The 70818-nt window shown below is 43.0% G+C and overlaps 4 protein-coding genes across 5 annotated transcripts in view; all 4 read right to left on the bottom strand.

Annotated features, from left to right (window-relative positions):
• Positions 1 to 13252, bottom strand: part of Syn1 (synapsin I) — a 50889-nt gene extending 37637 nt beyond the window's left edge. Inside the window, exons 1-3 of the mRNA XM_051179521.1 lie at positions 12738 to 13252; positions 523 to 580; positions 335 to 426 (exon numbers count right to left, since the gene is read on the bottom strand). Coding sequence (XP_051035478.1) covers positions 335 to 426; positions 523 to 580; positions 12738 to 13114 — 527 coding nt within the window. The 5' untranslated portion in view covers positions 13115 to 13252. The remainder of the gene's footprint in view (positions 1 to 334; positions 427 to 522; positions 581 to 12737) is intronic.
• A 5437-nt stretch (positions 13253 to 18689) lies between these two features.
• Positions 18690 to 24652, bottom strand: Cfp (complement factor properdin). Its single transcript, XM_051179520.1, has 9 exons — positions 24537 to 24652; positions 24308 to 24458; positions 22446 to 22621; positions 21892 to 22062; positions 21570 to 21761; positions 21215 to 21388; positions 20786 to 20977; positions 20544 to 20655; positions 18690 to 18998 (listed from the first exon to the last, which is right to left on the bottom strand). The coding sequence occupies exons 1-9, from the start codon at positions 24586 to 24588 to the stop codon at positions 18833 to 18835; spliced, it is 1386 nt and encodes a 461-aa protein (XP_051035477.1). The 5' UTR covers positions 24589 to 24652; the 3' UTR covers positions 18690 to 18832.
• Positions 24653 to 30578: 5926 nt separating this feature from the next.
• Elk1 (ETS transcription factor ELK1) lies at positions 30579 to 47755 on the bottom strand. The gene is made up of 6 exons (XM_051179519.1): positions 47365 to 47755; positions 38828 to 39071; positions 33850 to 34296; positions 32879 to 33310; positions 32055 to 32156; positions 30579 to 31972 (listed from the first exon to the last, which is right to left on the bottom strand). The coding sequence occupies exons 2-6, from the start codon at positions 39035 to 39037 to the stop codon at positions 31874 to 31876; spliced, it is 1290 nt and encodes a 429-aa protein (XP_051035476.1). The 5' UTR covers positions 39038 to 39071; positions 47365 to 47755; the 3' UTR covers positions 30579 to 31873.
• Positions 47756 to 48511: 756 nt separating this feature from the next.
• Uxt (ubiquitously expressed prefoldin like chaperone) lies at positions 48512 to 59031 on the bottom strand. 2 transcript variants are annotated; one of them, XM_051179517.1, is made up of 7 exons: positions 58986 to 59031; positions 58701 to 58808; positions 56849 to 56930; positions 56643 to 56710; positions 56272 to 56379; positions 49039 to 49102; positions 48512 to 48869 (listed from the first exon to the last, which is right to left on the bottom strand). In XM_051179517.1, the coding sequence occupies exons 2-7, from the start codon at positions 58796 to 58798 to the stop codon at positions 48816 to 48818; spliced, it is 474 nt and encodes a 157-aa protein (XP_051035474.1). In that variant the 5' UTR covers positions 58799 to 58808; positions 58986 to 59031; the 3' UTR covers positions 48512 to 48815. The 2 variants fall into 2 exon arrangements, with proteins under 2 accessions (XP_051035474.1, XP_051035475.1); XM_051179518.1 differs by lacking the exon at positions 58986 to 59031 and adding an exon at positions 58963 to 58978.
• Positions 59032 to 70818: the final 11787 nt, after the last annotated feature.

Genomic DNA, 70818 nt, shown 5'->3' with positions numbered 1-70818 from the left:
TTTTTGCGGGAGTATTTTGTTTACTACTAGGTCACTCAGCATGTAGAAGAGCTCTTGGCATACAGCAGGTGCTAAATAAATATTGGTCATTGTCAAGTGCTGAGGACTGCACCTAGCATGAAGTAGATGATTAACAAATATTTATTGAATGAACAATTGAAAAGTTTCCTTGTAGCCTGCTGGCTATTAGGCGCCCCCCCCATGGCCATTTAGGAACCACCCCCCATCACATGCTGCACCAAAGATTTTGCTCACTGAAGCAAAACTCTTCCCCAGTTATAAGGGAGTCCTTTATACTTTTACCATAACACTAGTGTGCCTCTTTCATGCTCACCTCACAACTTTGACCCCATTCCGAAGAACTTCCATATCTACAGAGAATCCACCATTGGCATGAGCCACAAGATTGAGATCAGAGAATTCAGCCTGGAAAAGACAAAAAAAAAAAAAAATCAGTAATTTGCCCACATCAGGTAAGTGAAGCCCAGAAAATGGAGTTCCAAGCCCATCTGCTCAACTTACTTGCTCTACTTTAATGTCAGTTTCTCCATGGATCTTCTTCCCTTTGAAGTATTTGGCCCTGGAAAGAAATACAGGAGGGTAAACCTATCAGTGCTCAGATCTCAGGCATGAAGACCATATCTCCGCTGGTCCTTGAAGTGTTTTCCCTTTCAATGCTGGTACAGAAATCACATAATACTTTAAAATGGTAATAGTTTGTAAATTTTAATTGACAATACTCAGTGAATAATAAAGCCTGTTGTAATCTCTGTGGAAGTATGTAAAGGACATTATGAGCTGTGTTCTTAAATTATAGAGAGCAGGCATGTCCCCAAATATGGTATCTTATGACATTGCTATTCTAAATATTTCAGTAAAAGCTTTGGGAAATGAATGGTGCTGTGTCACTTATAATAGACTTTGAATTGCATGGAGGTCTGTAAATGACCACAAACCTCAGAGAGGATAAATACATGATATGTGCCTGTATGAATCTTGGTACTTGTGTCTTCAGGAGCTCAACTTGTCCCTCTTCTCTCTCCTTCACTATGAAGCACACCTTGACCATGGGTATCATCTGCTATGGGGGACTCAACAGCTATGGGTGAACACTTGCATTTGAACAGGAGCAGCCAGTTGACAGTGCAGGCTGCAGTTGGTTATAAAGAAGCTGTAGCCAGCAATGATGGGGAAGGGAGGAATGCACCCGAGGATGAGGGAAAGCCACAAGAAGAAGAGCAGGAGCAGCAGTAGTAGGCACATCACAAATTTCTTTGTGATTGTCTCTATCCCCACCCCAGCTAAGCTCAGCTTCCAGCAGCTTCCTCTCCCAGGCTCAGGATTCCTACCAGACAGGTTTTTTTTTTTTTTTTTCTTTTTCTTTCTTTCTCTCTTTCCTCTCTCCTTTTTTTTTTTTTTGTTATTATTTTTTGGTTGTTTTTTTGGAGACAAGATTTCTTTGTGTAGCCCTGGCTGTCCTGGAACTCACTTTGTAGATGACGCTGGCCTCGAACTCACAGAGATTCACCTACCTCTGCTGGGATTAAAGACATATGTCACCACTGCCCAGGCCAAATAGGCTTCTTCACAGAAGCTCCAGTCAGGATTTTCATGGAAGGGGGATGAGACAAAGAGACTCTTTTAGTTACACTGGTCACTAGCTTGTACATACTCAGCAACTCTTGTCATAAATACACTGCACAAATGGCTCCTATTGGCTTCACTGGTGTGAAATACTCAAGAACAGCTGTTTCCTTTCCCCTTTTGTGTGTGTACTGTCTCTTTTGATCTTTCTGTCCACCACATCTGTGTCTCTATTTCCCTCCCTCCATCCTTCCCTCTCTCTCTCTGTGTCTCCCCCCCCCCGTGTGGTGTGTATCTGTCTGTCTGTCTGTCTGTCTGTTTGTTTGTCTCAGTTTGTTTTTTACAATAAGTGTACTAGCTACTATAGTGTTCTGCTAAGGGTCTTCTTTGGAGCCAACAAGTCTTGGTCCTTTTGAAAGTTCATGACTTTGTTTCCACTGAGAATTCTCTTCTGCTACAGGCAACTGCCTTCGCCAAGGTGACACCTAATTTTCCTTCCTTCCTTCCTTTCTTTTTTCCTTCCCTTCTTTGAGACAAGGTCTCACTTGTAACCCTGGCTGTCCTGGAACTTGTGTATATCAGGCTGGTCTTGAACTCACAGATATCTGCCTGCCTCTGCCTCCTGAGTGCTTGGATTAGAGGTATGAGCCACCAAGTCCAGAAACAGTTAATTTCTTGAACTTAGCTCCTGACCTATTTCTGGTCTTAAAGTGGATATGAAGGTGTGCTGGCTAATTTTAATGTCAACTTGACCAAGCTAAAGTCATCAGAGAGGAGGAAACTTCAATTGAGGAAATGTCTCCTTATGATTGGGCTGCAGGCAAACCTGTAGGTCATCTTCTTAATTAGTGATTGGCGTAGGAGGGCCCAGTTCACTACCCCTGGGCTAGTGTTCCTGGGTTCTATGAGAAAGCAGGCTAGTTTTTGTGCACTCTTTGCTTTTGCTATGTTTGTTGAGCATGGCCAACAGTGCCGAGTGCCTGTCACCAAGCCTCAGAAAATTGAGGAAATCCAGAAATTTCTGCTCACAGCCCAGCAGAAGGATGAAAATTCCATCAAGATCAAGAAGAACAAGGAGGCCTGGCAGTGGTGGCTTGTGCCTTTAATCGCAGAACTGGGTGGGGGAGGGGACAGGGGTGGTGGTGGTGGTAAAGGCAGGAGGATCTCTGTGAGTTTGAGGCAGCCTGGCCTACAAAGTGAGTTTCAGGACAGCCAGGGCTGTTACACAGAGAAAGTCTGTCTCAAAAACAAACGAAAAACAAAGGAAGAGGACAGTGTCAAGTTCAAGGTTCACTGTAGCAGATACTTTTACATTCTATTCATCACAAACAAGGAGAAGGCAGAGAAGCTTGAACTCCTTGTGTGGCAGTGAAGGAGTTGAACTGAACTAGACTTCTGCAATTGGCTATTAACAAGAACTCTGAAAAGTTAAAAAAAAAAAAATAGAAAGAAATAAGGGAAGAAGGCCAAACAGCTACAGGGAGCAAGCCAGTAAGCAGCACTCTTCCATAACCTGCCCTCTTTGAATTTCTATTCTGACTTCTTTCAATGATGGACTACAATATGGAAGTGTAAGCCAAATAAACCCCTTCCTTCCCAACTTGCTTTTAGTCATGGTGTTTCATCACACCCATGATAACTCTTTAAGTCAGAAGGGTAGCTTTGCTGACTCTAAAGGGGCATCTCAGCTCCAGAGCACCCCCTAGGAACAGCTGAGGCCTCTGACTTGATGATGGCCTAGACTCTTCTTTGCTCAACTCTATATACTTTTTACAGTGTTGATATAAAAGGCATAGCCGTAGGCCTTCTGCATGAAAACTCTCTGCCTCTCCAGTCTGTTGTTCTATGAAGCCAACGTGTAACACTGGGCCATAGGTAGGAGTCAAACTACAGAAGAAGACCCTTAACATGATTCTGTAGCTGGGTCATTCAGCACTCAGTTGGAAGTGAGCATCCTTAGTGGCAGAAGATGTAGTACAGACAGCTTATAATATACTGCAGTCACATAAATTCCTCTGTAGCAGGACCAGTTTGTGCTGCAAGGAGATGCCATATTATTGGGCAGGCCCTATGACACTGGAGGTCAGTGGCAAAAGATGGAATATGGTATTTTTTTTTCTTGAGTAGTGAAGAGTGACACAACTGGCCCCTGGTGTTTGGGAGCAGCAGTGACTTTTCCTGATGATGGACTGCAACCGGAATCTGGTGGAGGAAAGTGAAGCAGCTGGTAAAATATCCTTGACACTTGACAGATGTGAGGGAAATGGTAACCAGATTGGGGTAACTGCTTGTTAAATGACAATGGTTAACTGCAGACAGATACAATACACTGACAGTGAATAACTGCCAATTCAAGGCAAAATGTGAAAGGCAGAGGATGCCCCTTTTTAAAGAAAACTTGATCTGCTGCCAGAGAGCAGACAGAAGGGAGGATCAGGCTCAGGATTTAAGTATAGTGGATAGGACACGAGGTTTGGGAAAAGGATGCCCTTCTGTATGCTATGAATATATGTTTCTCTTATTGGTTGATAAATAAAGCTGTTTCAGCCAATGGACAGGCAGGATTTAGCCAGGTGGGAAATCCAAATAGGGATAGAGACAGGAGTCAGATAGATGCCAAGTGGCTACCAGGAAGATTGGATGCTGGGTATTCTCCGGTAACTTAAGACCATGTGGAGATACATAGATTAATAGAAATGGGTTAACAATTAAGAGAGAGCTAGCCAATAAGAAGCCTGAGCCATTGACCAAACAGTTTATAATTAATGTAAGTCTCTGTGTGTTTATTTGGGACTGAATGGCCACAGGACCAGGAGGGACAGAAACTTCCATCTACAGATAAAAGCAGGTAAACATCCTGAGCCACTTGAATCCACTATAACAGCTAAAGCAGTCTACTCACTTTTATTACATAGAAACCTTCCTTCTAGAGGATCAGAGTTGAATGCCATCTTCAGCTACATAGCAAGTTTGAGGCTGTTGTAAGCTACATGAGATCCTGTTTCACAAACCCCTGTGGGAAACAAACAAAACCACACCAAAACACCACCCACTTTATGAAGCACTGACTGTCAGCTTTACATTTTGTTGGTTTCTTGGCTAAAAACTAAACTGATTACATTTTTGTTTGTTTTTCAATACTAAAGGAGATGGTGAAAATACTGGAAACTGTTCTTGGTGTTCAGTAAAGTTTACTTTAAATTAGTATATGTACAAATCATTGTTGATTTTTTTTTATTGTGTTCTACAGGTAAGATGATTTTCCCATTTTGTCAGTTTGTCAGCATCCTTTCTATGTATTGATGTATTTGTGAACTTGTTTTTTTTTTGGGGGGGTACATGTGAATTTTTGTGAAGGCCAGAGATCCATGTCATGTGTTACCTCTTTCCACCTCACTTTTTGGTACACAATTTCTCACTGAATACGGGCCTTACAAGACTGTATGGCTGGCAGGCCTCAGTGATTATCCTGCCTCCCTCTCTTGCCAGCACTAGGACTGAGCTACTCTGCTGGGCTTTTCTGGTACAACAGATCTGAGCTCAGGTCTCCAGCTGCACCTAAGTTCCATACTGAACTATCTCCACTATCTCCCAGTTCTACCCGCCTTTTTCTTACTACACGGCAGCTTGCCAGTTGGTGGATGAACACAGAATCTCCAGACTGCATGTCTTCCAGGGATTTCCCCTGGCTGACTGCTCCCACATGTAATCCAACAGACTGAAGGAAGGCGTTTTCAAACCCTGTTTATTACATCTGCCTCTCTGCATAAGACCCGCCTTTCCACATGTACCACTGTGGTGATTCTGCCATATTACTGTCTGTCCTTGGCCCCTTCCTTGCAGCTCACTCAAATCGTCTTAAATAACTCTTGTAATGGGAGATGCCATTATGTATATATGTTTCTCATACTGGTTAATGAATAAAGCACTGTTGGCCAATAGGAAAGGAGATAGGAGGGACTAGGAGACAAGGAGGAAAGAGGAAGTGGTAAGGAGGAGTCAAGATGGAGAGTCTGGAGAAGGAAGAACCGCCAGCCGCCTCTCCCTGGTAAGACCATGTGGAAATACATAGAAATGGGTTAATAATTAAGACAGAGGTAACCGATAAGAAACTAGTACCTAGCCAACAGATTATATCAAAAAAAAAAAAAAAAAAAAAAAAAAAAAAAGAAACCTTCCTTCTAATGAGGACAATACAAAAGGCCTTGAATGAAGCAGGTATCTTAGTCAATGCCTACCTTGCTCAGGATCTATTCCCAATTACTACCCTGGAAAACTGACCAATAACTAGATGCTGCTCATAGTGAATCCCCTGAACCCAGAGACACCCTAAGGTTCATTTCCATGGCTGACCCCAGGGAGATAACAGCTATTGCAGAGAAATGCAAATAGAAGCCTTTGATATGTCACCTTCATACCCTTACCAAAGTGTCAGGACTGGGGGTATAACTCAGTGGCAGAACCCTTGCCTAATATGCATATTGTCCTGGGTTTCAACCCCAGCACTGGAAAAAAAAAACAGAACAAAACAACAGTAAATTGAAAGCAATGCTACATATATTCTGGAGGAGATGGTAGAAAATGGGGCCATTCAGAAACATCCCTAGAGGATGCAAGGGCACTGGTCTCATCATTTCTTCACTGAATTAATCAGTTGTGTCTCTGAGGAGACTGAACAGTTCCAAAGAATTCTTGTAGACTGCTCCAAACCCATATGCAACTACCATGCTGGACATGTCCTCATTATTATAGATTAATACAGCATCAAGCATGGCTGGCAGCTATCAATTTGGCAAATGTAATTCTTCAATTCTGATTATAAAAGAGGACCAGAAACAGTTCATGTGGCTCTGGCATATTTGTCGATGGTTGTTCCATAGGGCTATTTTCTTTCTTTCAACCTACATTATAATATAGTCCGATGGAATCTGGACCATCTGGACATCCCACAGAATATCACACTGGGCCACTATATCAGTTGCATACTGATTATGCAAGATGAATAAGAAATGGCTAACATATTTATTTGATAAGACACATATGATCTGAGGTGGGAATGGTAGCACAGCACTCAGAGGCCTAAAGCAGGAGGATCACGAATTTGAGGTCAGCCTAGGCTACCTAGTAAGTTACAGGTTGTTCTGGGTTACATAGTAAGATCATGTCTCTCATGAGCTTGAGAGGGCAGGAGAGAAATCATTTAAAGACCCAGGTACCTATCATATTAGTAATATTTTTAGGGAACCCAGTGAACAAAAAGCATGCCAGGATAACACTTCCACAGAATATAGCAAACCTTTGCATTTCATGGCCTCTGCTATGAAAAAAGACAGCAGGCAGGCTTCTTTAAAGTTGTGGAAGCACCATGTTCTACATCTGGACCTATGTTTCAGGTGACATGTAAAGTTGTCAGCTCTGAGTAGGGATAAGGACATAAAAGGACTCTTTGGCAGATCAAGGATATGGTACAAACAGTTTTGCCATCTAAGCCATTTGACCTGGTAAGTCCTCTGATACCAGGGGTGTCAGTAGTGGAGATGGATTCAGTGTGGAGCCTATGAGAAGCCTAAGTATGAGACTCTCAGGGTTCTGGAGCTTGGCCATGCCATCTGCGGTAGTGGTTTAGATACCTTTGTGGTTGATGTATTTGAGATAGGGTTTTACTTTTTAGCACCATCTGTTTTGGGACTTGCTATGTAGCCCAGGATGACATCAAAGTACTGATCCTTTTACTTTAGCCTCCTGATCTCAGATTGCAGGAAAGGGCCACCCAACATGCCTGGCTAAATTATATGCTGTCTGAGAAACAGATTCCACTGCAGCATTTCTCTCTGATAGAGACAGAATGCTTGACAACAGGACACCAAGTGGCTGTGCACCCAAAACAGCTCATTATGAGTTGAGTGAGGCCACACCCACAAAGTAATAAAATCAGATTTTTTTGAGGGGGGGCAATGTTGAGTAGCTTGTCTGGTTGCTCAGAGGCCAAGAAGAAAAATGACTGGAAGATCTCGACAAGGAGATCTAAGGTAGAGAACTGTATGTGAACATATGGGAGTGGGCAAAAAGGGAGGAGTGAAGATATCTGTACTGTGTGATAACACCCACTAGGCTTCATCCTTCATGGAAGTGGTACTAGGCAACCAAGTAGATAGGATGAGTCAGCCAGATGATGTCAGCCAGCCTTTAACAAACCATCCCAGTGCTAGCAGATGGGTGCACGAATGAAATGGCAAAAGCAGCAGAGATTATATATATACACATATACATACATACAAACATACATACATATATATATATATCTTCCAGTCTTCCAGCAAGAGAGATCAACCACTGAATCTTTGATATGACACCATACCTCAAGACTAGCCAGCCACTTGAGACAAGCTGACTGCATTGGGCTTCTATGTTGGAAAGAACAGTGATCCACTTTGACTAGTAGTTTTCATATATGGTTTGCCTTTTCATTTTCAGACCAAGACTAGCAAGTACCACTGTCCAAGGTTTTAAATGATACCTGATTTCCAGCAGCATGGGGTCTCATATAACATTTCAGCAAACAAAAGTACACATGTCATAACAAAGTAAAGGAAGGTAAAGAGGTGCAAAAGTGGTTCCATAACACACCACCCAGATGCTGCTGGCCTGTAAGAATGAAGCCATAGGTATAACCTCATTTTAGAGATGATACCATGCAAGAATGGGCATTACTTTCCTAAAGGCAGTGCAAACCCTCAGTCCATGACCATTGTATATGCTGTTCTTCTAATAGGTAGAGCACATGAGTCTGGGAAGTCAGAGGTCACAATGGGAATAGCTCAGCTTACCATCAATCCCAGTGATCCACTTTTAGAATCTGTGCTTCCTGTTCCCTCAGGGTTCTGCAAGGTTAGAGGTCCTGGTTCTCCAAGGGGGGGACACTGCTACCAGGGGACATAGCAAGAATCCCATTAAACTCTAAGCTAATATCAACACCTGGACACTTCAGGTTTCTTTTGATAAGTAAAGAGAAGTCACTAGCAGAAGAATGTAACATTGATTGCTAGGAAGGAGGCGGTAGAGTTGCTGGTACACATTGGGGACAGTAAGGAGCAGATTTGGCACCCAGACCATCAACTTTGACATCTGCTGGAACTCCTTGTTCAGCTTTCATGGTATATAGACAAGGATGAAGCCAGAGTCCGAGTCAGGTGTGGGGACACTGGCTCAGGGATCCTTCAAAGATGAAGGAATGGATCACCCACCAAGTAAGCCACTGAGACCAACAGAGGTGCTAGCTGAAGGTGAAGGGTCTGTCTCCAGGGAAGTCTATCTAAGAAAAGAAGCCACAATAAGAAACACAGTTTACATAACCCACTATATACTTATTTACATAATAACTCATGCTGTACACACACACACACATACACACTATGTAAGAGCCACATGTTTTTATGACAAACGGGATTCAGATATGCCTTATATAACATATAGTACATAAAATATACACTATACATGTCTCTAGGATGTATACTAGAATATACATAAGTATACATATATAATTGGAATTAGAGTTTCAGTTTGTCATAGTAATCTATCACTTGGGAGATGGATGACAGGATCATGAGTTTGAAGCCAGCCTAGGTCACATAGCAAGGCTCACTCTCAAAAAAATTTTTGGTAATTACTATATGCAAAGCAGTTTTGTATTTCCTGTTCTATTTTATTTCATTTTGTGAAGGAAATCCTATACTTAATAGATGCATTATACAGTATAAAGTCATTATGTAGCACAAGCAATATGTAGTCTATATCATATATAATATATAGTATACATATTGTATATATTATTGGAATAACAGTCTTATTACATAATTGCTTACTATGTAAAATATACTCTGTTCTCTATTTTCATTATTTTGTTTTGTAAAGAAAGTAGAATGCTGGTCATGGGCAATAGGTGACTTACAGATTGAAAAACACTGGGCAAAATTATTTCTAAAAAGTAGAGATGGGGCAGAGTGTAGTGGCACATGCCTGTGAATCCTAGCTCTTATAAGGAGGATGCAGCAAAATCACAGGTCAAGAGTCAAGGCCAGCCTAGGCTACATAGGGAGACCATGCCTCAGAACACTTAAAAAAAATTAAATCCTCTCAACTTAGAGGATGCAACTTCAAAGCATGGAGGCTTAGGGAAAAAGAAGGGTAGTGAAGATTGCAGAGATGGCTTTAGGCCATACACAGGCATGCATTTATCACAAAATTTTAAAATTCCTCTTTTATTCCAACTTGAAATCCTCAAAGCTTTATAGGTTCTGAAAGTCTGCAATTTCTCTGTTCCCACATTGAGCCTCATATACTTAGGCTCTCTCCTATCAATGTCACTATATACCTAGAAGACACTAAATGAATATTTTCCAATTTGTCTAGAGGAAAGAGACTGAAGAAGCTGTTGGAATAAATGGGGGCTTCTGAGATGCTGAGGGAGAGTCTTTTGCTGATTTCAGTAAGTACTCAATAAATGTTTGCTGGAGATTAGAAGAAAAATTAGAAGGCATTCGATTGCAAGTTACAGAAAGGGGAATGGGCACCAACATTTATTTGACAAACAGGGGGAAACAGCAGTTAAATAATCCATCTGTAGGGTTGGAGCAGATTAGGAACATCTACCAATATGTAATACAGGGCTCATTAACGTTTGCTTAGTTCAATGAAGCAAATGGAGCCAAAATGACAGTGCCCTGGGGAACAGTTAATAGTGAAAGAATCATGAACTGTGCTCAATACACATTTTAAGGGTTGCTGGAGGAAAAGTCAAACAGCCTGCTGCATCAATGAGAATGTGGTTACCTGGACAGAACACAGCAAGAGAATAAGTGCTTTTTTGGATTGATGGGTGAGGGGGAAGAACTGCTGGAGAGGTACCTACATAGTGTGTGGGGGACAGGATCTCCTTAGAATAATGGGGGAAATTGGATTTCGAGATGTTGTTAAAAAGTATACAAATTGTGCACATTTAATGCTTACAGGAATAAGTAGGAAAATTCTAGGAAATTCAGGTAGTGGGTGGGATGAGAAGAAAGGGGAGCTGAGGGAGGGTTCTTCCTAGTATAGAGAAGTGGTTAACAAATGCATCCTCCATTCTATTACATAGAAAGTATACAATAAATATCTGTAGAATGGATTAAAGGGCTTAAATAGAAAGGATGGTGTGTCAAGGGCCTATGAGGGAGAGGTGATTAAACTAGTAAACAGATGGTACTCAATAATTTTGACTGAAACAAATTTCTGGGGTGTGACTTCTTAAGGAAGTGGCAGGAACTTCCAGAAACCTGGAAGCAGGAGACTGGGGATAACTCATAAAATTGATTCTTAGTAAGTGTAGACTGGCTTAAATACAATACTAGTCTTGGTGTATGGGCTTAAGGTTGGGGAGTGAAAATTCTAGGGGGCATTAAAGCTAATGGGAAAGGGGTAATTCTTATATAGCAGGTTCTGGGTTAATTGGAGGAAAGCTTGGAGGACAGGTTTTGTGGTTGAGACAGGTTTTCCAAGGGGTTAATGAAAGGAAATGTACTCCCCATACACAACAGGTACTAAATTGGTGCCGACTGCATCCACTACTAGTAAAGGTAGCTGAAGAGGAGGCATAAGCACACAGAAGATACCCTAAATGCTCACCGGAGCCACGGGAGGAAAGGTCTTTGGAGGAAGGTCATCAGACTGGAGCTCAAAGAGAACAAGAAATCAGTGGTCACTGACTATTCACAAATGACCTTTGGTGAGAAAGGCTAGGGATGAATCCAGAATTATTTGATAAATATGCACCAGTTCTTGGAGGAAAAGCCCCATGGAAAGGGGAAGGAGGTGAAGAAACTTGAACTAGGCAAGCACAGTTCTTTTATGCAAGGAAGATTTTTGTGGAAAAGGTAAAGAGCAGGTGCTCCATAAATGCTCTAAGGAGGAACTAAAAGAAAAGCCTTTTGCAAAAGTGACCCAAATGGTACCCATAGCAATTGTTAAATATTTGAGTACTGGATTAACTCTTGTCATAGACCTTTGTGGAAAGATCTTTGGCTGAGTCATGCAAAGGTGCTCAGTACATGCTGATGGAAGCCCCCCGAAGGAAAAGGCATTGGATAAATGCTTGGGAGTGGGATATACAGCTGACACTCAACAGATGCTTGCTGAATCTACTAATGGAAAGAACCTTTAGACAAGGCTCACATTTTAGGGAAACGATCAATACTGAATGGATCCACCAAAGGCATTTGGAAAAGTGTCTGGAGAACAGGAGATATAGGAAGCACTTGATACACGTCATCTAGGTTCATTATAGGAAAAGGTCATTGAGGAGAGACTAGCAGTGAATCACACACAGAAAGCTTGAAAATGTTCCCAGAATTCACACTTGGAAAACGATCGTTTGGGGTAGGTTTAGGGATGGTTGGTACACGTCAAGCATTTAGTGCCTCTTAGATCCTTCAGATAATGACCCTTCAGAGCACGCACCTAAACTTGGAATGCGTAGAAGGCATTCAGTCAAGGTTCATAGCATCCTTTAGAGGGAAAGCTTGTGTTGAGAATCGGGTGCAATACACAACAGGCACTATTCAATTACTGTTTACAAACAGATTTGAAAGGCCTTTGAAGGTGCTTTCTGGGGTGGGACACATCATCAACTGGATATGTGTTCACAAGATTCATTAGAGAGAAGGCCTAAGGGCAAGGGGTGAGGATAACAGAGCATGAAACATGCTCAGGGAAGTCATTAAAGGCAAAGACCCCAAGGGAAGGGTTCTTCAGTGAGGTATACTGCAGGTACTGAATAGATGTTTACAAGACTCAGTAGGGAGGAGGCCTTCCAGGCAAGAGTTGGGCAGAGGTAGGTCACATTTGGCCTTTGAAAGCTTTCTGTACATATTGAAGCCAAAGACTTTCGGGAATGAGGATTAGGGAAGAGGTATAGGCAACAGATAATTGCTTCTTGTACCCATTTTAGTTTGGGGGAGGTAAAAGCAGAGCTTAAAGGAAGGGTTGAGCATAAATCATTAAGAGGAAGTAATTGGGAGAAGAGTCAGATTCCAGGCACACAAGTGGCACTCTATAATTGCTCATTCACTGTAGAAACATCTGGGGACCCAGGCTCTCGAGGAGGTGCAACAGCAGCTTACCAGTCGGTGTGCGGCTCGTCGATGACCAGCAGCACCCTGGCGGCGACGCCCCCGCGGCCTGCACCCCCAGAGCCGCCGCCCACCTGCTCGCTGAAGGTGGCAGCTGCAGCTGCTGTGGTCTGTTTGACCGCATTGGACAGTGATGAGAAGAAGCCACCGCCCCCCGAGGACCCGGGACTAGGGGCTGCTGAAGAGGCAACTGGCGCGGCCGTGGAGGCCCTCTCAGCAGTGGCGGTCACGGAGCCGGGTGTGGCCCCAGGGCTGGCGGCCGAGGGTGGAGGCGGAGGTGGCTGTGGGCGCTGCAGATCTGTCATGTACCCATTCGGCAGATTGGCCATGAAGTTGCTGTCAGACAGGCGGCGCCGCAGGTAGTTCATGGTGGCGGCTTGGGGCAGAGGGTCCAAGGAGCTGTGGGTCCGTGGGCCGCGGGGACGCAGCGCGAGGGGCCCAGGAGCACGGCAGCACTCTCGGGCACGACGCGACTCCTCTGCTGCCCGCCGCAGACTGAGGCAGCACTGAGGCTCAGCCGCCGCAACGTGTATGGTCGCACCCGCAACCCCCTATCTCGAGCCTCCCGTGGTGCGGTCCGACTGGACCCACGGCGGCACGGACGCGACCAAGGCGGCGGGGAAGGGGAGTTTGGGGAGGGCTGGCGAGTGACGTCAGCCTGCCCTGGGTGCTGGGGAGGTGGTGGCGCGCGCGGCAGCGGGGGCGAAGGCTCTGTCCGCGGTGCTGAATCCTACAGTGCGCACGCGCCACGCCGCATCATCTTCCCCTCCCCCTCGGATACGGGATGCGCAATTGGGGGAGTGGGGGTGGGGTTCTTGTCCGAAGGGTCGGGACCGTAGCAAGGAAGCTCTCGCCCCATGACCCCACCCCGTTTTGCTGCCCCTTTCGGATCCTTAGGCTCACTTGCTCTCATACACCTTTACCCTCTCTAGATAATCAGTTTCCAGTGTTGATTTTCACTGATGAAGGCATTTGGGGGGTGAGAATGGGAGGTAGAGGCACACTCAGAGGGCACAGTAAAAGAAATTTCCTTACTGCAATGTTCCTGGCAAGACCTGTTTCCTGCATCCACAGTATCTCGCAAAAAAAAAAAAGGACATGGGAGTGATAGAGTGGTGTAAACATCACCAGACAGGCAGAGGTGGACCCGTGGGTAGTGTACATATCCTTGCCCTTGATGGTGAAAGCCTGAGGAAACAGGGCATAACACACATAGAAAAGTAAGGAAAGACACAGGGCATATGTACATCATAGAAGCAGGCATCCAGGTATACATCTGGACACACAAATCCAGGGTAACACACATGAGCACATCAAGTACACATTATACACACAGGCAACACATTGACAAACACCCAGAGAGTCTTAATAAGTATATACATATAGAGAAATCACATGCTTCCACATGCTCCCAGATGAGCATAGAAACCCTGGGTATGCAATGCAAAAACATTTCCTGCAGCTCTAGCTAGCTCTGATGGCCTCCACCCCATGCACATGTTTATTCTATATGTCTTCATTCCTCTGCTTTGGACCTAGCCCAAACCCACTGTCATCAGTGTCCATGGCTGTCTTCCTTTATATAAGAACTTTGCATAAATGCCCTTTCCTGATAGTGAGAACAACTTATCCACCATCATGGAGCCCTCATCTAGTAACTGTTGGAAACAGAAGCAAACACCCATAACTAAACACTGAGTCAAACTAGAATCCAGATGCAGAGAGAGGACAAGACCTGGTTGTAGAACATAGAGACAGGTGACCTGAACAAGGAGGAGCTAATGCCCCCCACTTCGACTGATGGCTGGGAATCCAGCAAGGGACTGACTCAGATCCCCTGAATATGGGTCTCAGCTAGAAGGTCTGAGCAGTCTAAGGGACCTCAGACAGTGGAACCAGGATGTATTCCTGGTGCACAAAAGGACCTTGCGGACACATCCCCCATGGAGGGACACTCCCTTAACCTAGAGACAGAAGTCCTAGTCTCTACTTCAAATGACTTGACAGATTTTACATGAACCCACCTGGATGGCATTGCCCTACATGTGGAATGGGGGTGGGAGGATGGGAGGGGAGGGTGGTCAGGGTACATGTGAGGGGGTAGAGTGGGTAAGAGGAAGGGAGAGGGAACTGGGATTGACATGTAAAATAAAATAATAAAGTTATATATATAAATATATATATAAAACATTGCAGAGAGGAAGCCAAACAATATTTTCATAGGAGAGAGTAAGGTAATTGTGGTGGTCTGAATAAGAACAATCAGCCTCTATAGGCTCATATATTTATATATTTGAATGTTTTGTCACCAGGGAGTGGCACTATTTGAAAAGATTAGGATTGTATGGCCTTGTTGGAGGAAGTGTATTGCCAAAGATGGGCTTTGAGGGTTCAAAAGCCCATGCCAAGCCCAGAGCGTTTTTCTTTTGATGCAACTAATGCCTATAAAACACAAACATGAGACTCAGAGCCCACGAGACTCAGAGCCCACGTGGAGTTTATTGAGAGAAGAGGGGGTAGCTGGTGGCCAATCGAAAGCAGGAGAGAGAAACAGCGGGGGGGGGGCAGAGAGAGAGAGCAAGTGGGGGCAAGAGAGGGAGCAAGAGAGAGCAAAAGGGAAACCAGAGAGAGAGAGTGGCGCGCTTGGCACGCTTGCTTTAAAAGGGGGGCTTGTGCATGCGTAACTGAGTCCTCAGGCAGCCAGGTAAAGCTTGAGCCGCCAGGTAAGGCTGCCGTAGCTATGACAAGGCCATGAGCGTCCCACCCATCATCGGGGCGGGGGTCAGCTGGGTGCTAGTTCCTAACACAAGAGTCTCTCTTTCTGTCTGTTCCCTGTGGATCAGCATGTAGCTTTCAACTACTTCTCAGTATCAAGCTGTAAGACCCTCAGAATGAGGAGTCTCCCCATTTGGTTGGTTCCCCCAATAACTCCAATGACCAGTCCAGTTGACGCAACACGCAAGAGGCTTTAATGAATGGGAAATGTTTGCACAAATGGGCCCCCTCAGCACATAGGCTAGAGAGAAGCATCATTTTCAGGGCTTGGGTATTTTAAATGGCAAAACCCACAAGCTTAGGGAGGGGCCTTGACCCTCTAACCATTGAGTACATGACCAGAGTCATGGGCTCTAGCATACTCTTTATCATTTTAGATGGACTCACTATTTAGGTCAGTAGGCCTCAAGGTGTGCTAATCAATCTTGCCTAAGCAAATGGGAGTTGCAGCTATCTCTTTGTTTCTCTAGACCCCATCTGGAACTTCTTGGTATTTGGCTATCTTAGGGCCTTATAAGGTAGAGGTTGCAGGTGGTTAGCAAATTCCAGGAACTAAGTCACAGTGGCCTTGGTCAGCTTTCTGGTTCAGACTGCCCTGCGTTCCAATTATTTGGGCTCCATTTCATTTCTATGCTAGTTTAAGCCTTTGAAAGCCTGTGTGCTGGTCACCATGATGATAAGGAACTCAGTATTGAAACTGTAAGCAAGCTCCTAATTAAATGTTTTTTCTTATGAGAATTGCCTTGGTCATGGTACCTCTTCATAGCAACAGGATCTTGGCTACATCCAGTGGTAGGATCTTGGCTACAACTTGTAAGGTGTTGGCTACAACAAAATTATAAACCCATAGTTACTTGTTTGTATATACACTGGTTTACCCCACCCTCAAAAAATCCTATGGGCAGATAATACAATTTCTATTTTGCAAGTGAGGGGAATCCACCAGCTTCAAATCATCCCCAGAGTCATGTTCACTGTGATCAGTAAATGTGGCAGGTAGAACAGCCAGTGCCAGAGTGTATTCATAACAAAGTGGAGTGGGGTTGTAGTAAGGGATATGGAAAGAATGATACATCATTATCTTAGTGAACAATGAGTGAGCAATGATAGACCATTCAACTTGGCAGGAGATATACAAATAGGTTTGGGGTCTCTTGCCTGAAAGACTTTGTAAGCCAGGTCTTTGCAATGTAGCCCAGGCTAGCCTCAGCCTCTCCAGTAAGGAGATTCCTGGTGTGCATCACCATGCCTATCATTTCCTCATTCCTTATTTAGTCAATGGTTTGTTAAACCATTAATTGTATGGGATCTGGAGTCACATAGTTGAGTTCAAGACCAGCTTCCACCATATGGTAGGAAAATGACTTAATATTTATTAGTTTGTCTCTTCATTTTTAAAAGGGGTAAGCAGAGGTATTATAACCTCTGTGCCTTAGCAAGTGCTGTAGTCCCACCAGAAATGCCTTTCATTCAGTACTCAAAACCTGCCTGTGACCATCTCATCTCCAGAAATCATGTCTCTACCTAATCTTTCCCCACCCCTTCCTGGCTGTGTCCCTACAGTTCCCAAGTTCAAAGTTCCCAAGCTATCATTTATTCCCTCTTCCATCCTATTCAGCTTCAATCTCTTGCTCCAGGCCTTTGCTTGGCTAATCCTTTCTCCTCTGCAGGATGCCCTCTGGCAATTTAAATGAGGAACTCCCTGCATATTGATTGGGTATTTCTAAGGTTTTAAAAGCATGGTCTATGGTGTCCTCTGGTGACTCAGGAGCAGGTGTAGGCCTTCAGACTGTTTTGGCTGCTCTGGGTTAAAATCAGCGCTTTGCACAACCACCTAGACTTTGCCTCTTCCTAAGCAACACACTGACTGTTAGTACCTGTAGATTCCTAGTGCCATCCTTTTTCCTATATGGCCGTTTTTAGAAATTAATTTTTGCAGATGGCTTTTTAGAGGAATTTGCCTCCCACTCCTCCTGGTGTGTCTTCAAGGCAGAGGTAAATCACCCCATCTTCTCCAAAAGAAATGGGCATAAGAAGAGTCTGAGAATCATTTCTTGTGTGTTGCTGAGTAACAACTTTAGCACGCACCCCTGACATGTGTTTATGCCAGTATTGTAACCATTACACATACCTAACCATGTTACCCTAGTGTGAGTGAAAACACACACACACCCTCATGGTTTTGGTGCAGTTATAGCCTCTTACATCCAAAACAGCCTTAATATGTGTATGTATGTGTATACATACACAGCCAAGCTTCCACTTTCTTGCAAGCCCGTATCTCTTACATTCTGAAGTGGCAACTAGAAACCCTCACTGTGCCTCAGCCTTCCCAAGATAACCAAGTTCTCATTGACTTGTCTTCACTTCTACCCATCAACTGGGCCACATAACATGTTCTGACAAGACTCTGGGTCTCAGCATCTCCCACCAAAAAGGTACTCTTCACAAAGTACTCTGCACAAAGTTGCAAACTCTGTTCCTAATACTTAACACAGTGTCACCAATGTGGTGCTTCAAAAACATCCAGTTTATTATCTTTATGTTCTAGTTTCTCCTTTGAAAAGTGGGGATAATATTGAGCCTCGTGGGTTCATCATGGATTAAATGAATCCATACTATGGAAAGCCAGTCCTCCTCCAGCCCAGATGCTCAGACTTATTTATCTCTAGCATACAGTAGACACCTACGTGTAAAATGAATAAATACAAAAAGATGCATCTGGGTTTATCTTGGGGTTCCTCCAGGCTGACATTAACTCTAGCTTCTCTTTGCTCCTGCCCCAGCTCAAAGTACATCATAGCCACCTCCTCAGTGCCTCTTCCCCCAGCTGTTTGTTATTCGTAATTGTGGTGTTGGAGCTAGGCTGTTTTCAGTGGGTGGGTGCAGGTGCTTTCTCAGCTGGGTGCCAACTCTGGTCACATCCCACCCAGTTCACCACTCTGGCAGATCTGCCAGCTGAGAGACTCTGATGAGTGGGTGGGAACCTAGGGAAATTCATAAAGTAAATAGCCATGGTGAGCAACCAATGACAAAACCCACCTTGTTGACAGTCTCCCAGCCCACCCCCTTTCAGTCATGGCAAAAACAGGCTGGGGCTGGATACTTGCTTTCAAGCTTTCCAAGCTACAACACAACAAAACAGAACATTTCACAACAGGCCAATACTACTTTGCTCTAGAAAATTCTATTGCCTCACTTCCAGGAAGGGGGACAGTTTTTCTCCCTTCTTTAAGGGATCTTGGAAGAGTTGAGAAAGGCTGGTTTATTGAGGTCTGGAAGATCAGGGGTCAGAATGGAAGCAAGGGATTTCAGGGTTTCTGCTCCTCTGGGTCTTTGCAGGCAGGCACATGTAGACATAGCCGTTTCTCTTCCACTAGCAGCTTTTGCCCCTGTAGCTCCTCACACAGTGGCCGTGGGATCCCCCAGAAGGTAACATTCTTCTCACCCTGACCTTCAACCATGGAAACTGTAGGCCTAGGGTGTTGGGGAAGCAATGGAGGAGAGCTCAGCGAAGGCAAGAATGCATTAAAAAAACTTTGCGAGTCTAATTTCAAACTCAATCCCCCCTCCCCCTGCCTTAGCTCCCAATGTTGGAATTACAAGCAAGTCTCATAACAAAACCTGTTTTTGGTAGTATTAAACTTACAGCCTTGTACTTGGTAGGCACATGCTTCACCATACCTCATAGGAATCCAGGTTTGCACCACCCCACTTAAATTAACAATTGTGTACCTAACACTACATTTAGCTGTGATATTGGGCTATTTCTGATAAACAAGAAAGATGATTTTGTGTGCCTGTTTCCCTCATCTAAGAAATGGCAACAATAAGAATACCCTTACCCTCATACCCTTCTCTCTCCTCATACTCACCTTAAATTCCTATCCCAAATCATTCTTTCTCCTTCCCCTTTCTCCATCTTTACTCACTTTATCCAAATGGAAGCTCATATATCCAGGCAGGTTTTTGACAGGATGATTTCTCCTAGTAGGCAAGTCCTCTATTCATTTTCACCCAGATTCTCTCAATTGATTCATTTCTACATAATTTTAATGCCTCTTGAGGAACCAATCTGACCCACATAGCTGGGAAATCCTATCCCAATGACAGGCCTCTCACTAGCTGGGAAAAGGCCATTGAACCTTGACCTCTGGTTTAAGGAAAGGATGGGTAGCTTAATCCTTTCTAACCCCTGGGCCACTGTGGTGTCCAGGAAACTTAGGGTGATTAACCAGCTCTGTCCAGGACCCTGCTCACAATTTGGATGTTAGGAATGCTTCTCCTGATTTTGTCTGCCCCAAAAGGTCTATTGTGATTAAATAAGGATCAGGATAAACAAATAGGCTGAATAGATGTTTATTCAGGGAGAAATAACTTACAACCTAAACAGATGAACACCAGCAAGTTCCACCAGATGCTCTCCTCTCCACGACCAGCAAGAGAGCGTTCCCTGGCTCCTCCTCAGACCTAATTCCCAGGTCACTTCAGCCCCTAGCTCTACCCCCAATGGGTGTGGTCAGTGCCACAGAAGGAGACAAAGTGAATATCCCACTGCAAAGGTCTGATTAGCTTTCTAGGCTCATAGGGTATTGACAGTCTCATTGCCACTTACCTGTCACTTTTACATGGATTCTATCATAGTTCATTTCACCTGGGTCCTTCTGTCCATAGATATGGGTTCTTTTATCTTCAACTGTTGCTAAAAAGTGCTTGGAGTACCTCAGGGCAATGAAATGTGGAGTGGGTGAGTGGAGGCATGGGTAACTTAGTAAGTAAAAGTGCTGAAGGCCACATGGAAGATTGTGTGCATTGAAGCACAGCTGAGTGATTACATTAGTAATCAAGGAGCACAGACACCATGAAGTATACCCTATTTGCCTTGCCTATTCTTCCTTTTTCTCCTCTTTTCTAAGCTGGCACTTATGATGCAGTAGTGAAGCTCAGGTTCAGTGTAACCAACTCCCTTCTCATTCTTCAGCATTATGACCCCCTCCTAGGAACACAATGTCTCCAACTCACGAGAACTTGGGAAGCAAAGGTGTGCAGAGGCGCTGGCGGACACGGGTGGGGTTGGGTCCACATGGTGGTGTGCACAGACCCCAGGAACTCCACTGTGACCATGAACCTTTCACTGCAAAGGGGGCGGGAGTAGAGTGTTACATAATCAAAACTAGAGGCCTCAATGGGAAAAGGAGACTGATGGGACACAGGATTTCTAGCATTGCTGCTCACCCTTACAGTATTATCTGTGGGTTACTCACAGACACAGTTATGGATGTCATAGCAGTGTCGAATATGCTGGTAATTCCCAGAACATCTCTGTCCATTAAACTTGCGGCCTTCACAGCTCCTTGTACGTGACTGCTGGCCTGGGATTTCCTCACAGCTGATGGACTTCATGCTCACACGGTGGCAGTGACTCCATTTTCCCCAGTTCTCCCACTCCCCATTTACTGTAGAGACAAGGGGCAAATGGGTTTGGAGCCAGTCAAGGGCCTCAGGGAAAGGGATGAAGGCTGTGGGAGGGAGTGGGAGTGAAAAGATGTGGGAATGAAGAAGCAGAGGTGAACCAAGGCATGAGGGAAGGAGGTAAAGAATCAGAGGAAGGAGCAACGCTTTGGCAGCAGGAGTGGGTAGCACTTATGAGCAGGGGGCTTAAGCATGGGAATGGTGTCTACTGAATTGCTAACCAGGGCAAGGTGTGGCTGTATTACAAATGTTGGTACGAGTGGCATCACCAGCACAGAAGAGTCCCCCATGACGGGGTACAGGGCGATCACATGTCCGTCGTTCTAGGGTCTGGCCCAGGCCACAGGTTACAGAGCAGGGGCTCACAGGGCCCCAAGGTCCCCAGCCACCAGCCACTGTTGGAGTGGGAAAGAAAAATGCAAACACTGGCCACTTTTAATGATGCATATTCTCCAGCTTCCCTCCCTGCCACCACTAGACATTTTAGATAAACTGTCTTCAAATGCCCCAGTATCTTTGCTAGAAATCCAAAGCTCCATTAGCTGTGTGCCATTGACTTCATCCCTACATACCTACCTGGACAGGGTGGCAGACCAATGCAGTCCCGATGCTCATAGGCTGATCCTGAGCAGGGTTTCCCAGGGGGCTGATGGGAAGGCTCTGGTGCAGAACATGAGCGGCTTCGTGTCTCCTTTGGTTCTTCAGTTCCGCCAAGGCAGGATCCTGAGCAGGGGCTCCAGGGGCCCCAGGCTGCCCAGGCCCCATGGGCTGTAGTAGGAATGGAGGTATGAAATATGTTCAAGCATGGGCAAATCTTTTCTCCCTGGCAGTTTTCTGCTCTAACCCACCAGATCCATCCTGGGTATCTCTTGTCTGTCAGGTGGCTGCCTTTACTCACTGGGGCAGACCTTCTGAGTGTCACAGGCCTGTGATTGCTGGGCCTCTCCTGGGCAGTGGCCCCCACACTTAGGAGCAGGATTATCACATACTCGTTGACGGGTCCGGGTTCCTTTGGAGCAGGTGACAGAGCAAGGCCCCCAGGGTGCCCACTCAGACCAACCACCCATTTCTGTGGGAGAAAAAGAGATGGGAGGAGGGGGTGAAACTTAGTATTTCTTCCTTTCATGTATGTCCCACATAAGCTAACTCTGTCTTCCTATCTCTTGTTCCTATTCCTGCCCTACCTGCTTGCTTATCTGGCCCTATGACAGTGACCTTCATACTTGTTCCTCCCCTTCAGATATGGCTTTTCCTCTTCCCAAATTAAGTAAAAATGAATTTCTCCCCTTCCCACAATCCAAATTACTCAGACTAAAGTCAATGTCACCACTTCTAAGCATTCTCCTCCAGCAATCCTAGCCTCCTCAGTTCTCCTTAAAGCCACACAGAGCTTTTGTCAAGGCCTCTGCACTGATTCCTCTGGCCCATACCCACATTGCCGATCTTTCTTACCTGGACAGCATGGCTGATCCTCACAGGCCTGAAGCTGCCACTCAAGGGTCCTAGGAGCCACCTTCTCAGAGCACTGCCCACCTCTGCCCACACAGCGCCTGTGTCGCAGTTGGGACCCCTCAGAGCATGTAACCGAGCAGGGGGCCCATGAGGACCATGTTGACCATCGTGGGGACCTACAGAGAGGAGCCCATGTTCCATCCTGGTATGAACTAACAAGATTGCATGTGGGACTCTAAAGAGTACAGGTTGGCACAGGAGGGCTTCACGATGGATCAATGACAGACTACTTACCACTTAAGGATGGTGGGGGATTGAACAGGAAGAGGTGAGTATACAGTAAGTGTATGATCAATTTCATTTCCCTTTATGAAAAGGGCCCTGGAAATCCTCCAGGGACAAAGCCATACACAATAAGCAAATGCAAGGACTAAAAGACCAGAACTTCTGCCAAGAACCCAATAGGTCACCACCCTGTACAGTTATAGGCAGACAGGAAGTGCTTGGTAAACAGGAGCTCAGAGGCCTCTTCAGAAATATCCTAGAGCTGTGCTTAGCCTCCTGCACAGAACTGGGTATGCATGCTGGTGCTAAAGAGACACCAACTGTTAGCATGACTAGGGGCCAGAGCTGCTTTCCAAGATCCCCAAACCCAGCTGTCATAAAGAATATCTTTATGCAGTCATAAAATATATCTACAATATAGTAAGAGTCAACATATATAAACTGGAAATCATGATTAGGAGACTTGAGGTGCTTTCAGAGATCAAACTGCCATAGAGGAATTGCACAATGAATGTGTCATTACAATTAAAGGTTTGAACATTGCCCTTAGAAGTTGCCCAAAGTCCTCCATTCCTATGATGGATCTATATACAATAAGCACTCAAGTATGATCTGTTATAAGTTAGGAGAATAGAGCTACCACTAAAAATATCCAAGTTGTACCCTGTCTGTAATGGTTTCAGAAGTCCTGATAGTAGTACTTTTCAATGAGGGCTGATGTGGTCTCCACCAGGGGACATTTGGCTGTTTCTAGTTATGGCTGTCATATTAATATATATTCTTCTCTCATACAATACATTCCAATTATAGTTTCCCCTATTTCCACCCCTCCCACCCAGATCCGTGTCTTTTCTATTTTCCTTCAGAAAGGAACAGGCCTCCCAGGGATACCAACCAAACACAGTGTAACATGATACAGTAAGACTAGGCATAAACCCTCATATCAGGGCTGGGCGAGGCAACCCAGTAGGAGAAAAAGAGTCTCAGGAGCAGGTGAAAAAAGTCAGACACACCTCCACTCCTACTGTTAACTAGTGGAGGGAGTTGTTAAAAATACTTAGGGGAAGGTCAGGTGATGGGAGATGCCATTATGTATATATGTTTCTCATACTGGTTAATGAATAAAGCATTGTTGGCTAATAGGAAAGGGAGATAGGAGAGACTAGGAGACAAGGAGGAAAGAGGAAGGAGGAGCCAAGATGGAGAGTCTGGAGAAAGCAAAATGTGGGCCGGCTCCCCGGTAAGAGAAATACATAGATCAACAAAAATGGGTTAATACTTAAGACAGAGCTAGCCTATAAGAAACTAGTACCTGGCCAACAGAATTATACCAAATACAGAGTCTCAGCGTGTTATTTGGGGCTGGCGTGGCGGCGGGACCAGACCAGGAGGCTGGAGGAAAAACCCATACTCGTTACAGTCAGGTATGTTACAAAATAAACAACAATGATCAGAACTCATACCCCCAACAAAGAGCTCCAAATAACAACAGTGCCAAGGTTTTGAGCACTCTTAGAAGGTCCAAGGAAAGAGAGTACAGTTCTAGATTACAGGGCTCAGCCTAGGTTCCCCCGAACCTGCATGCATGACAGGGACCACCACCATGCTCCTGGAAGGCATAGGCAGCATTGAGACAGCAGTCTTCTACACTGACATCTCCCCCAAGCAGGCCTTTGCACTTGCCAGAGGACTCCTCATACTGGGTGAAGCAGAGCACAGGGTCTGAACCTGTAAGATCAGGGGAGAGGAATGGGTGTGGTTGTCCTGGGCATCCCTGGGAGGACATCTGAGCCCTCACCCACTCACCTGTGGCTGGGAGGGTAAGCAGTAGCAGCAGGGGCAATGGAGGAGCTTGCATTCCAGCAAGGATTTTGAGCCTTTGTCCTTTCTTCCAGAGCAGAGGCCTTTCTTAATCTGGGCTGATCTGCTCAGGAAAGAGGAACCTAGGGCAGGAGGAACTGGGAGGGTATGACCTCTTTAGCTCTGACCTCTCCCTTGAGCTCTCTGCCTCCTCCTCTTCTCTCCCCTCTCCATTTCCCGTGTCACCCTTGGTCCTGCTCTGTCACCAAGTCTTTGCCACCTAATACCCCACTCCACCCAGAAACATCTTAGTTTTCAAATAATGCATATGAGACAAATTCTCACTGAAGGGCATTGGAGCCTGAAAGTCTAAAGAACCACTTAGGTATGTTACCTTAGACAAGTCACTTTAAAGTCTGAGCCTTAGTTTTCCTTATTTATTTTTTGAGATAAGGTTTTATAATGTAGACATACCAGGCCTGAAATTTGCTTTGCAGACTGGGCTTGCCTTGAACAGGAATGTTACACCACGACTGGCTCATTTTCTTACCTGTAAAATGCACTCTTGATTATAGTGACAGGATCACCTTCAATGGGGTACTGGAGAAGGGTTAAATGAGGGTAGCTCTCCTCAAGTAGTCCATCAAGGAGAAGGCATCAGGGCAACTGCTTCATCTTCCTTCTTGAAAACCCACCTCTTTCCTAAAAGTGAGGTTCCTGTGGTCAGCATGTATGTGTGGGAGGTCAGTGCAAGGGAAGTGAGAAAGGGAAGTGGCATTGTGTGGGAAGTGATTCAGAAGTAGGTTTGAGAGGGGGGAGGTGTCAGGCATACCCATTGCTCAAGGGGGGCATCTGAAGAAACCCTTAGGGTCTACAGGGGTAGATAAGAGAGAATCAGCTGGGTCATGTTCTATGCACACCCAGGGCAGATGGCATTTACCTCTAAGCCTGTTTTTTTTTTTCTGAAAAATGTTCAGATAAACAGGGCCCTGGAAGGAACAGGCTTATATTGTAACCTTAGCATTTTGGAGGTTGAAACAAGCAGAATGAAAGTTCAAGGCTTGCCTAGGCTATAGTGTGAGTTCAAGGCTACCCTGGTTAATTTAGTGACATTCTGCCTCAAAAATAAAATTTAAAGAAGGGCAGGGAGGGGTTGAGATTACTCAGTGTGTGAAGATGTTTGCTTCAAAGCCTGATGTTCTGAATTGAATTTCTAGGGCAAACATGATGGGAGGAGATAACTGACTGACTTAAGTTGTCCTCTGACCTCCATATGTGCACTGTGGCACATGTGTGCGGTGCCCCCCCCATAAATAAATGTAGTAAAATGTTTAAAGGCTGAGAGTGGCAAGAGATATAGCTCAGTTGGTAGAGTGCTAGTGTAGTATTGATGAAGCCTTTGTTTTGTTAATTAGCATCATATAAATTGAGCACAATGATGGATACCTATAGTCTTAGCAATTGGGAGGTAGAGGCAAAAGGATCAGAAGTTGTTCAAGGCTATCCTTGGCTACACAGCAAGTTTTAAGGTATTTGAGGTAAGATTCTGTTTTAAAAACAAACAAGAAAGCTGGGTGGTGGTGGTGCATGCCTTTAAATCCAGCACTTGGGAGGCAAAGGCAGGTGGATCTCTGAGTTCAAGGCCAGCCTGGCCTACAAAGTGTGTTCCAGGACTATTACATAGAGAAACCCTGTCTCAAAAAACCAAAATCAAAACCAGCAAACAAGCAAAGGGATGGCTTGAAGTTTAGCTCAGTGGCATGCCATTTGCCCAGCATGTGAGCAGCTTTGAGTTTGATTGCCAGCTCTGAAAAAAATAAAGCACATTTATAGCACCTGACACAGTTCAATTTGTCACTGAGAATTAAAATAATTAGAACAGTGCCAGCTGTAAGGCATTTTCTCAACTAGTGATTGATGGGGAAGGACCCAGCCCACTGTGGGTGGTGCCATCCTTGGGCTGAGAAAGCAATGGTGATTAAACCAGTAAGTAGCTCTCTTCCATGGCCTCTGCATCAGTTCCTGCCTCCAGGTTCTTGCTCATTTGAGTTCCTTTTCTGACTTCCTTTGATGATGAACAGCAATGTGGAAGTGTAAGCCTAATAAACCTTTTCCTCCTCAACTTGCTTTTTGGTCATGGTGTTTCATTATAGCAATAGAAACCCTAACTAAGACAGGGGTAACAAAATTTCTGTTAACATTTGTATCCATTATAGAAGTGCCCTATTCTCTGAGAATATGTTTGTTTCTAACTACGTGCCTTGAATAAAGGGATCTTGTTAAGATTCCAAGACTCCAGCTGTTTGTAAAAACAAAACTGCAATTTTGCCTGGCTCCATTATTTAATCACCTTTTACCCTGGTAATTTTAAAATCAATGTTTCCTTTGTTCCTACATGGCATAAATACTCATAGGATTCCCTGTGGATAAAGGTTGTCAACACTTTTTTTTTCTCTCACACATTTCTAAGGTATTCAAATTACTTAACAGATTACTTATTTAAACAAAAAAATGAGAGTCTTTTTTTTTTTTTTTTTTATTACTGCCTGATATAATTTACTTATCTGTTCTGAGTTATCAGCCTCACAAGGGAAGTTTTATTTATTTGTTTTTTTTTTTTAGAGGGATGCAGATGAGACAAGGTCTAGCCTTGAACTAATGGTAATCCTTCTACATACTGAGATTACAGGCTTGAGTCACACACATCTTGATGCTACTGTTGTTTTGAAACAAGGTACTTCTATGAAGCCCAAGGGGACTTTGAACTCATGGCAACCCCCTTCTGCCTCAGAATCTTGAGTGTTGAGAAGGGCAGAAACTTCTAATTTGTTAGTTGCTAGGTCTTCAGGACACCAGACAGGCATGAGCTAACAGTAGATGGACAACAAACATCTACTCAATAAATTAAATAAAAGTTGAATTTCTAGTAAGTGCTAGTGGGATATTAAAGAAAAGTAGGCATTATCTTCCAGCATCTATTTCAAATGCTAGGACCAGATAATACTATCTAGAGATGATGCATGAGGAAGGAGTTCTGGGCAAAGCCCTGGTGAATCCCAGCATTTCAAGTTTTGAAGAACCCAGGAGACTGAGCAGGAGGGGCTTGTGGAGGAAAAGGGCAAAGAGAGGAGGTCTGGGCATATCCACTCTGTGATCTCTCAGATATGGCCTCATTTAACCTCAATCACTTTCTCTCAAGTCTTAATTTTTCACCTATATACAGAGTTCTGGATTTCTAGTCTCTACCACAGGCTCACATAATTGCTTTAAAAAAAAATACATGTATTTATTTATTTGGTGTCTGTGTGTGTACAGGTTAGAAGACAACTTGTAGGAGTTGGTTCTTTCCTCCTACCACAATAAATTACAGAGACTCAGGTTGTCAGGTTTGATGGTAAGTGCATTTACCCACAGAGCCATCTTGCTGGCACCTCTTTATTTTACTAGGTCAGAGAATGACTTTTTAGAGTCAGTTCTCTCCTTCCAACATGTGGGCGGGAAACAGGTTACCATGCTTATGTGGCTAATTCATTTAATTGTTGAGGCACCTTGTCTGACCTACATGTGATTTTGTGTTCATTTTATAAGATAATAGGGTTATGTAGACCACACTGCCCTTGAACTGAATAGCCAATGATGACCTTGATCACCTGATACTCCTGATTCCACCTCCTCTGTGCTAGGATTACAGGCTTGCACTACCACATTTGGCTTACATACTTATTTATGTGTGCTTGATTACATAACCTCTCAGACACTGTCATTCACTCAGGGTGTCATTGTCTCTGCCACTGATTCCCAGCCTCATTAGTCTCCTATTAACAGACACAGACACACACAGACACACACACACACACCTTGCATTAATACCACAGTAATTTTTCTCACTACGTTCATTTACCACATGTATAACCTCAGTCCTACCATCACAGTAACTATTTCTCTATTTCTTTTGGCCTAACATTTTCTTACATATACAATCACTGATGTACAGTCACCACTAAGTAAGTCTCATGAAGTTTCTTACACAAATAAAATCACCACTTTTTCTCCCTCTTCTCTCTTAATAAAGCCACTTAAGTAACATCCTCAAGAATTCCCTATTTAGAGCCTGTTACAGAGTTACAATCTCCTCTGAAGACTCTTACCTGAACACACAAAGGCACAGTACCTCAGACACCTCATATTCCTCTTGTAGTAATGACTTTCTTCTCAATTACCTTTCACTATGTCAACTCATTTATTCACAGGGTTGTGTTTTGTTTTGAGACAGTGTTTCACTCTATAGCCTAGGCTGGCTGAAAACTCACGATGTAGCTAGGTTAGCCTTGAACTCATAGTGATCTTCCTACTTCAGCCTCTTGAGTGCCAGAACTGAAGGTGTGAACCACCATACCCAGCAAAGAGTTTCACATATATACAGCTTCTTGAACACTTGGTCCACTCACCTGTTCAGGCTCACCATCATTTTCCCTCAGTCCCTTCTGATATAACAGAAGGACACCAATTCACAATTGCTACAAGGCTTTCATGAACTCTCCTGTGAACAGTTTCCCATGGCCTTGTCAAACACACCATTATTTTCCCCATATGGTTAGCAACAAGGGATACATTTGTATATTTTATAGCCTCCACATTTCTCACATACCCTGATTGTGGTCATACAGTAAGTAATTCACTGCCTCAGTCTCATTTTGTTTTCTATACATAAGGTTTGATTCAGTTTTATGAAATGTTTCAGACTTACATACTTTTCAGACACCATTTAGTTGTCAAGTTTCTCTCTCACAACTGCTGACTATGAGTCCTTGCTACTGCTGGTCCCAAGTGAACAGTCCTTCTTTTCTCCTCCTCACAGACAGGTTTGTGTTCCAGCTCCTCAGCCTCACCAGAACCTGTGGGGAAGCTGCAACTGTTAATTGCAAAGCAGTCCGCCACTAACTAGACTCAGGATCACAATCTCATTCTCTCTCTCTCTCTCTTTCTCTCTCTCTCTCACACACAAGCCTTTCAGACTTTAGCAGCCACAGTCAATCCATTTCTCAGTCTTTCCCATGGTTTCTATGAAACATTTTATACCTTGTGTCTTTTCAGTCACTTCTTGAGCCCTCATGGTCATTTTATTTCACATAATCAACTCTTTACAGATGTACTTCCATGACTTAATTTCATGAAGTGAGATTTCTCATCTCCAAATGATAGTCCTTGACAATCTCCACTGGTATACTGCCCATACTTTCACTCATGGTTTTGGTCACACATTCTGTCCATGCTATCAACCTGTCAATGTCTAATTTGTAGTTCCCATTCCCTACCTATAAACAGTATGTTGTATAGCTCATTGCAGGTTTTTGTTTTGAGACAGGATCTTGCTGTGTAGCCTAGATTGTTCTTAAATTTACTAGCCTTTGGCCTCAGCTTCTGCTGGGACTATAAGTATGTGACACCATACCTGGCTTTTACATAGTATGTAATTATTCACTGAGTTGAGTTTCTGAAACACAGCCACAATTTCTCACATAGACATACTGTCAAATGCAGTTGGGACTGGAGGAATGACCTAGTCAATAAAACATTTACTTTGCAAGCATGAGAACATGCTTTTGATCCCCACAATAATGGTAAAAATTCCAGTCATAGAGAAGCCCATGCTTGTCATCCAGAATTCGGAGGCTTGATGGTCTTTGAGGCCAGTGTATCCCAACTGGTAAAGTCAAGGCCAGTATGAGACCCTGTCTCAAAGGAGGAGGGCAGTGTTCCAGAGGACAACACCCAAGGTTGTCATCTAGAGGCCACTCATAAGACCAGTCACACATATGCACAAAAATGTTTGTGGTCACATTTCTCGCCTGCCACACACAAATCTACAACCTTTTCATTTCTCTCACCATACTGGTTATCAATCAGCAGTGTGTGTCAGTGTTTCTGACATATGCCATCATCCTGCTTTCCTCACAGTTAATCTCTGCTCCCCCTATTGTCTTTCACATACATTCATGCCTGTCACAGCTCATTCTGCTGACACCAGGAGAAAAAAATACCAACAGCTTTCAGCAACACCTTTAAAAATATATATTTACAGGAACAATTCCCCATTCTCTGGGACTCTTAGAAAAAAAGGTCCATTTTGGGGAAGTAAAAGAAACAGTGGAGACGAGTGTAGCACCGTCCCCCAAATCATCAACCCCCCAGGTCTTCAGGCCTGGTCTGGGCCAGTGCTGACAAGAGGTGAGCCTGGGAGTTTTTTGAATCTAGCCCCTCTGGCCCAGAATTGATACAAGACAGGCTTTATGTCTCCCTATTCTTCCCTCCCAACTCCAGGGACACTTACAAGGGTCCTTTGTACCCGCCCGCAGGAAATTGGGGGGCTGGGAGGGAGGGAGCTGAAAATACACATTTGGTATCAAAAATAAACACTTGGGGTTGGCAGGAAGACTGCCTCCAAATCCCTTACTCCCCCCCCCACCCGTCTACCCACCCATCAAATATAGGAAGAGATGCTTCCCTCTGCCCTATTGAAAAGCCCCATTTAAAAATAGATTATACTATCAAAATGGAAGAGGATGGGAAACAGAGAGCCCTGGAGTACTGGTTGGAGGAGTCCCCCAGACGGGGACCACCACCCCAAAAAACCCTCCATTGGGAGGTAATAGGCAGGCCCCCAGGGAATTTGGAGACAAAGGAATGGCTTCTGAGGGGGAAGAACAACAAAAGGAATATTCCTCCCTGGCCAAAAGGTTACTTGAGTAAAGAACAAGCTGACTGAGAAGTTAGGGGAGGTAGCAACTCCTATTTTAACAGTGTGATTCTTCTCTGACTATGACTCCCAAACCATTAAATCACACAAGTGCTCCCTGGACTCAGATATGGCCAGGAATAATAAAACAAAACAAACTAGTTCTTCATCCCATATCTCAAAAGAAAGACAGGGTACCCTCAACTCCCCAAGGGCAGGCTGAGAAATAAATAAAGAAAGATCTTTCTCAAGCCATACCCTGATTGTCTTGTTTAGGGGATAAATGGGGAGGAAATATCTTACCCACTCTTCTAAAAGGGTTAGGCCAGATTTTTCCCAGTGGCCTTCAAAAAATAAATAAATAAACCGCCCCCCACCACCACTGAAGAAGGAGGCGTGTAAAGGCGGCCACTGGGAGGCTGGCAAAAAAAGAAAGAAGTTGTCTGTTTTGGGTGGAAGTTAGTGAAAGAGCCTCTTTCCTAGGAATATCCACCCCACCACAACCAGAACATCAGTCTGTCAGTTGAACTGTTTCTCCTTGAGATGGCTAGCTGGAGAGTTCAGGAGCATGGGTGGAGAGACTCCAGAAAAGGGGTGGTGGTTGTAGTCATGGCTTCTGGGGCCCTGGAGAGAGCACCACGGGGGTCGACAGGCCATCCACGCTGATGGAAGGGATGTGCACCTGTGCGCTGCCACTGGATGGAAACTGGGGGAAGAAACAAGGAGAGGTCATGGATGAGAACCATGCTAGTGACTCCAACATGGGGAGTAGGGGTAGAGAATCCTACCTGGAAGGAGAGCTTGGCTGGACTACGGGGTGCAATTGGACTCAGAGTGCTCCAGAAATGAATGCTGGGGGGCAGCGAGCTGGGTGTCAGCAGCACCGGGGTCTGTGGATATAGAGTGTCAGGAACTCAAGTGAACAGATGACAAGTATGGGAAGATGGAAGGAACCTTTCAGCTCCTCCATACATACCCCTCAGACTTCCAAGGTCACTCCTCAAAAGTTTACAGCTCTAGAGTGTAACTAAGACTATGCCAATGACATCTCTCAACCTTTACAAAGAAGACTCCTGCTAACCCCTAGGAGCCCACTTCCTGTTACTGTGACTTCAATAGGTAAGACTAATCACTGGATTCTATCTGTGCACTGCTCTCAAACCTTGTAAGTGACCATCAGAAGAACTCAACTTTCCACTTTTATATTTCACCAATATACCTCACTAGGAAACCCAATACACAAACTCTAGGCTAAATAACCAGGCAGTTCCTCAATGGTACCCTCTAGAAACAAATCCCATGTAAAGTCCTAGGAAGTCATGTCACCACAAAATCCTCAAACCTGTCCTCCTCCTCCTTTTTTTTAAAATCTTGAGACAGGGTTTCTCTGTGCAGCCCTGGCTGTCCTGGAACTCTGTAGACCAGGCTGGCATTGAACTCACAGGGATCCACCTGCCTCTGCCTCCCTAGTGCTGGGATTAAAGGAGTGTGCCACAACAGCCTGGCTGACCAGCTATTTAATTAGCTCCTCAGATCAGCTTATTACACTTGCCATTAGTGCCAACAACACTCAGCCAGGCTGCCAGTCCTTGTTCTTTTGCAAGGCACTTACCAAGGTATGTGTGGGTAGTAGGGATGGTGTCAGTGCTGGCCCCGGTGCCTGCAGACCAGAGCTTGTTCCTGATCCTGGAGTCCGTTCGGGTCCTGGGCCACCCAGCAGGCTTGGGCTAAGTGGAAGTTCCAGGTCTCTGGGCTTCCGGCCCTTCTGGGGTTGGGCAATCTCAGTGGCAGAGGCAGAGAGGCCACACACCTGTGCTGTATTCTCCATTAAGACAGCTGGGAGCCGAGCCAGCAAGCCTTCTGAGGGTGAGGCCTCTGGTTCAGCTTTGACAGTTTCTGAACCAAAGCTGGCAGTCCCCACAGCTTCCAATTCTTCCCTAGGCCCCTCCACTTTCACTTCTGGGGGCAGAGGTCGGCCAAAACCTGGCTCCAGACTCAACTCTTCCGATTTCTGGTTTGGGGCCTCGGGCGGGGTCAGGATGACCTGGGAGAGGGGTGGGTACAAAGGGAACACATAAACTGTTCATGTGTAAAATGTTTTCCTGTGGGTCATCCAAGGATATCTCTAGGAAAATATCTGATATTGGGGGCAAGGCTGTACATGCAGCATGTAATCTAACTGGCCATGGGACTTAATGGAAGTGGAGATCCTTTGGGGCAGTGGCAGAGATACTTGACAGGGATGAGACTTTAGACTATAGGTACCACTGTCATTTATCCTCATAACCACATTAATCAGAAACTCTGGAAATGGGTCCAAACAATTTGTGCCTTAAGGCCATCCTGGTGATTCTAATGAGTGCTAAAGCATGGCAACCAGTGAATTAGATGTGATCCTGTAAGGGACTAAGAAAGGCATAACTCTCCTCCTGATTCTTCTCTGAGGGAACTTGTGTCCTCACTTCTACCATTACACCCTTAGCAGGACACCTGTATCTATTTGCCTAGTTCTGTACTTCATTTCAGAATTATGCATTCTTCTTCTCCAAGCTCTTTACTAAATTTCCAAATTCTAGTACTCACCTGCAGGGGGAGACCAGCCTCTTCGGCCTCCAAACAGGCTTCTAAGGGGTTTGGACTGGTGCTCCTGCTCCCTGAGGGGGGTGCTGGTACTCCTGCAGGGGTAGTGTTGGGGAGCACTGAGGCAGGCCGAGGATGAAGGGGTGGCTGTGGCTGTGGCTGCAGGGACTGGATTGTGAAAGTAGAATAGAGGCCCGAGCGCATGTATTCATTCCGGCTGCTGCGTGCTAAACCACCTTGGCCTGCCATTCCTGCACCCTTGGGTGTTCCTGGCTTTCCAGTGGCAGTGTCCCCTGGGGCTGCATGGACAGCAGCAGGGGCCATTGCTACAGTAGAGGCTACAGACACCTCAGGCTGGGGTGGGCAGTCTTCAGTGGAGCACCCTGCAACCTCTGGGTAGGACACAAACTTGTAGACAAACTTCTGGCCGCTCACCTTGCGGATGATATTCTGAGAAGTGAAGAACAGTGGATGGATGGTCTTGAGGGTTCTTTCTCTTCTCCTGATGTTTTTCTTCCCACTTGCTCCCATTTCACTCATCTTTTTTAGCTTGATGGATTCTTCCTCTCTGTCTATTCTTTCCTTTTTCCCTCTCTTTGCCCAGTTTTAACTCCTTCTCTGGCTCCCCTCAACAATTCTTTAGTGTCCTTCCCATCCATCTCCCTTCAAGTCTTCTGTCACTCATCTTCATCCGTCTAACTTCCCTTTCCCCACTGGCTACATTTCACAAGGGACCAATTTAGGGAAGCAGGTGAGAACTAAGGACCTAGGTTTAACAGAGTCAAGAATGTTAACAGAACTGTTTTGAAAATTAACTACTGCAATAGGAAAATGAAATAACTGATATACATGTTGGAAGAGACTAAACTGTTGTAGATGAATAGGGAGATAAAATGATTGATATAGAAGGTTTTGTAACAATTTATTGATTGTGTGGGAGAGGGGAATTAGTGTGATTGACTGTGGTGGCACGAGTATGCCACAGTACATGTAAAGGTCAGAGGACAACTTGCAGAAGAGTTTTTTTCCCCCCCAGGGAATGAACTCAGGTTTTCAGGCTTGGCAACAAGAGCCTTTACCTGTTAATCCATTTCACTGGCCAGATATGGACTTTTTTAAAGTTAGTGATGCTGATAATGGAATAGCTAAAGTATGTTGGTTATTTGTTTTCATTAACTCTAGCTTAAAGTCATCTGGGAAAAAGGGACCCAACTGAGAAAAAAGTGCCTCTATCAGATTGTCTTTAGGAACGTCTGTAGGTTTTTTTTTTTTTTTTTTTTTTTTTTTTTTTTTTTTTGCTGTGGGTGGTGTCATCTCTGCACAGGTGGTCCTGGGCTATACAAAAGAGGTAGCTGAACAAGCTATCAAATGCAAGCTCCTCCATGGACTTGGCTTCAGTTCCTGCCTCCAGGTTCCTATCTTGACTTTCCTCCATAAAGCAATAGAAAGCACACTAAGATGCATGGTGTACACCTTTAATCCCAGCACTTGGGAGGCAGAGGTAAGGGGAATCTCTGTGAGTTTGAAGTTAGCCTGGTCTACAGACTGAATTCTAGGACAACCCGGGCAAAGAGGAACTCTGACTCAAAACAAAACAAAACCCAAACCAAAACAAAAAGCCAAACCAAAACAAAAAACCTACAAACAAACCACCACCAACAACAACAACAAAAAAAGGAAGTACACTAAGACAGAAATTGGTACCAGGCAGGGCTATTGTTGTGATAGACCTGACCATGTTATTTTGGAAAGGACTGTGGTGGCATCTGGAACTTTGGACTGTTCAGAACTTCCAATGAGCTTTGGAGGGAACTTGGAAGATAATGCTGAGAGCAGTGCAGATGATGGAGGCTTGGCTTGTGAACTTTCAGAGGGAAGTTTGAGAGTTCCTTAAAGTCTCTAAAAGATCCATTTATGTGATATTTTGTACTATGAATCTGTGGTTTCTGGTTAGCTGGAAGTGAAGAACTACTTGTGATTAACAAGAAACTAGCACAACTGAAGTGAAACCTTTGCTTTACTGGGACAATTGATACTGATTACCAGAGGCTGAAAAGATCAGCTTTGAGTAAGAAGAGCTCAGAGCACTGAGGTGAAATCTTTCAACAAGTGTTTCCACAGAGTCATTGCACAGAAGCTGTGGTCCGTAGGGGGCCCAGGCTACATAATATGCTGATAGCTGAACTGGGCAATGTGTAAGAGCCTTCCATATGGTATCTAGTTTAATAGCATGAAAGCTGCGGTACTGAAGGGGTTGTGGAAAGCAACTGTGAGAGGCCAGGAGAGGTCACTGGTGAAGATGCAGCTTCAGTTGCAAAAGATGTTCCAGGATTGAAAGGGTCATGGAGAGAAGCTGGGGCTTGACACCATGATAGGGTTAGAGTCCCTACAGAAATGATAAGAAACCAGTGGTGAAGGCCAGTGAGGGTACGTCCTTAATTGCAGTGGAGACCCTAGCCTACTAGAGAAACAAAGACTGTGCAACCACCAATAAGGATGGTGACAAGTGTGATGTGGAGACAGCCTAGGAGACAAGCTGTATATGCTGCAGATGGTGCAGCCAGAGAAGTTGAGCTGCGCTTTGGAGCCTAAAAGATCATGAGTGAGTCCCAGATGACAGATGTTGAGCTACAGGATTTAATTTAGACTGCTAGGATTTTGGTCTTGTTTTGATTTGATTATAACTGGCTCTTCCTTTTTGGAGTAAGAGTAAGAAAGTATTTAACTTGCTTTTATTTTATAGGAGCTCACAGTTGAGAAACACTGATATTTTTAAAAGATACTGAACCTTTAAAGTATTCAAAAGACTGAGATTTTTAAAGTTATGTTTTATATTGTGATATTGATATTAACATGACATCTTGAGGATAAAAAAGAAGTTAAAGACTATACTTCAAAAGTGATGTATTGGTGTGTCAAGGCGACATAAAGGGTCAAATGTCCTTGTTAGTTTTTTGTCACCTTGATATAATCTAGAGTCATCAAGAAGGATCCTCAATTGAGAAAGTACCTCCATCAGATTGCCCATAGGAAAGATTTGATGTGGTAGGGCCCAGCATACTCAGGGTGTTACCACCCAGTGCAGGTGGTCATAGGTTGTATAAAAAAATCATACTGAGCAAGCCAGTAAGCAGTCTTCCTCTATGGCTTCTGTTTTAGTTCCTGCTTCCAGGTTCTTGCCTTGAGTTCTTCCCCTGGCTTCCCTCAATGATGGACTGTTATACAGAACTGTAAGGGAAACAAAACCCTTTCTTCTCCAAGTTGATTTTAGTCACTGTGTTTATCTTAACAAGGAAATAAACTATGATAGAAAAATCAGTAAAGACGATAGGTGATGTCTCATTATTAGTACCATTCTGGTTATTTAAGCTAAAGCACTAAGAAGAGCATGAGAAGCTGGTATAAGCATGAGGAGGGTAACAAGGTTTGCTGGGGTGGGTCAGAAAGCCTGCTTTTATGATTTCTCAGGACACTGTACAGGGTGATTTGGTATGTCAACTTAACACAAGCTAGAGTCACCACCACAGAGGAAGGAACCTCAGTTGAGGAAATGCCTCCGTGAGATCTAGCTGTAAGACATATTCTCAATTATTGATCAATGGGGGAGGGCCTAGCCAATGGGGCCATCTATGGGCTGGTGGTCCTGGGTTCTATAAGATAGGTTGAGCAAGCCAGGGAAAGCAAGCCAGTAAGCAGCACTCCTTTATGGCCTCTGCATCAGCTCCTGCCTCCAGGTTCCTGCCCTGTTTGATTTCCTGTCCTGACTTCCTTCAGTGATGAACAGCAATGCTGAAGTGTAAGCCAAATAAACCCTTTTCTCCCCAACTTACTTTTTGGTCATGGTGTTTTGTTGCAACATCAGAAACCCTAACGAAGACAGATACATATGGTTTGGAGGGTTCCAGGGATGTCCTGGTAGTCTCAGAGGACCAGAATGGGCAGAGCCATTAATATTGCTTTAGAGGTCTGAACTGAAAAAGTAATGTATGAAATTGGAATATATGCCATAATTAGCAAGGACACAAAGCACAAGAGAATTATTTTGGAAGGGCAAATGAGGAATCTGGGGACACTAGGTATTCTGGTGGAAGTCTTAATGCTGGTTAAGTATTTCACAGAGTATCCTTGTGTTTTTCAGAAGGAGAAATGAGAAGGGATAATTATTAATATTCTTTTGAAGGTCTATACTGAGGAATTATGAAATTAGTATAAATATTGGGGGAGGGAAAATACAATGCAGTTCTGGGAGTCAGTAAGATGGGGAAATCTGAAAATTGAGTTGCAATAGGAATCTAAGCGGAGTGGGCATGGAGCTGGCACTACACATGTTATTCTGGAGCATTCAGTTAAAGGCAAAGGCTTCTAATCCCAGCACGCAAGAGACCAAGGCAAGAGGAATGCAAGTCTGAGGCCATCCTGAGCAATACCAAGAGACTTGCCTCCAAAATAAAAACAAACTAAAGGAATAGGAGAAAACAAAACAATTGGTTAAAGATATTGGGGCTTCTAGAAAATGAAGGAAGGAAACAATATTATGTCAGTATGATTTTGAGTCTAGGAATAAGAATATGGATTGTTCTATAATGAGAGAAGATTATATATATTTAAAGTAACCAGGGGGACACAACATTGGTCTGAGGGCTCTAGAAAAAACACTTATTATCTCAAAGCCTGTGGAGAACTAGAGGATGGGTCAAAAATTGGTAAATTTTAATACTGTTTTACAAGTTATGGCTTGTAAACTGAGACAACAAAATTAAATTTCTAGGCCAAAAGTGTAATTCCAGGAAGTAGGGTGATGGTGGTGGTGGTGGTGGTGTAGGGGACAGGAGGGCAGTGAATTTGAGGCCAGATTAGGCTACATAGTAAGTTTCAGACAAATCTAGACTATATTGTGATAGCCTGCCTCAAAAGGGAAACAATAGAGGAGTTTTCTGGTAGTAATTTCAAAGGTTTCCAGTCTTGGTCTCTGAGGCCATACCTTGTCATAGTAGTACCGCAAGGCCCTGCTGAGCTTGTCATAATTCATGTTGGTCTTGTTCTTGCGCAGTCCCCACAGACGGGCCACCTCCTCTGCATCCACCAACTTGAACTCACCACCATCCCGTGAGGTCCAAGAGATGATGTGGCCATTACCTTGTTCTCTCAGAAGCTGCAGCAGAAACTGCCACAGCGTCACAGATGGGTCCATCACTAGGGAAGCATTCACGCCATTCCAGGGGTACCTGGAGGACAGCAAAAGTAATTTCTTTCTTGTTACCTTGCCTCCACTTCTGTTCCCAAATCCCACTATTATTCCCTAAACAGTCTCTTAAACTCACCTAGCTTTGGATGACCCTTGTATTTCGCACATGGGACAAAAGAAAAGATATTTATGTATGTCTTTGTGTGTTTATGTGAATGTGTGTGGGTGCCCATGGAAACCAGAATAGGGCAATGGATCCCCTGGAACTAGAGTTACAGGTACTTATGAAGTGCCCAACATGGGTTCTGGGAACTGAACTCTGGTTCTCTGTGAGAGCAGCAAGCACTCTTTACCATTAAGCCCGCCACTGCCAACCCTGACAAATGTGTATCTTTATGAGATAGAGGGAAGACAGGATAAGACAACCTGAGTCTCAAAAGTCCATATCCTAGTTGGAGTCTGACTATGTTATGCTACATAGCAAAAAGGAATTCTGAGATAAAATTAAGTTTACAGACCTTAAGACACATCATTTACTGGTTTTATTTAAGGTCAACTGCACTGTATAAACTCTTTTAAAAGTAGAAAAACAAAGCGGAACCGGAGTTTAGAGTGAGAAGGGCAGGAGAGGGAGTAGATTTCAAACATCAGAGGGATTTCCTTGTCATTCCTAACTCTGGAGAAGGCTCTAAGACAAGGAAGTTGGACAGCCTCACAAACCTGGAATGACCCTCAGCCTACAGCCAGTAAAGAAACATCAGTATTACAACTCAAAAGACAACCTGAATGAACAGGAAACAATTCTCCTCCAGAAAGAACTAAAGTCCTGCCAAGACATTAAAGGCAGCCTGGTGAGAACAGTGTTGGATTTCTGAGCTACTGAACTATCAGATGATAAATGTATAATTGTTTTAAAAGACAGGATTTTCCTATGTAGCCCATGCTGGTCTTGAACTCCTGTCTCAGCTTCTTGAGTACTGGGATTACAGGTATGCACCTACACAAATGTATAGTTCAAAGGAGATTAAGTTTGAGATAATTTATGCAGCAGTATTATAAAAATAGTGAGATGTCCTTTCCTTGACTCTTTATCTTCTACCCCATTAACTTTCCTAGGACATGCCTTTTGTTAGCCCCTTGTAAACACTGTTCACTGCACATGGGCCTCCTTTCCTCTATTGTAAAGTCATCCTCAAAAAAGAGTCTACTCAAAGGTCCTTTGCTTTACGAAGCCTTCCAAATCTGAATACCTACTCTTTTCTGTCCTTCAATCTCCCATTCTTCTAACCTGTGATTGTCCCTGTATAGTTTAGGCTTTTGAAAAAGTTTTCTTGATGAGCACATATTAATTATGCATAATAATGTTTCATTATAACATTTCCATTATAATAACTTTGATTAATTCACCTCCATTACCCTATCCTGTTCCCTGTGGTGATTTATTAAATGATTTATTAAAGCCACTGAAGATCAAGCTAGCAAAGCAGCCATACTAGTTAGCCATAGAAGCCAGGCGCACACCTTTAATACCAGGACTCAGGATTAAGAGGTAGACTGATTGCTGTTCAAGGCCACAATGAATACATGAAATTGATTCAGTCCTAAAAGAAACAGTTCACACAAAGGTGATCTCAGCCTTTAATCCCAGCATTAGGGAGGTATGTCAGACAGGAGCAGGGTCTCAAAGCTGGCACTCAGTCTGAGAATTAGTCTCTAGCCTTGTTGAGGAGAGTATAACAGTCTGAGTGAATCTGAGGAACAGTGAAGTTGGAGCAGTTTGAGGATTGTCCCATTGGTCTGAGCTGAGGTAGATGTGAGAGCTAGTGGCAGGCTGCTTTGCTTCTCTGATCATCAGTTTCAAGTTTGAACTCCAGTTCCCCTCCCTTCCCATTGATCACCTTCCTCTTCCCAACTAGGTCTCTGCATTTCATGACTTTTTTTTGTGATCCATTGAGTTTCAATAGAGTTCCTCACAGGGGTGAGGGTTTGTTGTCAGGAGCACAGACACCTTATCAATGGCTATACCACTGAAGAAAATGTCTTTTCTTCATCTAGTAAACATTAAGGGCCTATAGACCCCCAGGAAATGGTGGGGCTACATCCTTCTTGGGGTTTTTCCCCTTTGTTGCTGTTGTTTTGTGACAGGGTAGTTCAAGCTGTTTTCAAATTTTTGATGCTACTGCTTCCATATCCTAAGTGCTGAGATCATATATATCTCACACACATGGCAGCTGCCTCTTTCTGCAGTGCTGGAGATTAACTCCAGGGCCATATGTTAAGCACATGTTTCTATCACAGAGTGTCACCACAAACCTATGTCTTTCTTTAAACGAACCTTTTATGTCAGGCACTGTTCTAAGCTAGGCTAGCATACTGGGCAATCAACCTCAGTCTAATGCTAAACCTAAATGGTTTGAATCCTGGGTCTGCCAGTTATTAGCCATGTGATCCTAGCCATCTTCATTAACCTCCCTGTACCTCAAATTTTCTCATTTGTGAAATAGGGATAATGACATGCCCATCTACAAAATAGGGACTATGCATCATTATTGTGTGAACTAAATATAACAAGCTTGGGCTAAAAGCTTTAGGTATTTTCTGATTTGTTCATAAATCCTTTTTTTTTTGCCATCTCTAAATCCAAAAAGTTCTAAGAACAAAAGGCTTTTCTGTAATTCTTTTGGCAACAAAACATGATCTGAAAGCAAGCAAGCCACATTCTGGTTTTTATTGATCCTCCTTAAGTGTGAATGTTCATACATTCTAATGCAGAGACCTGAAAGCAGCTGGTGACAGAGCTGGCTGAGGATATTATGTAACATATCATATGCACACCCTGCTACCTTTCTAAACTGAAAAATTCGCAATTCTGAAATACATCTGGTCTCTGGGATTTTGGATAAAGGCATGGGCTGTTATTTTTGGAGACACTGACTCACTTATCTCTCATTCCAACTCTGGAAAGTAGGCATTTTTTCCTTTTGGAAAGGAGATATTATAATATCAATAATTTATACACGAGACAGCTAATTTATACAATGAAGCAAAAGATGTCCAAGTGACTTCCCTATGCTCCACTGCTGTGACAGTTCCTGCATTTGAACCAAGTATATTCCAGGGTTCTAAGTGGCTCTGTTTATTTATTCTTTTTTAAAGACAGGGTCTCATATAGCCTAGGCTAGCCTAAAAACTTGCCACACAGAGGATTATCTTGAACTCCTGATTTTCCTGTCTCCACCTCTCTAGTATTGAAATTATAGGTATGGGTCACTATGACCTGCATCCGGTCCTTTGAGTATGTATTATGGCTTCCATTTTTTTTATGGGATTCCTTAGTGTTTAAAAGAATGATTCCCTGTTCCTTGGGTCTTCTCTTGGGCTATTTTCTTTCTGTTTTGTTCAGTTGCAATGCGTACGTTTTTTGCTTTATTTTATTATAATTTATTGTTATCCCTTGGAAGACTGTTTCTTTTCTTTCTTCTCTAGCCCCAGTTGCCTTTTGCCTCCTGAGAGCTAGGATTAAAGGCATATGCTACCACTGCCCAGCTTCCTTTCCTTTCTTTTCCATTCTTTTCTCTCTCTGTCTCTTTCTTTTTTGAGACTGGGTTTTTCTCTGTAACAGCTCTGGCTGTCCTGTCACTTGCTCTATAGACCAGGCTGGCCTCGAACTCACAGAGATCCTCCTGCCTCTGCATCCCCAGTGCTGGGGTTAAAGGTGTGCACACCACCGCTTGCTTTGTCTGCTTGTTTTCTTATGAGAGACAGAAACAGAATGGATCTGGATGGGAAGGCAGGTGGGAAGAGTAAGAGGGAGGGGAAACTGTAAGTAGAATATATATTGTGTGAGGAAAAAAAATCTATTTTCAATAAAATAACAAAATCAAACCAAATATCACCACAACTGTTTACTCTTAGGCAGGTCTCTCAGAAGTAGGATGTTCCCTGTCATTCTATCACTGCCCTTTCTGATAAGCAAACTGGAACTAACCTTGAACCTTCTCATCCCTGTGAAGACAGGACTCCATCAACCTGCTGTTCACCTGGCTGGGACTGTTACATTAAGAGTAAACCTTTTAAGGTTTTGAAGAATTTGTGATTCATATTTATAGCTTTGTTCTTTAATCTTCATGAAATTACAGTATGGTCCTCATATGTCTGAGCTAGTTCAAGGTTCATTTAGCAGACATAGTGTTAGGCAGTTCTTCTAATTACAGTGCCAAGGAACAGTGGGTCAGAGCCCCCTCCTCAGAGCTCTAACAGACTAAATATACATACCTAAGACTGATTTCTTTCAGCGGCCCAGAGTCCAGTATGACTCCTAGTGGTAAAGATAGGGAATTTCACCAGCTCCTCTGAGCTATGCCAAAATCCAGAAGCTGAGTGAAATTTGTTCAATTAGTGTCCAGCCTATCTGACAAGGGGCTGAATTTGATTATTGCTTCTCTCACACAACTCCTAACAAGTATCCTAGTCACCTGCCCTTCCCAAAAAGCTTTCCTTTCACTCATTGCCTCATTTACTGGTCGCCTCAAAACAGCTTGGAAGACAACAGACAGGAGTCCCTGCATGCTAGTATGATTCTTACATTCATGGGGCAGTAAGAAATGTCTCAGAAAAGAAGAAAACACAACACAACCACCCTCCAAAAGGTGGAATGTATTATTGCCTCCATTTTCCAGTCAAGTCAGTAAGTGTGGAAAAAGTAAAAGAACTTGCCTAAGATCTTATTATTGGATGAGATGCTGGATGCTGGACAAATTCTGAGTCAGCATTCTTAGCTAATCAAGGCTGGTACTCTATGAAGAAAACATAGATGGACAAGATCCCAGAGTGACAAGGATGTGTGTGAGTAGGACAGGCTTCCCTGAGCAAGTGACATTTAATGGAGGGGAGTCATAAAGTCATATTGATGTCCATGGTAAGGATAATTTGGGTAAAGGGAATAGTATTTACATAAACTCTGAAGGGGCTACCTGGGGCATCATGGTTCCTAGGATAAGGCCCACTCTCTGAGACACACAATATTCTCTGCCAGGAGTGACATTTCCTCTTGGAGTGATTCTATCATATCATCAAGTTCTAGCCCCTAGCAGGTAGAATTAGTTTTTCCTCTGCATGATCAATGCATGAAGTAACTTGTTTGTCCTTGCAAATTTGTTCTGTCTTGGTCATCACAGCCTCACACTCTGCCCTGCTCTGTCTGTGGCTTTGAGCAAGTTGCTTAACCTCTTTATGCCTGGTTGAATATCTCTAAAATACAGGGTATTTTACTCTCAAATCAAAAAAGAATTTTAAAAAACATGCCTTCCCTCAAAGATTTTTTTTATGAGGATTCAATGTGCCAATATATGTAAAAGACTTAAGAAAGTGTCTCTAGCATATGGTAAATATTCAATGTTAGCCCTTAGATTGTATGTCATCCTTCTCCCTCCCCCTCAACCTTCTGTAGGACTCTACCATCCTGCTCCCATCATTTCTATGACCTTGTCTTCTGTCCCTTCCCTTCAACTCTTTTCCAGGCACACTTGCTTGCGTGGCAGGCACAATCTGATTTCAGGGTCTTTGAATTGAGTGTCCTTTGTGGTTCATTCTTCTTTTATACATTATGGCTCCTTCCTTTTTCCTTCAGGCCTTAATTCAAGAGTAATATTTCCAAGTGTAGCCTGCCTTGTCCCTAAATTTCAAACACCTTGAAACTCTAGTCCTATTTGCCCCACTTCATGTTTGTTCCTTAGCATTTGTATAACACACTAATTTTACCTGTTTATGTAGTCTGTCTCCCTCACTTGTGCAGGAATTTCTGCCTGTTGTGCTTTTCCATTTGGCCAGTATCTAGAATGAATATCTGGTACTCTCTAGGTGCTTAGAAAATACCTTTTAATATTTAAACAGCCCAAATACCTTTTTTTTATATCCCTTTTCTTCTTTTTTGTCTGCTCCATCCCCATACTGATATCTGGGATTCAATTTTAATTTTCAGTTTTGTGTCAGGATCTCTCTCTGTAGTCCAGGTTGGTCTGAAACTTCCTGAAAACTCTCTCTTGTTGTGAGCTACCAGTCACAGCCTAGATAACATCTCCCTCTTATTTATTTGAGCAACCAATTCTTCTAAGTACCTACTGTACAGAAGGTACATTTTTAGATGAAGACAGAACACTGAATAAGCAGATAAAACCCATGAGTCTCCATAGGACCTCCATCCCGAGGAGGAGACACAGACAATATATGAATTGTGTAGCATTTCTAACAGTGACAAAGTAGAAAGGAACAAAGCAGGAAGAGACCCGAACCCTGCTGAGTGCGCAAAATCAGATGGTCAAGGGGAGGGGTGAATGTTGACTATTTTGTTTTCACACAAAAAGTATCCTTTGAAACATTTTTATTCATGTGCCTTTATATAGTATATTTCAATCACCAGTGTGACAAATACATGTTTCACTGAAAGAACACTACCCAGATGCAAAGAAATGAAAACATTCTCTGAAACATCTTTTCTATTTGTGCCTTTTCATATCACCAATGTTACATTTCTATTAACGCTCCCTTTAACACTCATCTTGCAAATCAAATGGTATTCTAAGAAACATTTGTAGTGTGTTCCCTGTACAGTGGGATGAAAAAATTATTTTGGGTATGGTACCTGAAAGGGACCTTGGAAGTTACCATGTGGAAATATGGGAGTGTTAAGGGAGAAAGATCCAATGCAAAGGCCCTGAGGCTGGGCTGTACCTGCTGTTTTTTAGAAGCAGTGAAGAGGAGGCTATACCATGGGTCTGAAATAGGGAGGGGAATGAGGTGACTTGTTTAACTCACAGGTTTTTTTCTTTACACTGGAAAGGATTACAGTTTCTGACTCCCCCTTTCAGGATAGTACAGGAAGAAAGTAGTTAAGCCATTCATGTAAAGTCACAGCACTGTTGGAACTAGGGGGATGATGGGTTTTGAGACCAGTGTGGAATGGAGATAGCCCTGTTGACAGAAGGAACAACAGAAACAAAAGCCTGGCAATTGGAACTAATTTGGCTGTTAAGGAATGTGCTTTCATGTGGGATACAATGAGGTGAGAGAGGGACACTTCAAAAATGTTCCTTGCTCCAAGTAGTTACTGGACCATTTCTGAGTAAGGTTTTTAAATCTACATATGGCCCAGTTTTCTCAGCTGCCATCTCAGAGGGCTTTGATGAGGACTAAGCAAGCTGGAGACCATAGAACACTCTGCCTGGTACACAGCAAGTGGAAAGTGGAAAGGTTAACTTTGACTGTCATTAACATCAGTACCACTACTGTACTTGAGAACTGTAGCAAGGCAAAATGTCTTAGTGAATAAGAATGTCTACAAGAAAACATGTAAAGTGTACAGTAAAAGTCCCTGGGTTTCACAAGGGCACAGGATCACTAAGAAATGGAGGAAGGGAAAATTGATCCAACACATGGACGGGAGGCCCTATCTTCCTTGGTGAGGGATTGCAAACACTGGATTTAGAAGGATATGAGAGAATGCAAACACTGAGGTGACAGGAGGCCACTGAACAGAACCATTGCAAAAGTAAGGAGATATAGTTTAAGTTGACTCCTATACAATAGCAGAGAAGAAGAGCCATCACATAACGATGAAAATGAGGGACAGGGCAAGGACATAGACTGGGGTGCCAAATTTTTTTTTAAAAAACAAATACAAAGCACCAAACTGACCCATTATTAAAAGGAAGCAGCACAAAGGCCGGAGTCTACAAATAAGGGAGAAAAGTTAGGGAACCATTAGCTAGAAGAATGTGAATGCAAGCATGCAGACTAATCCACAGTAAGATGGGGGCAGTGGTGGGTAAAGTCATGGGTTTATACACTGGGGACTCAAGGGGGCAGAAATAAAAACTCAGGCAGACTCACAGGAGGGGGTATAGCGCCACAGATTGATTGACTACAACAAACATGAGGGACTCAATAAACAAGGCCAAGAGGATCCCCTTAAAGTTGAGGCTAGGAGACATGTAAACACTTTAGAAGCAGCTACTACTAAAGTAAGACTGGACAATATAACAGACTGATTCCCAGTAAGTGGGGGTTGGGGAGGGCAAGACCACGGACGAGTCCATTAAGTTGGGGTGAGGAAAAATATAAGCTCGCAGACCGATCCATTACACAGATCAGAGCGTGGCAGGTTAGGCCACACTCAGATCCACCATAAGGGAGCTGTCAATGCATACACATGGGGAATCAGTTGGTGGCAGTGGAACCAAACACCATCAGGCTGGGCCAAACCACATCCCCTGCGCGGGGGCGACGATACATGGGGTCACGGACGGAGCCCTCCACTTTGTGGGCCTGGGGCTCACCTGCGTGTGGCGCGGCGGTGGCAGTGGCAGCTCCGGGGGGCGGGGGCTCCATACGAGGCCCCACCGCCCCCCAGGCCCGAGTTCCAAGGCAGCAGCGGCGGTGGTGGTTAGCAAAGGCTGGAGCAGCAGCAGTGGTGGCGGCGGCAGCACCCAGAAGCCGCCCCTGCGTTTCCCCACTGCTCACGTGGGCCCTCAGGGGAGGAGCCGAGCGTCCGGCTGTTCGCTGATTGGCCAAAAAGCCAAGGATGTAGGCACAGCTTCGGGGCCTGGTGGTGGAATCCTAACAGAGCTGACATGATTGGCTTATAGGGGATTGATGGACTGTGGATGGTCAACTAGAGAGGCATCGGGCGGCACTGGTGCTTCATCCTGATTGGGTCAAGGAGGACTTGTGGCCAAGTGCCAAGATTGGGAGGGGGGGAAGGGCGCCTAGTTTACACCGATTGGCCTAAGTGAGATTGATGGCAGACAGACAACCCCAGAGGATGAAGGGGCGGTGGATGGGCTTTGCTTTCAGCTGATTGGTGGAGACACGGAGACAGCTGCCAAAACACCAAAGTAGGTGGTGCTGCACACCATGTGGTTCAGCGGAAACAGGACTTATTTAGAACTGGGAATAGCAGCAGGGTAGGGCTTGACTCTCTGTAGGAGGGTAGGATAACGCTATGGTAATTAGCTAGGCAAGAGGAATTTAGAATTCCGCAGGGGTAGGAGGCCAGATATACAGGGGAGTTGAGGGGTGGAGATTAACTGTCTGCAAGGGCAAGGTCAAGCTGCAGCCAGAGCTGTAAGGGTGGAACTTGGTTCTTAGTTAAGACTGGACTCATGCCCTGTAGCAAGAGCAGGATCTGTGCCTTTTGGTGGAAACTAGAACTATTTAGAACTACTGGAACCATTTAGGGAACAAATCAAGGTTGTGAAAGAGAGATAATAAACCTTAAGATCTGAAGTAAAGGGCTAATGGCCATGAATACAAATCACTTTGAATTGGCACTTTAAAAAAATTTCAAGAGTCTCATGCAGCCCAGGATGACCTTGGACGTCTTATCTTCCTGCCTACTCCTGATCCCACTCAGGTAGATCTCCTATGAATTTAGAACTTCATGTATGGTAGGCAAGCACTCTACCAATTGAACTTCATCCCCAATTCATGAATCAGTACATTCTTTATGGTAATATAAAGGGCACAGATACAAATATTTATGAAAAGGAATTAAAAGTGTGAGGAGGTGGGTCAAAGATGACAAAAAAGGGCAACGCATAAAGGCAGGTGGAAAATACAAATTGGAGGCAAGACCTCTAGGGTGTTTTAGAGGTTCTACAGAGAGGATGCATCTTCCAGTAACTTTGGTCTCCAGGGTACTAAGTCAATCAGTGAGAATTAGGGGAAAAGGAAGGGCTATGTGATTCCAAGGCATTCAGGCTCTTTAATATTAGATGGGATGAAGCAGTCAATGGGGAGATGGCTCTGGGAAATTCTGCAGGCCTTGTAGTTCTCTAAGTCCCTGTAAAAGAGGACAAAGTAGACTGAACAGAGGCTGGGTCCAGGTCCTGCAGCAGGTTTGCTGTTTTTTACTCCCATGGCTTCAGTTAAGAAGGAAAGATGACCGCTCCCTCCTTCAGGTTATCACCCTAAAAATATTTAAAGGGTAGAGTAGAGTGAGCTGTTCTCACCTCTAACATCATGTGGATATGGGCCTTGATATTCATGGAGTCCTTGGTGAGGCTGTCGCTGAGCCTAGAAAAAAGGAACAAGAAAGGGCAAAGTGGGCCCTACTTAGGCTTATAAGGATGACTTTTCCTCATCACTTCAAGAAATGCTTGCATTTTGGATGACTTCCATGTGGTCTGCTCCTATGAAGAGATGTCTGGCTATTTGGAATTTCCCCATTTAAAAACTGAGGGCAATAGGGCCAGTGAGATGGCTCAGTAGGTAAAAGTGATTACGGTCAAGCTTGACAACTTGAGTTCAATCCCCAGGACCCGCATAGTGGAGGAGAGAACTAACTTCCAAAAGTTGATCTCTTACCTTCACATGTACACACAAAAAAATGTAGTAACATATTTTTTAAGATTATGAGGAAAAGGAGGGAATATGGGGTCTATGAATATGATCAAACTACACTTGAAATTGTCACTATGAAACCCATCACAATGACTATATGATAATAAAAAGTAAAGATTGTTGAATGCCCTCTGTATGCCAGTTAATTTTAAATATTAGAGAAATAACAGCAGAAACAGCAGTAAATGAAACAAAATTCTTGTTCTTCTGGAGCTTCAGTTTTTAATTATTTGTCTGTTGTGTGTGTGGGAAATGTACCCCTGAGTGTAGGTGCTCCAGGTGATATGGAAGGCAAGTGCTCCAACCACAAGTAGTAGCTAATACAAAGGTGTTAGCTGTGTGCTTGGTATGGTTCAGGAAGAAATCACAGCCATGAAGTCACTGTAGCTGGAGAATATGTGAAGGAGGATTCTAAGAGGTGAAGTTGAGAGGTAAGGAAGGAGGCAGAGGATGTAAAGTCTATAGAACCATGGTAAAGACCTTAGATTTAACATTAAATATGGTGGGAACAAGGGAACAGCTGAGAGGAGAGGTTAGACACACATTGATTAGAGAAATAAACTCATTAGGGTTTCAAACAATCCACAGGACAAGAAAGTCAGTAAGTCCAGTGAAGAGGGTAATGCTAACAGTCCAGGTGAAAAATGGAGGCTCAGACCACAGGGAACAGTATAGTTGAAGTAATGACAAACGAATCAGTTTGGGATACATTTTGAAGGCAGGGCCAAAGGGCTGAAGTCAGGTGCGAGGTAAAGGACTCTAGGAAGAGGCCAAGGCATAAAAATACTTGAGCAAATGGAGATGCCTCTAAAACCATCATAGCCCTGTACTGTTGAGTTCCATAAATTAGTCATCTCTCTTTGTGTAAGTCTGCTTGAATCAGGTCCAATCCAAGAGAATTCAAATGTATACAATGGGTCAAAAATGAATACAGTGGGCTGTGGAATAACTTTCTGAAGACTAAAAAAGAAACAATAGAAAGGTCTTTTGCACAGAAAGACCAAGAGGCACAAAAGAGCATTATGAACAGTGGTCAGTGTTAGAAATTAAGTGAGTAGTTAAGGGAGATAATATAAGATAGTGTGGAAGCAGGAGAAGGGCTAGATAGTGCAGAATCTTGACAGCATGATAGGAAATCCAGTTTAATTGTGCTGATCTGGGTAAATGAAACTAAATAGTTCACAAAAACAAAACAAATGAACATAATCCAAGGCAATGGGTTAGAAAGTTAAGTTGGAAAAAGCCCACTATGAACTCACTATATACTACTATTTTCCAAATTTATATTGTTAACTATCTTCAAAATCCCACTTCAGTGTCTAAGTCCTACACTGAGCCCCAGTTCTTCCCTCCTGGTCCGCTGTTCCATCTCAGACAGAAGTAATGGTTGCTTAGCAACAACCTAGAGTTTCCTATTTTTGCAGGACTAGCACTGGACTCAGGGTCTCACACACCCCAGTTATGCATTCTACTACTGTCTGACATGTACAGTAGCTTAAGGCTCCTCTTTGTTTTTCATATCCAGTCAGCCATTCAACACCACAACTGTTCCATTCCAAGCAACAATTCCCATCTCTATTATGTACTGTCTGTACCCCTATCAACATCTATTACACTACATCATGGCCTTATTTACTTATTGCCTCCTTTGATCAGAATGACAGCTTTGAGGGCAGACTGTGGTCTGTTTTGTTGCTTGCTGTATAAACAGGACCTGAAGAGAATGTGGCACAGAATGGGGACCCAATGGATGTTGAATGAATGAAGACTTCTCCATTCAGAAGAACCTAAAATGTTTTTTTTTAAAAAAACTTTAGTCTATGATTAGGACAAGATATGAAGCATGGCATTACTGCTGGAGACCAAGAATATACCTTTTCCCAGTCATGTTCATTGCTGCTCTGTTCACTCACAATAGCTAGGAAAAGGAATCAACTTAAATGTCCCCCACTAGATGAATGAATAATGAAGATGAGGTACATATACACAACAGAATCCTGTTCAGCTATAAAGAAAAGCAAAATCAGGAAATTTACAGCCATGGAGTGGTGGCACATGCCTTTAATCCCAGCACTCAGGAGGCAGAGGCAGGTGGTCCTCTGTGAGTTTGAAGCCAGCCTGGTCTACAGAGTGAGTTCCAGGATAGCCAGGGATACAAAAAACAAAAAACAAAGCAAACAAACAAAAACAACAACAACAAAAAAGAAACTTAAAGGTAAATAGATGAAACTAGAGCATATTATACTGAGTGAGGTAATCAAGACCTAGAAAGACAAACACTGCAACTTTCCTCTTATTTGTAGATGCTAGCTCCAAATCTTTAATTGTGAGTATATAAGCTGGAATAACCATAGAAACCAGAAAAATAAGGGACCAGGTAGTGGGGAGAAGAAACTGTAGAGAATGGGACAGTAGGTCACAGGTGTTATGATGGGGAAATGGGAAAAGTTGGGGAGGCTTTACCTAGGAAGGGAGAGACGCACTGAGGAAGAAGAACAGAGGAGGCATAAAAACACAAGGATGGTTAAAATGGCCACAGGGAAACACTATTTTATGTTTGTTTGTATGTATGTATGTATGTGTGTGTGTATATATATATATACACACACACACACACATACATATGTATAAATATCTAGCAAAAACCCCAGTGACAGGCATAGCCCAGCTGGCCTCCAATTCGAGATCTTCCTGCCTGGATCACGGTAGAGTTGTTGGTCAGGGGAATTAAAGAGACTTCCCTAAACAGTATAAGCAATTGCTGTTGCTCTTGGTTGCCTCCCAGAACTTGAAGGTTAAGAATCCACTCTTAAAAATACCACATCCTTCAGACACAGGAATTAAGAGCAATCAAGCTGGAAATAATCTGGAGGTCTCCTTCCTGAGGACTGGCTTTCATAGGTGCTAGGTAAGCTGCCAGGGGAGAGGATCAATCCTAGTTCTACCCAGCGGTAAAACCTACGGACCACAACAATGATTTTGCTGCCAATATATTCTCAATGCTGCAAGAGTCACACTTTTTATCTTGAAGTTAACTATCACCTGTCTCACTGGAGTTAAGGCCTACTCAACAGGAAGGAATTTAGGTCTGGTACTGTAAACCTAGTTAACTACCCATGGAGTGGTCACAGACCCAAGAGCCTATAATTTGTTTTCTAAAAACACATCCTTTTAAACACAGATGAGTGTATCTGTCACCCTCTCATTTCAAAAGCTTCTTTTTGCAATAGATGGGAGACTATCACAGAGGTCCACAATTAGCCAAAATGCAGAGAGTAAGAATGTGTGAGGTGCCCAACCCCAACAGATACATCTGTAATGTAGCCCCTATACCTAAGGCTCAGAGAAAATTGTAGAGAAGGGGTGGATAGAGTATGAGTCAGAAGCTCAGAATGTCTGCTGTTAGATATTTCCTAGACATGTTAGAGAAGCTAAACACATGAACTCCCAACAATATAAGACCAGCATAATGACAACACCAACTGATACATCAAAGTGGAAAGAGGAAATTTTGTACTGGCCTACCTCTAGATGAAGAACTACAAGTGGCCAATGCCCGCCGAAAGAGGCAGAATCAGTCTACTTTATGTTGCCCAATCCCAAGTGGTCAGTCCTGTACACATATACATACAAACAAAGCTAAGTGGACTCAGTATGTTATATATACATGTCACACACACACACACACACACGTATACACACACGTATACACATGTAACAATTATAAACAAAGAAATACATTAAAAACAATTAAGTACTGGCAGGCAGTTTTGGATACACAAAGCAATCAGAAAATATGTTTGTATGAAGTAACCAAGTTTTAAATAGAAAGTTCAACTACATGGACTCAAATCCTAATATAGAATGATGAAACATTGAGATAGCCCTATTAGTTATAACAGAGCAATATGAGGTCAGGCACATATTTCATCATACTGGTAGAATAAAATTAGAAAGACTGGGCAAAGAGTTTTTCTGATAGGCACTGATAACTTAGAATACCTCATTTTGAAGAAAATCATCAATTCTATGAAAGAAAAACATTAAAGACCCTGAAACCGTGACATAGGAGGGAAATTTACTATAAAAACTAGACCTGTTCTAAATGGCCAGCAGCTCAGAATTAGACTGCTGTTGATTGTGGTGATATATTATTTATGAGTTAATAAAAACTGCCTGAAGTATCAGAATGCAAAGCCACCCACACTAGTTAGCTATAGAAGCTAGGCAGTGGTGGCACACACCTTTAATCCCTGGACTCAGGGTAGATCTCTGTGAGTTCAAGGCCACCCAGGGTTACACAAGAGTGAATCAGTAAAAAATGAACAGGGCTCATGCCTTTAATCCCAACCCTAGAGAGGAATATAAATGACAGGAGCCCAGCCATTCTGAGATTGCTTCTCCAGCCACATTGAGGAGAGGCAGTTAGTCTGAGGCTTGGTGGAAAGCTCGTGGAGATGGGATCAACCCTTTTAAGCCTGAGGCAGTGGTAAGGGCTAGTGACTGGCTGTTTTGCTTTTCTGATCTCCAGCTTGAAGTTTGAACCCCAATATCAGTCTCTGCGTCTTTATTTTTCATGTTATACTTAATCAAAATATTTGCCAATTTGTTTGATCACCAACATTTAGAAATCTCAGCAGTTCTCAGGTCTACTAAAATTAAAAACTCTGGAAAGTTTAAGAGAATAACCATAAAGGATGTAACTATAGACAAAATGAATGCAGGAATAAGCATGGCCAAAGAAAAATTTCACATTGGAGGCGTTCATGCTTGTGAGTGATTATTTATCTAAGTGTTACTGTTCACTGCCCCTTCATCCTCATTATGAGCTATGTCACATGTGACAGTTTCTCTGGCATGCCAGGCACACTGCCCCCTTTGCCAAGAATATTTTTCTACAGATAGTTCATGGATTAACCCAGTATGACTCAAATGTCACTCTTCTGGGAGTATAGATGTTTGCCTGCATGCATGTCTGTATACTATTTGTGTGCTTGATGCTCAGAGGCCAGAAGAGGGCATCAGATCCTTTGTCACTGCAGTTACAGAAGGTTGTGAATCACTATGTGAGCTCTGGAAATAGAACCTGGGTTCTCTGCAAGAGTAGTAAGTGCTTTTCACTGCTGAATCATCTCCCCAGCTACAACAATACCTATATTTCAAACCCCTCACCCAAACTAGTTCTTCCATACACAAAACCAGATCTCATTTGGAACCCATACTTTTTTTACCTCCCCACCACTACCCACATAGATAAGCTTCAATCAACGTCCAATTTGCTTCTAGCATAATTCATTCAACAGATTTTTTTGTGCTTTATACTATTTTAGTCATCTACAGCAAAAACTTTTCCCTTTATAATGCCAAGTTATAAACCTGGGCTGGGGACATAGTTCAGTAATAAGACTCTTGTGTAACATACAAGATATCTTGGCTTTAAGTTCCAGTCTTATAAAAAATGCAAATAATGTTTATTACCTAATTACAAATGACAATGAACATGAAAAAGAAAGAAACTCACAGTAAATATTAAGAGATAATAAGATCCCGGAAAAACAGAAAAAATAGAAGATGGCTGTGAGATGGCTCAGTGGGTAAAGGTGCTTGTCACAAAAGCCTGGGAATCTGAGTTCCATTTGTGGAATCCCTGGCAGGAGAGCACTAACTCCACAAGGCTATTTGCTGACCTCCACATGCATGCTACAGCACACATACCTAGAGAGATGTGCATATGAGCACAAGTGCGCACACACACACACACACACAAATAATTTTTTAAAAGTAGAGGGGGGAAATTCAAGAGTGCTAGGAGTTGCAATTGAAAGTTAGGTCACAGAAGAACTTGCGGAGGGATTATTATTTATGCAAGAAAACTGATTGAGGAGAAAAGAAACCATATGGGGGAAGTGGTTTAAACACCAGTAGCTACTGAATGCTCCTAAAGGTGGGAAATGCTTAAAGCATGCATTAAGGCTGGGAAGGTGGCTCAGTGGACAAGAACATTTGTGTACAAGCATAAGGATCTGAGTTTGGATCCTCAGTACCAATGTAAAAAATCACACACTTCTAACTCCAGCACTGGAGCTTGCTGAAGCCAAAAAAAAAAAAAAAAAAAAAAAAAATGCCAAAAACAAAACAAAACAAACCACACAAATCAATCAAACAAACAAAAAACCAAAACAGTGGCAAGTTCTAGGTTTGGTGGAGATCCTATCACAAGAGAATAAGGCAGCCAGCAATAGAAGAGGGCATTATCTCTGCATGTGAGGGTAAAGGCATGTGAAGTTTAGAGTGGTGAGAGCCTGTGAATAAGCAGAAATATTAGCAGACAGTTAAGTGAGAAGTAGCTTCTTTGGGTTGAAACCTCATGGATGTGGTCACAGATGTACATACAACAGCATAGTCCTAGAATGTACGACTCTTCTGTTTCGCATGTGCTATACCCTGGTTGAACTTTGCATCCTCACTTTTCTTAGTCTTACCCCTAAAGAGGAAGGTAGTATGGTTTTATAAGTACCATTCCAGGTAGTCATGGGGAGGGGGAAAGGTAGAGTGTTAAATTTTGTGATGTTTATTTATTCTTTTTTTTTTTTTACAGTGTCTTGTTTTATCACTCAGACTGGCCTTAAACTCAAGATCCTCCTGCTTTACCCTCCAGAGTCCTGGGCTTACAGGTATGCATCACCATATCTGGCTTTCATGTATTTTGCGTGTGTCTGTCTATGTTGTGTGATAGGGCTAGAACCCAAGACTTTACATGTGCTAGGCAAATGCTGTACCACTGCCCTGCACCCTGAGACAATGTAGGTGATTTCGACACTATTCTCATGGAATGAACTCACTCTGTGAGGAGAGAACTCTTTCGGTCAATGAACTTGAGAGCTTCAGCCAGTGTCAACTCCAGGAAAAAACCATATCCCAGGGCCACATAGATGCGGGAAGTATCTGAGCTGAGGAAAGAAGTCAGAGGAAGTGGAGGAAGTCTTTATTACCATATAGCATACTGTACAGTTTAAGGTATATCCTATTCCCTCCAATTCCCTAAAGTAAAGGCTCTGTAAGGGCCAGTATTTTATGTTCATTCACTGTCACACCTACAGCATGTCGCTCATATCCTAATGCAATATAACAGCTACCAGAGTCTGGTATATAGAAAATATTAAGAAAAATTGTTGCATGAACGAAGGAAGAAACTTGGAGGGAATACACTCACACCATTGTGTCAACGAAGAAGTTACAGCCCAAATCCACCTGCATATATAACTCCGAGTGATTAGTTTCCTGTAGGGCCAGGAGAAAAGAAGAAGTAGGTGTTAGTGTCCAATTTTTAAGGCACATAAGAAGTTTTGCTCTGGGGTTTCTCTTCCCATATTTCTCCATATACATATACAAACTGATACCCAATTTAAAAGCCCTTACCTGGAGTCGCTCAATGACATTTCTCAGTTGAAGGTATATAGACAGCTGCTCATATACCTTATCTCGATGATCTAGCACCTTTCTGATACAAGAAAATAGAACACTGAACATTAGGCAGCCCTATTCCTCTTGAGATACCTCACATCATGACCTAACAGGCATTTTTAAGGCAAGTGTGGTAGTTGAAAGACTGACGCAGGAAGATTGAGTTCAAGACTAGCCTGGGTTACATAGTGAGAGCCTCTCTCTCTCTCTCTCTAACCCTCTCTCTCTCTCTCTCTCTCTCACACACACACACACACACACACACACACAGAGAGAGAGAGAGAGAGAGAGAGAGAGAGAGAGAGAGAGAGAGAGAGACAAGAGAGCAGGGTACAGAGAAAGACACACCAAGTATTTCAATAAATACAAGTATTTCAACCTGAGCTCTACCTCTTACAAGCAATGTGACTTTCACATTAGGAAACCTGTTTGGGATTTAGTTTCCCCACATATAAAATAGAGATGACAGTATTACCTCATAGGAGCCATTGAACTTAAGTGTTTACTACAAAGTGTTTTAAATTCTAGCCAAATGGTAAACACTATATACTTTGTATTACTATTACAAATATACAAATTTAGTTGCCTTATGCCAACTAAAATGTTCCATCTTCACCCTACATATATCCTCCATCTCGTTTATGATGCTCACACTGCTCTAATTCTAAACACCCAACTTTCTGTTCAGATTAATAATGACAGCAATCACAATCATCCAGTTATTGAGTGAGTCTTCAGTATGTTTCAGGCACTGGAGCTAAATTCCTTTTCAAAACAACTATCCATGTTAGTTGTTTTTATTTTCTGAGACAAGAGCTGAGTTTCCCAGGCTAGTATTGAATTTGTGACCACATCAGACAGTCCTTTCCTCTCAGCCATAATACAATTGCAGTTGGGTTTATGTGAATTTTTTTAAAAAAGTATTCTTATTTATGTATTTATTTTGTGTACATGTACGGGTGCCATGCTACACACATGTGAGTCAAAGGACAGCTTTCGGAAGTTTTTTCTTTCTACTATGTGGGTTCCAAAGAGCTAGCTCTGGGCATGGAGGCAAGGCAAGCCATCTTGGTGGCTCATTTTTTTTTTTCTTTCTATGAGACACAGTCTCAGAGTCTAGGTTTTACTCATCTTTGAAAATATAGCTGAGGATGATTTTGAGCTCCAGATTGTCCTGATTCACCCTTCCCTAGTACAGGGATTACAGGCCTGTGTCATCACATTGGGCTTTTTTATTTTTACTTTTTAATAAAATTGTGCTCTATTGTTAAGGCTGGCTTGAACATCCTGGCTAAAGAAACAATTTTTTCCACCTCTCCACTAGACAGCACTACTGCCAGGCACCACAGAGCCTGAGCCTGGCTTCATTCTAACTTTTTTGTCTTTGACACAGTCAGTCTATATTCCAGGCTGGTCTCCAACATCGAAGATCCTCCTGCTTCTACCTCATTCATTCTGGAACTCTAAGCTTTGGGTTAGAATCTTTATGTGGGTTGACACATTTAAAACTCAATACCACCACATTAAGAAGGCTCCATAAACTTCCACATTCAACAGATGAGCAAAGATTATAAAGTACAGAGAGGAGCGATGATATACAACTTTTTCATAAATAATGGTTAAATGGCCCAGCAGAAATGTCGTGGGTTCGTAATGACGATTTTAATCCGACAAACGACCATCAGAGGCTCGATTTACAAGGGCCAAGCTCCAATCAAATCGCAGCCGGGACGTCAACCTGTCTTCCCGGCCAATCCGAAAGTTTGGCCGGGATTCTGTCCCACCCACCACGTGCGTTGTCACTCACTGCAAGTCTCGCTGCAGTACGTCACTGATAAAGGCCTCGTAGCGCAGCACTTTCTCTCCTACAGTATCCAAGGCCCGCCGTTTGGGGGGTGTCGCCATGATGGGCTTCCTGGGGAGTGAGGAGGGAGAAAAACCACGTTGAGCGCTCCTGTTTAACTTCACAAAGTTCTCTCCCACCTCTTAACGTTGGGGATGACTTCTTTCGGCTCGCGCTACGGGGTTCCTCCTTCTGCCCAACCCGACTCTAAGAAGCAGTCACTCACCGGTACCCAAACGCGATGCTTACCTTAGAGCCACCTAAGGTTAGTATGAACCGCGGCTTCCGGGTGGCTCAGATAGATGACGTGTTTCCAGCATGGGAGCCAATCAAATTGGTGGGGAGGGTCAGTCCCGAATGAGAGGAGATGGAATTAAAGAGAAGCGCTGCAGGCGGCGGTCTTAAAGAACTCATGTTGATAGCAGAGTTCTACAAAGCCAGAGAGCAGGCTAGCTGTCTGCTAGCCGGCCAGTGGTCGCCAACCGGCGGGTAGCTGCTTCAGATAAAGTTTAATGAGATTTGCCGGGTTCTGAGGGAGGTTGGACGCACAGCAAGGTAGGGAGAGGGACTTAATCATTTACGATTTATTTATTTGATCTCTCTGTGTGTGTGTCTGTGTCTATGTCTGTGTGTTTGAGCAAGAGCGAGAGCGCGCCGGTAGGGAGAGGAGTTTTACAATTTATTTATTTGAAGAGTAAGCGCGCCAGCGGAACTGGAGTTACGTGAAGTTGTGAGCTTCCTTGATGTGGGTGATAGTAACGGAGTTCCTGTCCCCTGCAAGAGCCTTTACTGCTCTTAAATGCTGATCCGTTTCTGTAGCCCCGTACCCACTCTTAATTGTTTTTCTTATTTTATCTGCTTTGTCTGCATGCTTGTGCACTGTGTACATGCAGTGCTGTCGGATCCCCTGGAACTGGAGCTACTCAACATTCGTGAGCATTGGGAATCGAACCTGGGGCCTCTACAATAACCAGTGCTCGCAACCACAGATCCATCTATGTAGCCTCCACGTTTTTTTTCTTTTAAAATCATTTCTATTCTTTGAGAATTTCATACATATACACAATGTATTTTTGTCATATCCACTCCCTACTCCCTCCTTCCAACTCCACCCAGACCCCTACTACCACATTCCCCTTTCACCTTCAAATCCTCTTTAACAAAACAAAACAAAACCCAAACCAACCAAACAAAAAACCTCACTGAGTTCACTCAAGCATTTGATAAAAAGCACAAGAATGCCTATAGACCAGTAAGGATCTATAAAGAGGGCAGTGTCTTGTGGCAATCTGTCAGTTTGAATATGGATTATATAAACACACACACATATATTTTACACACATGGTTTGGGTTTCATCCTCTGTAAAAGGAATGAGCAAGAGCACATAAAAATGTTTAAACAGAGACAATTTTTTTTTGTTCTATAAGACAATACACACAGTGGCAAAAGCTGAGTCAAAACATAAAATAATATTTTGAACTTTAAGAGGAGCAAACAGGGTCATGCCAGTATTGTCCAAAAAAAAGACAATGAAACCTCATCCTATGACAGTTATTTTCACATGTTCTTAATTTTTTAGGCTGTGTTAAATAAGTGAAGATATGTAAACAGAAACTATGGTACTGTTGTCTCAATGCTTACAGTTTCTGGATAATGTGAATGTAAGTCATTAAAACAAAAATATCACCATGTAAAGGTCCTAGTGAGTATCATTTCAAAATATCCACAACAAACTTTAAATCTGAAATACATACATCGTTTGGGCTTTCTCTCAGAGTTAAATGTGGCTTAGATTAAAGCAGTATTGCCCAATTAAACCCCATAACATCCTGCCACGCATTTTTTTCTTATTTCACATATTGATCCCAGTTCCCTCACCCTCCCTCTCTCCCTCCCTCCCTTCCTCCCTTCCATACCCCTGATCCCTTCCCTTCCCACTCCCCCACTCCACAGGGAGGATGATGCCTTCCTGGAGGGGTCATCTAAATCTGTCAAGTCATTTGGAGTAGGGACTGGGCCTTCTCTCCTGCCTCTAGTTTAAAGGAGTATCCCTCCATGGGGAATGTGTTCCCAGAGTCCTTTCATGAACCAGGGATACATCCTGGTTCCACTGTCAGAGGTCCCTTAGACTGCCCAGGCCTTAATAACTTAGACCCATGTTCAGGGGGTCTGAGTCGGTCCAGTGCTGGTTTCCCAGCTATCAGTCTGGGGATCCATGAGTTCCCCCTTGTTCAGGTCAGCTGTAAACAGAGACACATTTTAAGAAGTTCTTGAATGACTTCTGCTTGGTTGCTTGCATTCCATGACCCAGACTTAGGCAGAGACTGGCAAAATGCTGTGCTTAATCACCCCACTTCATAGTTATATGATTCATCACTGGAGGCCTCTACTGAAGATGGGCTAACTTGTAGTTAAGAATAAATAGTTCCCTCTATTTTCATTTAAATGTATATTTTCTATGAAGTTATTTTCAGGTAAAAAAATTCTTTGTTCACTTTTTAAACAGTAGCATTCTACTTAGCAAGTGAAGGACTGAGCCTGGAGGATAACCTAGATGCTAGAATCCCCTAAATGCTTTTTCTTTTTGAAGGGACTAGAAAACTTAACCTCTATCAAGAATGCCTTTCCAGATGATTCTTGCATTTAGTATGTAAAACAAAGTTTTAGGGGGTTTTTCTTCAGGTGCTAAAAACATAAGGAAATTAAGTATCTCTTTGCCTACTAATCAAGATTGTTGTAAAGGAAATATTGATGTTTTTGTTTTTAGAAAAAGCATGGCTGGGCAGTCGTGGTGCACACCTTTAATCCCAGGACTCGGGAGGCAGAGGAAGGTGGATCTCTGTGCGTTTTTAGGCCAGCCTAGTCTACAGAGTGAGTTCTAGGACAGTCAGGGTTACATCAAAAAACCTTGTCTTGAAAAAAAAAATCCCATATTACAGGTGTTTAAAATAAAATTTAATGTGCTTAAAACAGATATTAGGGAGTTAGAAATTATTAATTGATCTTTATTTGGTAAGGAGAACAGTTTGGATGGACTAGAGTTGGGTCTGTGTAATCTATTAACTATATTTCATGCAAATTTTTCTTTTATTAACATAAAAGATGCTTTGGAGTTGCAAATTGGCTCAATAGGTAAAAAGGTGCTTGCTAACAGGTCTGACAGCCTCTGAGTTCAGTCCACAGGATGGATTATAGATTACCACTGTTGCCTGAACACTTCTTTTTACAGTGGGAGTTGGTTCCTATAGAAGATTCATAACTGGTTAAACTGCAAGGAATATTTCTGTTGATGTGTTCTACATTTTTTTTTTTTTTTTGGCTATGGTATACCCAGCTGCCAAAGGTGGAAGAAAATAATCATATACTTTTATCTTTCCACATCTTGGGTAACACTGCAGAAGAAGTCATGGAAAGAATGTGAGTTTGGAGAAATGTGGAGCCATTACTATCTAGAATTCTAGAATCAGAGCAGATATTATCACTTGAATGAGACTTTTATGAGACTTGGCCTATTAACATTCCTGCATGGAAGGAGAAGGGAGGCTTCTGAGGCTCATAGGCTTTCAAGATCTTCATGAAGCCTTCATAAGACTGTCACAGGATCTGGTCTATTAATATTCTTGGTTGGAAGAGTGGAGAGGTTCATGAGGTCATTGGGTAAAAAGATCCTCCCAAAGACCCTTCTTAAGTTTATATATGAGAGGAAAGCAGATGGGCTGGGGTGAAATCTTGGTAGCTGCCTGTACATTTCCTGGGCAACTGAAATAGCATAGCTTCTTAAGTCATCCATGCTGCAAGCAGGATTATCCAGTGGTACAGCTTGTTGTGAGTTCTTCATGCTGCAGGTGGGAATAGCCAATGGGATAGCTGCCCATAAGTTGTTCTGAATTTATCAGTTGTGTAGCTGCCTTTGGGTCAACTATGTCTAAATAAGTCATAACTATGTCTAAATAACTATGTCTAAATAACTTCATTTTTATTCACCAAACTGGATTTAGACAGGATCCTGCTGGCTTGCTGATAACCTCTCGTTTGTAGTGAACAGACATTTCTTTACATCTCCTGATAAAAATTATATGAGACTTTTTGTTTTTTTCATAGCTAGTGTGAATGGGATTTATTTCATGATTTCTATCTCAGTAAATTCATTATTGGTATATAGAAAATCCATTAATTTTTGAATGTTGGTTTGGTTCTGTTTTAATAGTTGTTTGGTGGAGTAAGTGGAGTCCTCAGCTGTTTCTTCTTATATAGATGGTGAGGTAAATATACTTTTCTTCAACCTTGATAATAGATGCTTCCTCTTCTTGGGTCTTTTGTGTTGAGAGTTTTATCTAATCAAGAATTGATCTGTGCTTGCTATTTTTTGTTGCTATATGTACCCCTCATTTAAAGCTTTCCTGGTTGTATCTTGTCTTTGTCTTCTCACTTGGCTTTGGATTCTCCCTTTGTTCCTATTCTCAGACACAGTCTCTCTTGTTGCCCTCCAGGCCACATGTCAGTTTCTTTTGCTGGTTAGTGAGATGATTGAGCTTCGTGTGAGGGACATCTTTGCTATTCTGATTAAGCTCCAACTTTGACAGGCACTGTGGATCTGTGTTGAGAATAGATAAAAAGTAGAACTTGATGGTCCCCACGTTTCCTTTCACCTAATTGAAGTAAAACCCCTCCAGTGTATGCAGGATTTGGTTTATTTCACCTGAAAACGAAACCATTTTCTGTGAGAAATGAATCTGGGTGGATTTCACAGTGATTTCCTTAGCCAACATCCTGAAAAGAAAGGAATTTCTTTTGACCTTTCTTCTGTGAGAGCTTTGTATGGTTCCTACAGATAAAACTTACAAAGCCAATGAAATGTCCAGTGTCTGCAGTTCCCAAGAACTTAACATTTTCACACTAACCTACATTTGACCCTTAGCAGTTCACTAAAAATTTAAACTATCAGGTAGCTTATATGGCATGCAGCTTGCAGGTACCCCAGGTAAGCAGATGCTTAGGTCCTGCTTCCCCCTGAACTCACCTGTATTTTTTTAATGTGTATTTATTTATTTATTTATTTTATATAACCAAGTCCATTTAACTGAAAACAAACATTTATAGACAATATTTGGGAATTTGAGCGTCGTTCTTTCCAAACTACTTCCTGCTGGTAAGGGCGCTGTCATGGGGGATTCGAAGAAGATGCCGAAATCCTGGCTGTAGTCTATAAGGCTGCTTTGTCCGCTGTTTTGAATGTAGGATCACCTGGTACTCTGTTTCAGGTGGTCTGGCTTGATCAAACCTCATTAGTAAGGAAGGAATCCACAGCTTTTCATTTTCTGTGGAAACAAAAATAGAAACTTGAACTTAAATTTTGGAGTCAGCATTTTTTTTTATTTAATTTATTATTTTACATGTCGATCTAAGTTCCCCTTTCCTCCCTCTTTCCCTTCCTCCCTCCCTCCCTCCCTCTCTTTTATCCTCTCTGCCCTCTCACACGAACCCTAACCACCCTCCCCTCCCATCCCCCCACCCCAATTCCAAATGTAGGGGAATGCCATCCAGTTGGGGTCATGTAGCTCTGACAGGTCATGTGAAGTAGGGACTAGGGCTTCTCTCCTGTCTCTAGATTAAGGCAGTTATCCCTCCATGGGGTATGTGTTCGCAAGGTCCTTTTGTGCACCAGGGATACATCCTGGCTCCACTGTCTGAGGTCCCTTAGACTGCTCAGTCCTTCTGGCTGAGACCCATATTCAGGGGGGCCTGAGTCAGTCCCATGCTGGCTTCCCAGCTATCAGTCTGGTGGCCCGTTAGTTCCTCCTTGTTCAGGTAAGCTGTCTCTATGTGTTTCTGCCGCCTGGTCTTGTCCTCTCCATCTACATCTGGTGATGGGAGATATCATTCTGTATATGTTTCTCATACTGGTTAATAAATAAAGCACTGTTGGCCAATAGGAAAGGAGGATAGGAGGGACTAGGAGACAAGGAAGAGGAAGTAGTAAGGAGGAGTCAAGATGGAGAGTCCAGAGAGAACAGTATGCGGCAGCCAGCTCCCGGTAAGAAGAACATGTGGACATACATAGATTAACACAAATGGGTTAATAACTAAGGCAGAGCTAGCAGATAAGAAACTAGTACCTGGCCAATAGCATAATATCAAATACAGAGTCTCTGTGCTTTATTTGGGGCTGGCGCTGCGGCGGGACAAGACCAGGCGGCGGCAGGCGGAAAAACCATACTTCTTACAATCTGGGTTCTACTTTGACTCAGTGTTTATGTATGGGTGTTTGCTGCTGTTTCCAACAGGCATTAGTTGAGGGCTCCATGGAGAAGTTAGTTGTTGATCTCACTCTCCTAGAAGGGCATTTATGGTAGCCTTTCTACGGATGCTCAAATTGTTAGTTGGTGGCAGTCTTGTAGTTCTCTAGACCTTTCTTTGGGTTCAGTTTTATATTCAAACCAATATTGGCTCCCTCTTTTATGTTCTCTCTGTCTCTCTCTCTCTCTCTCTCCTATTTTCCATTCCTAACCAGGCTCAATCCTCCTGGTCGCACATACCTTCCTCTCCTCCCTCTCATTTTCTCCTACTTCTCTCTCCATTAGCTGTCCTCCCCCACTTTACCTGAGGTCTGGGGGACTTGTCCCTTCCCAGTTCTGTGAGGGACTTTATATGAATCTCTTAGAATACAACTTGTATCCTAGTTCCTCTGGTGATGTGAATTATAGGCTGGTGATCATTTGATCTAGTTCTAAAATCCATATATGAGTGAGTACATACTGTGTTTCTCTTTTTGTGACTGGGTTACCTCATTCAGGATAGTTTCTTCAAGTGCCATCCACTTGCCTGCAAATTTCAAGATACCATTATTTTTTTCTGCAGAGTAGTATTCCATTGTGTAGATGTGCCACATCTTCTTTATCCGTTCTTCAATTGAGGGGCATCTAGGTTGCTTCCAGGTTCTTGCTATTACAAATAGTGCTGCTATGAACATGGTTGAACAGATGTCTTTGTTGCATGGATGTGGATCATTTGGGTATATGCCTAAGAAGGTGATTGCCGGGTCCTGTGGTAAACTAATTCCCATTTTCCTGAGGAACCGCCATACTGATATCCAAAATGGCTCTACCAGGAGTGTTCCCATTTCTCCACATCCTCTCCAACATGAGTCATCATTGGTGTTTCTAATTTTAGCCATTCTGGCAGGAGTAAGATGGTATCTCAAAGTTGTTTTGATTTGCATTTCCCTGATAGCTAAGGATGTGGAGCACTTTCTTAGGTGTCTTTCAGCCTTTTTGATTTCCTCTATTGAGAATTCTTTCTTCAGTTCTATACCCCATTTTTAAATAGGGTTATTTGGTGTTTTGTTGACTGGTTTCTTGAGTTCTTTGTATATTTTGGAGATCAGCCCTTTGTCGGATATAGGATTGGTGAAAATCTTTTCCCAGTCTGTGGGCTGCCATTTGGTCTTGTCTCCTGTGTCCTTTGCCTTATAGAAGCTTCTAAGTTTGAAGAGGTCCTATTTATGAATTGTTTCTCTCAGTGTCTGTGCCCCTGGAGTTCTGTTCAGGAGCGGTCTCCTATACCAATTTGTTCAAGGGTACCTCCTACTTTCTCTTCTAAGAGGTTCAATGTGACTGGATTGATGTTGAGGTCTTTGATCCATTTGGACTTGCGTTTTGTGCATGGCGACAGACATGGGTCTATCTGCAGTCGTCTACACACCCTCATCCAATTGTTCCAGCACCATTTGTTGAAGATGCTGTCTTTGCCCCCTTGTATAATTTTAGCTGTTTTGTCGAAAATCAGGTGTTCATAGGTGTGTGGGTTAATATCCGGATTTTCAATTCGATTCCATTGGTCTACCTGTCTATTTTTGTGCCAATACCAGGCTGTGTTCAGAACTATAGCTCTGTAGTAGAGCTTAAAGTCAGGAATAATGATGCCTCCTGAAGTTCTTTTATTGTATAGGGTTGTTTTGGCTATCCTGGGTCATTTGTTTTCCCATATAAAGTTGATTATTATCCTTTCAAGGTCAGTGAAGAATTGTGGTGGGATTTTAATGGGGATTTCATTGAATCTGTAAATTGCCATTTTTACTATGTTTATCCTACCTATCCAAGAGCATGGGAGATATTTCCATTTTCTGGTATCTTCTTTAATTTCTTTCTTTAGAGCCACAAAGTTCTTATTATATAGGTCTTTTACTTGTTTGGTAAGCATTACACCAAGATACTTTATGTTGCTTGTGGCTATTGTAAAGGGTGATGTTTCTCTGATTTCTTTCTCAGTCTCTTTGTCGTCTGAAAAAAGTAGGGCTACTGATTTTTTTGAGTTTATCTTGTATCCTGCTAGTTTGCTGAAGGTGTTTATCAGCTGTAGGAGTTCCCTGGTAGAGTTTATTGGGTCAGTTATGTAAACTATCATATAATCTGCAAATTGAGACAGTTTGACTTCTTCTTTCCAATTTGGATCCCCTTGATCTCCTTTTGTTGTCTTATAGCATTAGCTAGAACTTCTAGTACGAATATTGAAGAGATATGGAGAGAGAGGGCAGCCTTGTCTTGTTCCTGACTTTAGAGGAATTGGCTTAATTTTCTCTCCATTCAGTTTGATGTTTGATGGGAGATGCAATTATGTATATATGTTTCTCATACTGGTTAATAATAAAGCACTGTTGGCCAATAGGAAAGGAAGATAGGAGGGACTAGGAGACAAGGAGGAAATAGGAAGTAGTAAGGAGGAGGCAAGATGGAGAGTCTGAAGAAAGCAGTATGCCGCCGGCTCCCCGGTAAGAGAAATACATAGATCAGCACAAATGGGTTAATAATTAAGGCAGAGATAGCCGATAAGAAACAAGTAACAGGGCCAACAGTATTGTACCAAATACAGAGTCTCTGTGTATTATTTGGGGCTGGTGGCGTGGCGGCGGGACAAGACCAGTGGCAGCAGGCGGAAAAAACCTGTACACATTATAGATGTTGGCAGTTGGTTTGCTGTATATTGCTCTTATTATGTTTAGGTATGTTCCTGTTATCCCTGACCTCTCCAAGACCTTTATCACCTGTTTGTCTGTATTTTACGGTAGTGTTTTTTGGGAGACCTCAGTTTTCCTTTCTCTCTCTCTCTTTCTTTTCTTTTCTTCTTTTATTTCCTTTTCTTTTGAGACAGAGTTTCTCTGTGTAACAGCCCTAGCTGTCCTACAAATCGCTTTGTAGATTAGGCTGGCCTTGAACACACAGATCTGCCTGGGATTATAGGTGTGCACCACTACTGGTGATCTCGGTTTTCTAATGGGCATCAGAAAAGTTGTTAAATTTCATCTTGTCTTGATTCTTTATTGTTGTAAAAGACAGAAAAAAAATTCCTTTTCCACTCCAACTTGACTCCAGTTTGAAACTGGAAATCCTCTAAAATACTCAGAAATTATTGCCTCACAACACTTTATTTCACATTACATACCTCAGGTGTCATTTCAGTGGTCTTTGAGGACCAAACCTTTAAAAACTTAGAGTCCCCCCTTGGTAGTATTTTTTACTTCTGTGCTGAAAAGCAGTTATTTGGGTCCCTTCTCCTAGAATTCCCTTCCATGGCTATGGTTTTGCAGAAGCATGGGGTACCATAGATGCCACAGCAAACATGGCATAGCTAAGTTTTGTGTTGTATGTTGTCAGACAGGGAATATTGTAGAAATTTGGCGGAGCTTACTTGTAGGTTCCACCACCTTGGAAAGGTATCCTTCACATACAAATAAGGATGTCACCTTGCTTATTTCACTAAGGGGGGTCAAATGCTGGGGTATAGATGTAGCAGTCAGAGGACAATTTGTGGGAATCAGTTCTCTTCTTCCCCAAATTCATGGGACCTGGTGATTGAATTCAGGTTATCAGATTTTGGTGACAACTACCTTTACCCACTGAGCTATCTTGATGGTCTTCAATGGCTTTTAATTTTATGAAAGTTGTGGTACTGATAGAATAAGAAAGGAGGATATTTGGAGTGTGCTGTTCCATCAGGTTTTGAGAGGGAAGGTGCTAAGTCCAGCTTTGAGGAGAAAGGTCAAACTGGGTCTGGAGCAGGAAATGAAGGGTCAGGTCCAGATGGGTAAACAGGTAGACCAGTAGGTCAGGTCAACAGTGGGGAACTATGACAAGCTGGTGTTTTAGTGACAAGGAGTTCTCTGCTTGTTGGTCCTCGATGCACACTATTAAGTATCAAATGATAGGTTGGTGTGAGGCCATGCCATCACAGTTTTAGGTGTCCATCATTTTATGGGGTCAAGTAGGAAACAACACCCATTCCTCAGTTTTGTGTGTCTGATAAGTTCATGGGGTTTGTTTCAAATATATGGATTTAAGACACTTATGTGGCTGTACAGTCTCTACTCAACCTGATAAACTCTTTCTCTGAGGATTATATCATTGATTTGACAGGTTATGACTGACAGATGAAGCATCTTGTGTGTCTACCCAGGACCTACAGTCATCTATCTTCCGTCTTCAAAGGGAGCCTGGTATACATTGCTGTGATTTAGTCAGTGCCACCTACTGCGATAGGAAAGAAACTGGGAAGCTAAAGAAGAACTTTCAAGCTGAAAATTCAAGATTCCAGCAGCAAGGATGTCAAAATGAGAATACATGGTATAACAGGAGTATAGAGTGTAGAGAAAGGAACGGAAGGTTCAAAATTAACATACTGATTAGTATATGAGAAGAAGCTAGTTAGCAGGACAAGACTGGAATTTCTTCCCTGAAACAGCACCCTCAGACCAGTATGCAAGGGGAGACCCTTTCCCATCTAGGTGTCTTCTAATGAAAGAAACATGCAAAAGAAAGGTCAATATACAACCTGGGGAAGGCAGGTACTTTATGAATGTCCTGGAATGGGTCAGTCCAGGACTGCTCCCAGGGCTCTTTCCCCAGCTCATTAGCTACTTCACTCTTGTGGGTGCTTTCCCTTTCTTAGTAAGCTGTCTCTATTTCTAATTCTGACTGTCCCCAGAGTAATCCTTTGCCCATGGATGCAAAAGCATGGAATTGGTGTCTTCTGAACTTGGATCTGTGGGTTATCATCATGACTTTTCATTTCTTCTCCTCTTTTGCTGTGTGGCTGTTTACTGCTTTCGAACACTTAAGGCATTGTTTTCTCTCTTTCTCCTCTCCTTGTTTACCTCTCCAGCAGATGCCAAGATTTACAGCTTACCTGACCTGTTCTTTTTGCCCTCCCAAACCCTAGTAAAATTGTCCTTGAGCACAGCCTGTTCTAAGCTACTCAATATTGTATAACTGTGATTCTTCGGGCTGTGCCTTACCCTGGGAGATTCCATGTATTGTTGAATATTATCCCAGATTGTTCATTTTGATTCATGATAAACTTCCATTGTTCCTGCGTTTGTTTTTTCCCAAAAAGAGCATTATTGCATTTCAGTGCATAATTTCTATACAACTGAGTATTAAAACAAGTAAATAAAAACATAGTATTTCATCTGCAATACTTATAGACTTAGATGCACTTCTGAATAACTAATAAAGAGACTTCCCACAGGCTGGAGAGGTCTCCCAGTAGTTAGGAACATTGGGCCCAGGGTTTGATTCCTACCATGCACAAGGTGGTTCAAAGAGACTACATGGAAAGTGAAAAGAAACAAAAAATAACAGAAATGAATAATGTTACAATTTAACAATATTAACATAACTAGAGAGTACATGTACTGTTACATTATCAGTAACTAAGAATAAATAATACTGTTAACTAATGTTTTTATAGTTTTTTGAAATGGTCAGATATAATTCACACACTGTATGTACTTATTCCAGTTAGGGCATTTATTCAAATATAGATTTTATGTACTTTGCCATGGTACTTTCAAACCATAGGAATTGTTCTGAACTGCATGTAAAATTCATATTTACATGTAACTATATTTATTGCCTATAAAATGTAGATATTATCTCTCATCCCATAATAGTGCATTTGCATAAAATTGTTTATGAAGAAAATACCATAAGAATTACCAGAAAACATCATCAATGGCAGGCAATATTGGGTATTAAAAGTAGAAGGTACTTTAAAAGTAAAAATGCAGTTTGAATCAATTCTGCTCTT

The sequence above is a fragment of the Phodopus roborovskii genome, unplaced genomic scaffold (assembly GCF_943737965.1).
Source record: "Phodopus roborovskii unplaced genomic scaffold, PHOROB, whole genome shotgun sequence".
Classification (NCBI taxonomy): Eukaryota; Metazoa; Chordata; class Mammalia; order Rodentia; family Cricetidae; genus Phodopus; species Phodopus roborovskii.
This window is presented reverse-complemented; position numbering and strand designations above follow the sequence as displayed.

Bases quoted from the DNA above. Each gene is read 5' to 3' on its own strand.
- Cfp (XM_051179520.1), bottom strand. From the start codon at position 24,588: ATGCAAGCTCCTCCATTGCCCCTGCTGCTACTGCTTACCCTCCCAGCC. The intron at 21,389-21,569 runs GTAGGTATGTAG...CCACTCCAACAG, and splicing joins TGGTCTGCCACCCTGTCCAG to TGGCTGGTGGCTGGGGACCT. The intron at 20,978-21,214 runs GTTAGCAATTCA...TTGTCTCTACAG, and splicing joins TACAGCCACACCTTGCCCTG to TAAATGGGGAGTGGGAGAAC.
- Elk1 (XM_051179519.1), bottom strand. From the start codon at position 39,037: ATGGACCCATCTGTGACGCTGTGGCAGTTTCTGCTGCAGCTTCTGAGA. The intron at 32,157-32,878 runs GTAAGTGCCTTG...CTATATCCACAG, and splicing joins TACTACCCACACATACCTTG to ACCCCGGTGCTGCTGACACC. The intron at 31,973-32,054 runs GTAGGATTCTCT...TTCTTCCCCCAG, and splicing joins CAGCCAAGCTCTCCTTCCAG to TTTCCATCCAGTGGCAGCGC.
- Uxt (XM_051179517.1), bottom strand. From the start codon at position 58,798: ATGGCGACACCCCCCAAACGGCGGGCCTTGGATACTGTAGGAGAGAAA. The intron at 49,103-56,271 runs GTGAGTTCATTC...CCTTTTTTCTAG, and splicing joins AAGAGTTCTCTCCTCACAGA to GCTCAGCGACAGCCTCACCA. The intron at 48,870-49,038 runs GTGAGAACAGCT...CCTCTTTTACAG, and splicing joins ATATCCACATGATGTTAGAG to GGACTTAGAGAACTACAAGG.